Here is a 72,089-nt window from a genome sequence, read left to right as displayed (position 1 = left end):
TATTATCACAATAATAAAAGAGCTATTGTTCATTATTTTTACATATATTAACATGATGCCGTCTCAAATGCTTGACTGATTTAAAGTGGTGCTTTTATTCTTTACAAAATTAAAATAAAATCCCAAACTTTTAAATACTATCTCAAAAAATAATAGACCTCCCTTTAATATGTCAGACTTTTATGTTTGATAATTTTAAGTACATCATAACCCGTTAAACAGGTAATTATGACGATTTCGTAAAAGCATTTCAATTACAGATTAGAAAATTAAGGTTTTTTAAAACCCCAAATTAAATTTTTAAAAACCCCTCATTTGCTATTGGAAATGTTTGTAAAAGGTAAAAAATATTAAAATTTCAACATATTTATTTTGCTAAAAGTTTTATTGTATAAAAATGATCAGAATGGCATTTTTTTGCCAATATTTGATGTTCCCATTTATCATGGTGGCACCGAAATTCCTTCTTTCTCATGAAATGATTTTAAACTTTTTCTTTCTTTATTTCTCACATTGATACATCAAATGGATATGTTTCTTGTTTAAAACTGAAAAAGAATGGGATTTACCAGTAAAATTTGTAGTTATGTAGTTATGATAATTCTGAGATAAGGGCAAACAAGAAGTAAAGGAGAATCCTATAAATTATTTGAACTTATTTATTTATTTATTCCTTCCATGACTTTTTTAAAATTTTAGATATTGGTGTGTTTGGATTTGTGTCCCCACCCAAATCTCATGCTGAATTGTAATCCCCATTGTTGGAGAAGGGGCCTTATGGGAGGTGATTAGATGATGGGGCAGGTTTCCCACTTGCTGTTCTCATGAAAGTGAATGAGATCTCACCAGATCTGGTTGCTTAAAAGTGTGTAGCACCTCCCACTTCATGGACTCTTTCTCCTGCTCTGGCCATATGAAGATGTGCCTGCTGCACCTTCACCTTCCGCCATGGTTATAAGTTTCCTGAGACCTTTCCAGCCATGCTTCCCACACAGCCTGTGAAGCCATAAGCCAATTAAAACTCTTTCATATATAAATTAACCAGTTTCAGGTATTTCTTTATAGCAGTGTGAGAAAGGACAAATACAGAAAATTGATACTGAGAGTAGGACATTGCTATAAAAATACCTGAAAATGTGAACGCTGCTTTGGATCTGGGTAACAGGCAGAGGTTGGAATAGTTTGGAGGGCTCAGAAGGCAGGAAGATGAGGGAAAGTTTGGTCAGGTCCTAGAGACCTGTCGGATGATTTTGGCCAAAATGTTGATAGTGATATGGACAGAGATGGCAAACATGAGGAGGTCTGAGATGGAGGCAAGGAACTTATTGAGTACTAGAGCAAAGTTCACTTTTGTTATGCATTAGCAAAAAGGTCGGAGCCATTGTGCCCTTGCCCTAGTGATCTGTGGAACTTTTAACTTTAGAGTAATGATTTAGCATATCTGGTAGAAGATATTCCTAAGCAGCAAAATGTTCAAGATGTGACCTTGCTGCTTCTAGCAGCCTGTGTTCATATTTGTGAGCAAAAAAAAAAAAAAAAAAAGACATATACTTTATACACAGTGAATTTTCAGTTAATAGAATTTATCAAATTGGTATACAAAGTTTATGGAAAGAAGGCAAAGTATGATAAATCTGTCTTTTTATCCCCAAATATTTTAAACATATTCATATACCACGAATGGTATCACAGATAGCCATTTTTTATTATAAGAAAAATAATGTGCTGCTTCCTTTGAGAAAAAAATCTTTGCCTAGAAATTTCACTAAAGAGATTCTTAATAGAGCTTTCTAACTTTATTCACAGGTCGATAGTTTTAACTCCTCTTCTATTACCCTCTACTCTTTAGCTATGTGGCTTCCTATGCACTTTCTTTTTTTTTTTTTTTTTTTTTTTTTTTTTTTTTTTTGAGACGGAGTCTCGCTGTGTCGCCCAGGCTGGAGTGCAGTGGCGCGATCTCGGCTCACTGCAAGCTCCGCCTCCCGGGTTCCCGCCATTCTCCCGCCTCAGCCTCCGAGTAGCTGGGACTACAGGCGCCCGCCACCTTGCCCGGCTAGTTTTTTTGTATTTTTAGTAGAGACGGGGTTTCACCGTGTTAGCCAGGAGGGTCTCGATCTCCTGACCTCGTGATCCACCCGCCTCGGCCTCCCAAAGTCCTATGCACTTTCATTGCACAATGCTTCGCATTCCTTAAGTAGTTTTTTTATGATTTGATATACTGTTTCTCAAACTAGATTAAATAATTTGATATCATCTTATTTTTTATATAAATCTAGGTTCGATATTGATACTTGTGGGTTGAGATTTACCTCAGCATCCTTCAATAACAATATACTTATAAAACTGTACTGAAAGAAAAGTATTTTCTTTGATATTGTATTTGATAAGATCCTGAACCAAGAACATAGAATTATGGATAAGAGCGGAGTAATTCAAGAATGATGATGATTTACAGCTTTGGTAAATAAGCCTATCATGTTTAGAGATTGGGAAGGGGCAAAGGTAGGTGAGTTGGGAAAAACACAGCAGGAACAGAGGCTGAGTGTTGTGGCTCCAGCTTATACCCCATCACTTTGGGAGGTCAAGGCAGGAGGATTGCTTGAGGCCAGGGGTTTGAGACCAGCCTGAGAAATGTAGTGAGACCTCATGTCTACATTTTTTTTTTTTTAAATTAGCTGGGCAATTGTGTGTGTGTCAGTAGCCCTAGCTACTGAAGCGGCTGAGGCAAGAACATTGCTTAAGCCCAGGAGGTAGAGGTTGCAGAGAGCTATGACTGCACTCCAGTCGGGGCAATAAACCTACGCCCTTTCTCAAAAAAGAAAAAAGAAAGATAAAAGGAAAGGGAGAGAAGAGGAGAGGAGACGGGTGGGGAGGGGAGGGGAGGGTAGGCGAGGCCAACAGGTTTACAGGTGAAAATAATTGAGAGCAGATTTTGATTCTTAAGCTTCGGGTGCCTGAATTACTTTCAAGTGGTAATGACTAATAGGCAGTAGGAAATACAGGTATAGCAAAGAAAAGGAGGGTGATGAAATAGATTTGGTAAAGCCTAATATTTAAAGCCATTAGACTGGATGTAATCCATTGGGACAATATTCAAAGAGGAGGAAGGAAAGAGAGAGAAAGAAAAAGAGAACCAACGGAAGAAAAATAGCTCAGGAGGCTGCCTATAAGACTAGAGTTCAGTTGTTTTAAGGACAGATTAGTAGTAGACATAGACCAAGAGAAGGCACAACTGAGGATATAATCAATGGATATAAGACTAAGTAGTATGTAAATATGTTATAGAATTTGTAAACAGAGTCTGAAACTCAATAATTCTATCTAAGAACATAGGAAAAGGAAATTCACAGAAGTTCTGATGGACCACTGAAGCCATTAAGCTCATTTTACAATTACTAACGCCCTAAACTATGAGAAAATTTGAACTCAAGATTCAAAAACCTTAGCTAATTAGCAGACGTGGGTAGGAAATAGGAAACTCAGTCAATACATGAGCTTAGATAATAGGTTCAATAAAATGGTTATTACAGAAATTGTGATTCACCTAAGAGCTCAGTTAATAAGAAACTCTAATACAAATGCAAAGTAAGAGCGCAACGGAATGCCTTATAAAATCCCTGTATATCCCCATTAGTTTCCTTGGTGTCTGGAGTAGGCCTCATCCATAAAGCAGAAGTGAATATCGTTAAGTCATTTCCCCTGCTACTTCTATGGAAGTGGAAGCCAGGCTTACCCACTGGTAGACATAGGCAGCTTGGGGATTGCAGACCTCTACAAAAGAAGATCAGACCAGGCAGGCTGACCCAAAGAAGAAAGGTAGGGTCTCAGGCTCAGCTCCTTTCAGATTCTGTAATCATATTAGTCTCTCTTCTTCCATGGATAGAAGTGAAAGCAGAGTATGACTTCCAGGAAAGTTCCTCCACAAAGAAACATGAGAATTGAGCATAAAGTATTCTGCCCTGAGAGAACACTTAAGGCTTATTGTCAGCCTGTTCTTCTTTCAGGATTTGTTACTGAAGATCATAAAAAAGTTCTATCATTTCTCTAGGCTTGCCTTTCAAAAGTTTCCTATTATAATTTTTTAGAGTAACTATATGTATTAGACAATGATTTCCCATTTTTTTGTGCTGCCCTAGAGTAAGATGCTTGCTGTCTTTTACACTAAAGCTAAGAACCAAACCAAAGCAGATGAAATTTTTGATAAGAAGAGGGTAAATATGCGCTACTCTAATAAGTCACTAGAATTTGCCAAAGAACAGGTGAGTATTAGCAAGACAATTGTTCATATAAGAATTGTTTCATTCTGGTAACAGAACAGGATGTTTAATTCTCTTTCTCCTCTCCTACATCTCAGGAGCATAAAATCTGAAGAAACTGATAAACCTTGTTTTCAACTCAATAGAGAGGAAGTGAGATGTTACCTGAGAACTTAGGATCTGCCCCAGAGAAGAATTGGTCTGGAGATGTCCTGTACTGCAAAAGCGGGATATAGTTAGGTCATTTGTATTTACATCTGCAAAATATTCTTTCACTAGGAAAAGTGTTAAATCCATTCCCAATCCTGTATTAATGGTATTTTATTTTGAGTTTTTGTTTGATACAGCACTGTAGCCTTTGTGCTGACACAGGTCTCTTCCTAACTAGAGCTTTGGTGCATCTTTCCCCACACCACTTTGGAGGTGTTTATCTTATCTGTTGCTTTTTCAGCAGTCCTCTCAGCAACTGTGTTCATTTCAGATTATAATAGGACAATTGAGTAGAATATCTTTTAAATACAAAAGAACATTGTAAAGAAATATGAAAAATAAATGTACTGGATTTCAACCCAATGTTCTATATTGATTAACTTTTAGTTTCCAAATGCAGTATTGCATCCAAAATTCTCTGATAAATTACAGTGACTGTTAATATTTCCAGAGGATATATCAGATACCTGAGAAATTTTCTCCTGCCAAATTTTGCTACACTTCATTTTTTAAATTATCAGTTTCATAATTTATACCTTTTTCTCACAGAATCTTTAAAAATTTTCCTTTTAAAAAGTTGATTTCCTTCTTTGTTAACTTAGAATTTCTCTTCATATTTTAAAAATGTACTTTGCCTTTTGTGTTTTGGTATAACTTTATGCCAACCGAGAGTGTCATATTTAGACAAGAAGTTAAAAATTATGCACATTTTATTGTAGGTTGTTGAGAAGTTTGTAGTTAAGTGGAAGAGAATATCAGACATTTATGGTTTTGTATTCTGGATTGTGAGCTCTAAAAAGGAGATAATCAAAATAAAATCAACAGTAGTAGACTAACTTCTAAAGAATTAAAGGAAGTAGGCCAGGTGCAGTGGCTCACACCTGTAATCCCAGCACTTTGGGAAGCCAAGGTGGGCGGATCATGAGGTCAAGAGTTCGAGACCATCCTGGCCAATATGGTGAAACCCTGTCTCTATTAAAAATACAAAAATTAGCCAGGCGTGGTAGTGCGAGCCTGTAGTCCCAGCTACTCAGGAGACTGAGGAAGGAGAATCGCTTGAATCCAGGAGGCAGAAGTTGCAGTGAGCCAAGATCATGCCTCTGCACTCAGCCTGGTGACAGAGCAAGACCCGGTTAAAAAAAAAAAAAAAAAAATTAAAGGAAGTAAAAGAAACATGTAAAACTGAATTATCTAGATGCTTTTATTCCACACATATAGATATTAATTTTGTTCATTTACTTTTCACCTAATTCAATCTCTGCCTATGATGGTTTCTACTATTTTGGTATGATATCAATGCCTGTGTTAGTTAGGATTTTGGTTGTTTCTATATCAGACCTATCCACGGTGGCTAAAACAAGTTATATTTGAAGATGCTAGCATATTTAGTGTTTTTCAAGTTTGAGAGTATGAAAGCATCAAGTCCTCAGGGTTGTTAGTGAAAGAAGACCTTGTTTCTGTCTATCTCTTCCCTTTGATGTTGGTACTGATTTTTGTAAATATCTCTTTCAGCTTTCCATTGAATAGAATGTGGTCTACCATAAAGGAAGCAGAGAGGCTAGTAGTCACTATGCAGTTCCTCCCTTCATGGTCCTTATTTAGTGACTTTCTGGAGCAAGGTCATGCTAGATTCTGAGAGTTAATTGTCAGCATCTATTCGCAACTCCGTGTTCTATGACATTAGCTTGGCAGTTAGAAATTGGCCACGGTGGGTATATTTTACACCACAGAAATCAAGAACTGCTACAAACCAGGCTTTTGTTTGGTTTTCACTAGCACATCACAGCCTACATTCACCTGTATCATCTTGCGGATATGTAAACAGACAGCTGTGAAAGTCAAATTACCCACCTTCCTCACCTTCAGCCCACTAGGAGTCTTGTTTTGCATGGGCTAAGCCGGAGTGTTGACTGCAGAATTACAAGTCTTAGATAAGAAATATCTAAACATAAAATAAAGCACCAAGATGACTTTCATTTCTGTTGTTACAAATTAGGAACCTGATCAAGAGCAATGAGGTCTTGTAGTAGAAATGGAGTCACAGTCTTTAATTTATCAAAAAGTTATTTATAAATATTCATAAAAATGACCACAATGTCGGAATTCTTCTTTGCTTTGGGACATGACTATTTTCAAGAGTAAGCTAGCAAAGGCATGAAAGAAGGAAAGAGAGGAGAGAATGAAAGAAAGGGACAAAAAAGGAAGAATAGGCCGGGCGCGGTGGCTCCAGCCTGTAATCCCAGCACTTTGGGAGGCCGAGACGGGTGGATCACGAGGTCAGGAGATCGAGACCATCCTGGCTAACACGGTGAAACCCCGTCTCTACTAAAAAAATACAAAAAACTAGCCGTGCGAGGTGGCGGGCGCCTGTAGTCCCAGCTACTCGGGAGGCTGAGGCAGGAGAATGGCGTAAACCCGGGAGGCGGAGCTTGCAGTGAGCTGATATCCGGCCACTGCACTCCAGCCTGGGCGGCAGAGCAAGACTCCGTCTCAAAAAAAAAAAAAAAAAAAAAAAGGAAGAATAAAAGGAAGCAGGAAGGGAGGATGGGGGAGGGAGGTAAAAAAGAGAAAAAGAGAAATAAAGAGAAAGCTTAGTGAAATCAATAAAACTTTGCACTTGCTTTGTTTTCAATTTTAATCTAAATAAAAATAAATAAATAAATTGCCCACTCATGCCTGTAATCCCAGTACTTTGCAAGGCCAAGGTGGGCAGGTCTCTTGAGGCCAGGAGTTTGAGATCAGCCATGCCCGAGGTGGTGAAACCCAGTCTCTACTAAGAATACAAAAATTAGCTGAGGGTGGTGGTGCACACCTGTAATCCCAGCAGCCTGGATGGCTGAAGCAAAAGAATCGCCTGAACCTGGGAGGTGGAGGTGAGCCCCCTGGTTGACAAAGCGAGAACCTGTCTCATAAAAACAAAACAAAGCAAAACAGAAACCATGAACTGGAGTCTGAAGATGTGAAATAGAATCATTATTAATAAAATAAAAATTTTAAACAACATATTTTCTGTGTATAATAACTAGTTTCTAGTAAAAATCTTGGTTGCATTAAAATTGTTTTGCTCCTCTTTTTCCAAGTAAAGAATGAGGTGTTTCTGAAAAACAGGATGTACCACAGAGAAGAAAGGTGTTAAATAGCTCTAGAACAAAGTATGTCATATAAATGATTTACTGTGTTCTGTAGGATACAGATCATTGTTGCTGAGATGATTACAATGGAAAATACTGATTTGTTTATAAGAAAGTATAAAGTCAGAACTGAGTCAGCCCTCAAAGAACACTACAGAATGATGCCCTATAAAATCCTACAAAGACAAGTTGTATTGTTAATCAGCCTCTACACAGACTGATTTTGCAAGATGTCCTTGATTGAGGCATAGTCAGCTATCCTTACGTCAATACAGTATGTCAATAGTGAAGAAATATGTTTGTAATTGCTTTTGTTTGTGAGAGGGCTCTATGGAATCCTGAAGACACTGTGAGATGGGATAGACTACTAAATTAGCACTCCAAAGATAACAGTCCCATATATCATTGATAAACAAATCACCACACATGCATTCTGGCTAAGAGTCTGTATTTTGTAAGTCAATTTAAATAAGTAGGGCACCCCATGTAATAGACTTTAATAAATGTCTTAATTAAGGACACGAGTTTGGGAAAGACAAATGTACCAAAAAGACATTGTAAGGAGTGCAGTCACCACAGCTACCGAAATAACCTAACATTATTCAAGCTTATTTTCCTTGGATTTTCCAAGTAGATTAATTGCAATATTTTAAATATTGCAATGATTTAATAAATAACAAAACACAAATAGACATTTTGTGAACAGACAAGGCAGTCATAAGAATTTATTGGCTATATATCCATACACAAATTAAATTTCTTATTTTGATTCTAGCGTTTTGTAAATTTGTCACAGTGTGTGTAGTTCCACCCACTTTCACCTCTACCCACAATGCCAGACATCTTTCAGATTGGTATTAATATTGTTATTATTATCACCAAATGTACTGCTAAAGAATTTTACACTGGACTACTAAAGTAATAGTGAAAAATTTTCCATGTAATCTTATGTGTATTAAACTTCTTTAATATTTCATTGACAGAAGCCTAATTCAAAGAAGAGAAATTGAAAAAAAAAAAAGGTCAATTTCACAAAAATTGAGGACAGGTGTGGAAGTAACATAGGCATAAGAGTGGATCTGGCACTCATGTTCTGTTCTTAAAAGTGTACTTGTCTTGCTTCTCTCTGTGTTTTGGCCACATTCTCTGCTACTATAGACAGGTTTTATTCATGTGGTGGGGAAGGGTGGTGAGAGTGCTTAAACTCTTTCCTGCAATGGGAACCCAACAGCAAGAGAATAACTTTTCACCTTCCTAGCAAAAAAAGAATGTCTCAGCCTAGTTTAAATTATGTGCCCATCCTGGAACCCAATCACTGGACAGGACAATGAGACAGTCTGATTAATAAGGTCTAAAACATAAGCCTTCTCCTAAATCTGGGAGTGACTGGGATACTATGGTTGACAGGTCCACAGTTACCACAAGAAATAGAAATGTAAATAGTTCCCAAAGATGGAGGTTTAAAGGGCAGACAAATTCAAGAGGTATGCACTATACCATTTAGTAAAGTATTCATATTTGATTCTGGTACTTTTGAGCTCCCCAGCAAAAGTATGCAGAATTAATTAATTAATTAATTAATTTATTTATGTTTTTTATTTTTTTGAGGTAGAGTCTCGCTCTGTCACCCAGGCTGGAGTGTAGTGGCACAATCTCAGCTCACTGCAACCACCACCTTCCAGATTCAAGCGATTCTCCCACCTCAGCCTCCCAAGTAGCTGGGATTACAGGCGCTTGCCAACACGACCAGCTAATTTTTGCATTTTTAGTAGAGACAGGATTTTGCCATGTTGGCCAAGCTGGTCTCAAACTCCTGACCTCAGGTGATCCACCCGCCTCAGCCTCCCAAAGAGCTGGGATTACAGGCATGAGTCACTGTGCGCGGCCAAAAGTAAGCAGAATTGTAAATGTTCTCTGATTTCACACAGGAATAGCTGATGAACATATATAACAAGTTTCAACTAACAACTTCACAGACACAATCATATTTGCTTCATGTAATTTGAGTAGGTAGGCTTTTGTCACTTGTAACTGAGAGACCTGATTAACAATGTTTTCCACATGTTGTTCAATTATTATAATTATTCCAAATAAAAAAACCAGATCCCAATGAGAACAGCAAAGCAGGTCCCGATTTTGATCAATTTCAACAATTCATCTTTATTCATTGATCTATTTTAATTTCTGTACTTTTCTTACCCTGCCTTTTGAGAGCAACCATGCCTCCAGGTAAGTAAAGATTCCAATGCTATATTCATTTCAGTGAACATTTCTAAGTTAATTTTGTTGAATTAGACATCACTCCGTTTCCACTGGAAGAGCTCCTTGTTCTTGATGAACTTACTAATTGGTAACAACATCAATAGAAAGTCGTTTTGTTCCTACAACACAGTTAGGCGACCATATTGCTCAATTTTCTGTCCATTTTGTGGAAGAAAATCAGAGTACCATTAGCCTAAACCTTTATTCGAAAATGCCAGGAACAAGAATGCTTGCTAGGAGTGTTTTGTCTTCTAAAGGGAAGGGGGAATTTTATAAAGCTTTAGCAAGAGGGATTATACAAATTCAGCTAATTGGGAAATAGTTGGTCAATATCAATTCTGAGAAGATGGTGAAATTGTTATGTGAATTTTTAGCTGTTTATTGATCAATTCAAATGTAACAAAGGTGAGGAGGAAGAGTTAGGTGCTTACTCATGTATAAATTAGGTGGGAAGGAGCAGTTGAAAAAGGAGGGGGACAAAAACATGCAAAGGCCACAGTGGACAATACAGTCTTTCAAGAGCTCTAACAATTGTATTCCAGCTTATGAGGTATGAACTCATCTCCCTTCACTTATTTTTTTGGTAATAATGTCTAGATTACATGTAAATAGAATTGTATTTACCTTCTCTCATTTATGTACAAGAAGATAAAACTTTTGGGATTTTTGAGTTATTTGTACTTAACCCAATCAACAACCAAAACCAAAACAAAACAAACCCATTTTTTAAATCCCCTTTTTATTTTCACAGTTAAAAGAATTAGAGTATTCTCCTGTAACTTTGTTCTATGCTCTAAAATAACCTATAATTGGATAATAAGAAATTTATAAGGCTTGCTTAATACATGAATATAATATATAATGTAATATAATTCAATGATGAATACATATTCTAATTTATTTTGAATTCCTTTGAGATCTATGCTATCTTTAAAACATATTACATGGAAATTAGCATCAGTAATTCTGTTCACTGGAAGCTATGTAATAGGAACCCTGCAAATGTGTAGTAGCTGAATAATACACATTTGGAAAAGTATCAAGTAGTGGCATTTGTCATATAACATGCACATTAGTAATAATGGCTATCAGGTAATGCAAGATAATAATTCAATATAACAGCCTAATTTGAATCAGCTGATTGTTTTATTGAACAACGTAATTAAAATATGTCCAATCTATTGGTATTTAAATGTATTTATATGGTGACAAAACAGAATAAACCAACATTTAAAGGTTCGCAGTCAACATCATAAAACAACATAGAAAGAAAAGCAAAGAAACCAAGTGGGACCTGTCTGTGCACACAGTGTTCATTAGACCCACATTATGTTTGGTTAGACTGGTTTTGAAAACAGAGCTTTTGTATAAATAATAAATACAGTCCCCACAACAGAGAATATCCCTGTTATGATAATAATAACAAATGAAAACATATCAACTAATTCATTTCTGACAAAAGACTGGAATAATCTGGGTTAGCATAAATGTTCTACTTTGTAAATATTCCACTGTCAACATATATTTTCAACAAACAATTATGTAATACATAGTACCATTGTTACTAGGAAATTATCCAGAATTCTAATACTTAAGATTTCCTCAAATATCATTGCCTGTCATTGGATTAAACTGATAACATACAGTAAAAATGATCTGAAGTAGGAAGACTGTGATCAAATAGTTCTTTATAAGAGTGCATTTAAATATGTCTTCTTTCCTGGCGTAGAGCCTTTCAGAAATAAATGCAGCAGTTGAGAAATAATGCACCATCAATCAAAGACACTGGGCATCTTACTGCCCAACCTTCTCCAGTCCTGCAGAAACCCAGTAACTTCAAACTCTCTTGCCTGTCAAGATGAATTATTCCATAGTGGTTAGACACAGATTCTAGAAGCAGCTACTTATATTCAGACCTCAACTTTATCACTCACTGCCTTTAAGACTTTGGACAAATAACTTAAAATACCTACCTTATAAGGCTTACCTTCACACAACAAATTACAAAAGTAAATAAAAACCAATCCCATATTGTTGCTGTGATGGTTAAAAGATTGGGTATGTACAAAGTGCTAAAGACGGTGCCTGGTTCATATTATGAACTGTGTAGATGTGAGTTCATATTATTGTTTATTCTTGTTCTAGGTGTCCACATCATCTTTCTATGGAGGAAAGCTTTTAAATAAAGTTTAAGTATGAGCCTAGGCAGAGACAAAAAATTTGGGTAACTGATGACTAATTTGAATATGTCAGGGAAGAAAACTGGTTAAGAAAGATGGTAATATCCACCAGACTCCAACCCTCCAGGAGCATACAAGCAGAGAGCAATTAAAGGTCAGATTTTATTTTCTTGCTTTTTTTTTTCCTTTTCCATAGATTGCTTTTCAAGTACAATTCTATGGGACTACTTTCAATGTAGTTTTGGCTTACAGTCTCAGTTCTCAGTCTGCCTCCAAGCAAATACTCAGAATATGTCTGAATTTTGAAGATACATTTTCATTTTACAGAAAAAATAACTCAATTAAAAAATAACAAATTTATTTTTCATAGGTCACACAACTCATACATAGGCAATCCCATAATAGAATCAACTAATTAAGCTTTTAATTTACATTTCATACCCTTCCCCTTGTTCTAAGGCTTTGAATAATAAAACTCTCAGGTTGAAATACTTCCATTTGGAACTCCATTATATGAAACCAAACCAATCAAGGATATATTCAGTAAAAAATAATTTAAAATGTAAGCAACGCAAAAGCAAAAAATATAAGTACTAGAACTGACCATACTGTCCAAGTTGAAGTCTCAAGGTAGTCCAAATTTCTAAGGAAATTTTCTTATTCTAAAGTCTTTAAAAAGTGTGCTTTCTGAAGTCAGTTAAATTTCCTTCTCTGGTGTTCTATCTCTCATTGTCAATAGTACCATTCTCACAATGTGAATGGCAATCTAGAGATTCATTCTAGACTTTATCTTTCCTTTCCTTACCTTTCCTTTCAAATTATTATACTGCAAAATGTCTTCATTTCCTCTCTAGCTCCCTCTTTCGATTATTTCAATCCAAGATTCAACCAGTTTTGCTGAATTGCTTCCTGACCTTCTTTCTCAATCATCTTGCATCAAAGTCAGGAAATTCCAAAACCTTAACATGAAACATAAAGGCCCTGCATAATGTGACCGAACCCACGTTTCCTACTTTGTTTCTTACTACCCTCTATCGGCACCCCACTTCGTCACTACAGCCCACACAACTGTTGTCCAGAACTCTAGTGTTAACATGTTTTCATGTTTCCATGCCTTTATATATTATTCCCATAGTCTAAAATGTGCCGTTCTTCCTCTTCCTCTTCAATCTTTTAGATCAGATTCAAATAGTTCTACCACTCAGTTTCCATATTCTGGGTTAGTTACTGGGTTAATTAGTGTTTTGTTACACTATTTTCTGCTCAGACCTCTTTCTCGACCTGCCACAAGAAGTAGGAGGACACATAGCCCCAGCTTGGAAATTCACAGTATACCCACTGCTCTGGTAATTGATATTGATCTAGGACTATTGTAACCTGTCCATTGAGAATCCCTTTCTGAGATTTTTCTTATTGTACCAACATGGGAACTCTCTGTTCTTCCTGGCACATAGAGCAAGAAACATGTGAGCCTGGGTAAGTTAGTGACTGTATTCTCTATCATTTGAGATAGCCTGTCAGTAGGAGCAAGAATGATGCCAAGTAAAGAGAAAAGACAGGTAGAAAAGTAGTGTTGGCAGAATTTAAATTTCTTTTACAAACCCGGAGGTCCTCAGAGATGGCTGCTTTCCTATAGAATTTCCTTTGATTATGGGAGCTTCTTTGTTTTCTTTCCAATGCAGCTTTGCTTTTGCATAAGCAAGTTATTAATAGTTGGATTTCTGTCACTGGCAACTACAACGTCCTGACTAATGAAAATACCCACCCTTGACCACATGCTATTAGAGTACTCTCATAGTCTACTGTATTGAATTTATTTATTTTCTCACATATTTCCTAAATAAAACTGAGTACTTTTTGGGGGTGATGAGTGGGACTTCATATCTGATTCTACAAAATATTAGCAGAATAAAAATATATAATTGTTGAATAAATATGTTAACAAAAGACTAACTTAGCAAGCTTTAAAAATAAAGCAAATGAAACTTCATTATGTGTAGTTATGAACTGTGAATCAATACATTTTTATAAATTAACTTTTGGGGTTTTTCATAATAAAATTTATTAGCTATATTATTTGGTCTCACTTGTCATATACCCCAATGTTATCCTTTTGCAGATGAAAGATATAGGTTCAAGGTGATGGAACTTCACCAAGATCGCATGGCTGATACGTGAATTTTTTCAATCTTAAATTTAGTGCAAGTGTAATTACACTACAATAGTTAAAAAGGAAGATTTTTAAAAAGTAATTCCATGAGTTAAATTAGATACAATTACTTACTCATCTTTATTAGTGTCATTGCTTTCGCTTATGTATAGTTTCCTTTGTTGTTTCTGCATTAAATGAAGTTCCCAGGAATTAAAACTCTAATCATTATAAAAATACATTTATTTTCCTTTTATGTATTTATGTTTGTCCAACAGGGTGTAGATCAATAGTAAAGAGCAGACTGAACATGTCAAGTTGATGCTCCAGGACACTTAATTGATTCTTAAGCTTTTGACATTTGCCCCAAGTATATACTATAAGCACCACCCATCAAAACTTTTTAAAGATATTTCCTATAGTAAAAGTAAACAGTAAAAACTGATGTGAATCAACCTTACAAAACATCTCTGAAATAGATATCTCACAGAACACTTCATGATAAATGAAATCTTTCAAAAATATGCATATATATTTTAGTCTGAAAGTTGTAAATAATTCTAAATCAGATAAAGAGCATGTGAGATTTTAAAAGGCAATATGCACTTTTCTTTTTAATAAAAATATTATTTTCTTTAAAAAAAATTGATATTAAGCTGTCATATGATTTGGCTGTGCCCCCATCTAAATCTCTTCTTGAAATGTAACTCCCATAATTCCCTCGTCATGGGAGGGACCCAGTGGGAGGTCACTGAATCATGGGGGCAGGTCTTCCTTATACTGTTCTCGTGATAGTGAGTAAGTCTTACAAGAGCTGATGGTTTTATAAAGAGGAATTCCCCAGCATAAGCTCTCTCTCTCTCTTTGCCTGGCACCATCCATGTAGGATGTGACTGGCCCCTCCTTGCTTTCTGCTGTGATTGTGAGGCCTCCCCAGCCATGTGGAACTGTAAACCCTTAAACCTCTTTTTCTTCCCAGTCTCGGGTGTGTCTTTATTGGCAGCGTGAAAAGCAGACTTATACAAGCCGTTTATACAAAAATTCCATCAAAGCAAGGTTAGGGATTTATTTAATCAATTTAGTATCTGCATAAAACACCTTTATTGTACTCATTCACCACATCTATTTTTTCAGGAAAAAATTCACCATAATATAAAAGTACACCCCAAATTGGATCACTTCTCACCATCTCCACTGCTGTCACCTTCATTCAGCCTCCATCATCTTTTACTGGATACCTGGATCATTTCAGTAGGTAGTTCAGTAGAGTCTTAATTAGTAAAACTCTTGGTGTTTTACTGTCTTGGATACCCCTCCTTCCACTTTCTGTATTACACAAATTTTCCCAGAGGAAAATATAACTTAAATTTTGCCTTCCCTATGTCTTTTTTTTTTTTTTTTTTTTTATGACAGAGTCTCACTCTGTCACCAGGCTGGATTGTAGTGGCATGATCTCAGCTCACTGCAACCTCCACCTGCTGGCTTCAAACGATTCTCCTGACTCAGCCTCCCGAGTAGCTGGGACTACAGGCACCCGCCACCACACTCAGCTAATTTTTGTATTTTTAGTAGAGACAGGGTTTTATCATATTATCCAGGATGGTCTCGATCTCTTAACCTCGTTATTTGCCCACCTTGGCCTCCCAAAGTGCTGGGATTACAGGCGTGAGCCACAGCGCCTGGCCTCCCCATGTCTTTAGAGTTTCTTCCTATACACTCTAGCCCAAGGTTATCTCTGGGAGTTCCAATTACTGAATCACTCTAACCATGTTCCCAGCCACCCACTTTGTGTTACTATTCTGTGAGCACATCATACATGCCCATGGATAAGGGCATATGCTTTTTCTTCTCCCTGTCTCAAATGTCTGTGCCCTTATTTAGAGATGTTACTTATTTACTTCCTTCAGCTATCTGCACAAATATCAGCTGTTCAGAAGGACCTTGAGAGGGCATCCTATATAAAATTATACTCCTGTAACATTCTTTTGCTTTCTTAGAGCAAATATCATCAGCTAACATATTGAATTATTATTTGCCTATTTTCTATCTCCATTCTTATAACATATTGAATTATTATTTGCCTATTTTCTATCTCCATTCTTATAATATAAGCTACATGGGGCCAGGGATACTGTCTGTTTTGTTTACTGCCATATCCTCAGAAGCAAGTGAGTGCTCAAAAATATTTACCAGATAAAAGAATAAATGAATTTAAAAATGGAATAACAGTATTTATTTCCATGCTGCAGCATTTAAATATATTTAGAATCATTTCTAACTATTGTCATTACTTCAATCATTTTCATTTCAAAGTTTGTAGATTTTATTCTAAATAAATTTTATACATTCTAAAATTGGAGTTAAATATGTTATTTAACGTAAATTTGACATTTATTTATTTTTCTTCCAGGTTTGTGAGTTTGAGAGCATATTCTTACTAGTTTGACTCCTCATATTAGACCACAGCCCTAGCCAACATCTTGATTACAAACTTGTGGGAACTTTTAAAGGCGAGAACTTAACTAAGCCATTGCCAGGTTTCTGTTCCACAAAAAACAGTTAAAAAAATAAATTTACATTGTTTTAGGCTACTAAGTTTTGGGATAAATTACTATGCTGCAATAGATCACTAATACAGACAAGATAATTTTGTATATATCTATCTGCACATAGAACTTCAAAGGTAAAATTTTTGGTCTTTAAAAATATTCATTTGTTTATTTTTGGCAGTGTAGAAATTTATCATTAGCATAGTATTATTTCTTCCAGAATATTTTTTTCTTAATCATGAAAGGTATCATCACCCAGTTCTGGGATCAATCAAAACACCTTAAAGCTTTTTCATTTTTTCTTAATATAAGTTGTTTTAAAAAATCCCAGAATATATTATATATGAAGGTTAAATATACTTTGATTTGTCTATTATGCTCAATTGGCCTCCCACATAGTCTTTCATTGTTTCTAAAATAAATTGCTTAACTGTGGAACTTTCCACTTGGTATCTCTTGTAGAGCCTTTTTGATAGTTTATTCTGCTCATTTTTGTTTTGGGCACATCCCTGAGATTACTCTTTGCCCACACAATCTGTCACCTAATTTTATGGCCAACTTTTTTTTTTTTTCTTTGTGACTCACTATTGTTTTCCTTTGATGAACTGGAATTTTTTTTTTTTTTTCCCACAGTGATATATCAACTTTTCCTCTTTTTCTTCATTTATCTAAGACCTTGTATACCAAATTAAAAAAAAAAAAAAAAGCAATGCCAAAGATCATCACGGCTTTAGAGATTGCTATTATACTTCAGCAAATTTAATTTAGCAGATTTGTGTTATGATACAATAGTAGATCATTTGTAAAAACAAGAAACTCAAGAGGGGCTTTTGTTATGGGAAAAGAGTTGGCTATAGCTAAAGCTAATTGAATTTAGAAGCCACAAAACCAGCATCATTATGCTAGAATTTCTGACTCTACACCTCCTTGAAAAGAAGTGGATGATCAATATCTTGACTAGGAAAAGAAAATTGGGAACAAGTAAAGCATGTTCAGTTTTCATCAGGTTGGGACTGAAAATGGAGAGTAATTATTTCAAGATAATATCACCTTAGAAAGAAAGCAATTAGTATCCCCTTTGCTGCTACTGGTGAATTTCATCAAATCTCTATGTAATTAAATGTTTACTGTAACCTGGCCCAACCCTTCATTTCACTAGATTTGTGAAATAAAACTACTGTATTTCTTTCCCCCATCACTCAGCAGGATATGTCTCTGTGTATAACTACAAAGAGAGCTTAATTATGTGTCTTCAGTATGACACAGTTCAAACTATTGTTTGTCCTTGGAATTGTTTACCATTAGATATAAGAAAATAAGAAAGAGAAAACAATAGAATGAGGTTTGCAATCCTAAACAACAAAAATATTTATTTTCTTGTTTCAAGTTATTTTCTACACAGGAACTAACTTTCAATTCAGCAGATACATTCTATTGTAAATGATTAGCATCCTGATTTCATGCACATTTAAGTTTTAGTTGGAGCTAAGTAAAAAAAAAAAAAAAAAAATGGTTTAATAGCAGTAATTTTATATTGTTCAACCTAGCAGGATACCTGATCTCAAATTATTCTTTAAAGAAACTTTAGCCTACATTTGAATTATTATTCATTTGAAATGAATATTTGCTTCTCAAACTGTTTGGAAATGAATTGAATACTTGTCTATGAAAACATTTTGTCTTTTCCAAACTCAGTTATAATCATATATTTTAGCATATCTACAGATCTGAAGCAACACAGTTTTTTTTTGAGGCAACACAATTTTATATTTAACACCAACTAGCTTATCTCTTAGTCTGTGTGTGGGCCTACAGATGGAACAGACTCACATTTGTGTTGCAGTTGTCTATAATTACCTATGAAAATATGAAACAGCCTTTTTAAGCCAGGACTGAACTCCTCTTCTCAGTGGAACATGTGGTCATATTGATTTTTCAAAATAATCCTTGCAGTTGTAAGATGATAATTGTAGTGTTAAAGATAAATTTTGGCAAATTAAAGTTTTTAGGAGTTTATTTCAGCAGACAGCAAAGAAACCCAGAGGGCTAGAGTTTCCTCATTCTAATAGCTTTCCATCTAATTATTGTAACATTAGAAAAGTTAGAATACATAATCAGGCCAAATGAAACCAATTTCTACACGAAATACCTTCATTAGCATTCTGATATATGATTTAGATTTTTCATAGAATATATTACAAAAATCAGTATGTGCACATGCATTATATCACATGTATTCCGTGTCTACTATATTGTGTGTGTCAGTGTGTGTGAATGTGTATTTGGTTGCATAGAAAAAAGTGTATGGTTGATGGACCTGTTAACATTTTCTTTTTCTGAATTCTTGTTACTATGATATCCTCTATCATATTGTATCTATTAGCATTTTAAGGCAAAGACTAATTACCAATGGTACTCTCATATTTTTTGAAATATGAGTGTCTGTATATTCTTCTAATACCAGTACATAAATATGTGCTTCAACTCATGTACAATTAAATGTAAAGGAAATTGACATTTGTCTAGTGAATTAAAGGAAAAATAGAAATTAGCTGGCCACTTAAAGCAATAAATAAAGGCAGAAGAAAATAAAAGATTATAGATTAATTTGATTACTTCCTAATTAATCTAAGACAATAATTGCTAAACCTACAATTATATTCAAACTAGGAAAGTCACTTTCCAAAAATGTTCTATAAAATACTATTTTAGTGGATCTTTTAGGTGTAACAGAAAAAAGAAGTTCAGTAACCCAGTAAGTTTGGACATACTTAGCTTGAGTGAAGCAGGTTTTGTTGTTGTGGTAGTTTGTTATTGTGTATTTATTTGCGTGTATTCTGACATTAGACCTTCTCCAATCTTGTAATCTACTAATGTTCATTGTAAATATCCAATACCATATGGTAGTGTTACCAGAAAAATTGGTCTTCATCCAGACCCCAAGAGAAAGTTCTTGGATCCCACATAGGAAAGAATTCAAATAGAGTCACAGAGTGCAGTGAGAAGAGACAGTGGATTGCTAGTTTAATGGGCATCCCCTTTCTGAGAACACCCATTACAGAGTAGGGCGTCCTCAAAAAGCAGGCAAAGAAACACATTGGCTTTAAGTTTTTCTTCTATTGTGGTCTTGTCTATGTAAAGACTAAACTAAGCTTTGACTAGGTGCATTTGAGTTGACAGCATGACAGTATTTATTATTCTTTTGATTTAAAGAAAACTATCTTTGACATTTTAGTGTGTAAGTACATCAGAGCGTAACTATAAATATCTTGAAAGCACATATTGTTATGGGTATTGGAACATCTGGACTTTTTGTCATTGTAGGAGTGTGCCCTTGTAGGTATACTTAGACTGTTTCCTCAACTATAAGCATCTTAGGATCATGGGTTATGAGTGGAAAATAATGCACCTTGCTAGTCTTTAAGATTTAGTTGATTCAAAAATGGTGTCACCTTGGTTATCCTAGGCTCCTGTTTCCCTAAGAGTAGGATACAATATTTCCCATAATTGTTGGCCATGGACATCCTTTACTCTGTTGAAAGAGCCGACTAGTATTTCAGTGAACAATTCCTGGCAAATGCTTGTGTAAAAGTATCAAAATACTTTCCTTGAATGTATTGCATGTTGTTTATTGTAGTAGATTCTAAATATAGACTAGACTGTAACTGTATATGCAGATTATTTTTTTCTTGAGACGGAGTCTCACTCTGTTGCCCAGACTGGAGTGCAGTGGCCTCCAGAGTTCAAGCAATTCTCCTGCCTCAGCCTCCCGGATAGCTGGGACTACAGGTGCACACCGCCACACCTGCTTAATTTTTTGTATTTTAGTAGAGATAGGGTTTCACTGTGTTGCCCAGGCTTTTCTCAAACTCCTGAGCTCAGGCAGTCCACCCACTTTGGCCTCCCAAAGTGCTAGGATTACAAGCGCGAGCATCCGGCCTATGCGGATTTTTTAATATCACAGCATCACCTGTCCTAAAGTCTTTAAATTTAGTGACCTTCGTGGCTCCTACTTCTTAGTCTCCAAGGTATTTTGATATTAACTTATATTGCGTAAGCATAAACTCTGAAATATTTCTCTTTTGTTACGTTTTTTAATCTTACTTCTTTCACTTTTTTACTTGATTGAACAAATTCCCCATTACTGGTCATCACAGTCAGTATTTACATGCACCTCTCTCTTTTCCCCACTTTAGCTTTGTGTATCAGTGTAGCCAGTTGGAACTCCAGGCTTGGCTATTTTCATAATAGGCTTACTACTCCTGTAAAATCTCTCAGAAACTATGGGCCTGCTTCTACTCTTTTCTTCTTGTCAATTTCCAAATATGAATCATATACACAGAAAACTTACTTCACAATCACCCTACCCCCAATTTCCCTAAGAGCAGATCGTTATTGAAAGAAGTCTCAAAGCTATGCTAATAAAGTAGGCATCCCTACTGAGCCCTCACTGCTACTCTGAAATCTTTGTGTGTGTGTCTTATTGATAACATTATCAAAGTTTGCACATAAACTATCCCAGACCTTCTTAACTCTCCTGAAAGTACATATCTCACTTTGAAACCCTAAGAAAATGACCATGTCTTATAATTTTTAGAGAATTCAAAGTCATTCTTAGAACATATGAAAAAATACAATGTCAAAAATAAAACAAAACTTAAAAAAACAAAACAATACAAAAAAGTCATTCTTCCTAATTCATTTTATTACCCAAGAATATGGCACTATTCTATTCGCCAGGACTAATCCTCTGTATGCATTTGCATCTCACTGTTCCTTAGCTTTCTCCAGGACTCTATTTTATTGGTCTTCTTTTGTATACCTGTTTAATCTTTTTCTATTTCTTACCTCCTTCCCTTCAGTTTTAACTGTTCATACGTCAATCATCAGGAAATATCAAATTATTTCAATTCATTTCTTTCTTCCTCAGCCCCCAGACCACTTCTTTTCCAAAAACTAGTTCACACATACTAACTCCCCTTTTCCAACACTCATTCTCTCAATTAATAGTAATATGATCTTCACCACATTCCTTAAAGTTGGTTCTCTAGTCGACAGTTAACTTCCTTTTCAACAAACTTGATACCTCTTTCAGTTCTCATCCTAATTGTGTATGAACAGTTGGCCTATTGAGTTTCCCTGATTATTTGGCTTCTTTTCTTGTTTGGCCCTCAGGATCTTGCATTATTCAGTTTTTCCTACCTCTCTGTGGTTTCTTTTTTGTCTGCCTCACTGATTCACGGTTCTACTGTGTGTATTTATGTACTCCACCAGCTGCTGAGCTCATCCATATCCATACCTTCAATTTTCATGCTCTATGGTATTGCTTCTTAACTTTGGCTGCATACTGGAAAGATTTTTTAAATTATTAATGATTATATTTACCCCCAAGTATCCTGATTTAATTGATCTGGGTATAGCATAGATATTGGGATCTTTATAATCTTCTTAAAGTCATTGTAATGAACAACCTAGGCTTAAGTAACTACTCTGTGGATTTCTCTTGGTTATAGCAATTGACTTGTCAATTCAAACAATGCCTCAAAAATCAATAAATCTAAATCTGTAATATTTTATCTGTTTGTGATCATACTAAGTTCTGATGAATTTACAATTTTATACTATTTTTTGTCTTCTAGCTCCGCTATAACCCACATATTCAAATGCTTGCTTACAGATAATATTACTGAGCATCTCATATATTTTGCTCAATAACTCCAACCATAGCCACCTGTTGACACCATATTGCCCCCTGCTTAGACTTTTACTATTGTATCTATTCAATGTACCCTTTCAGAATAATATTTTCAGAAAACAGTTTGATCATATTATTGCCAATTTGTTAGCTACTAAAATTAAATACAAGTTCATGCAACATATACATTCTCAGTCCCCAAACCTGTTTCATTTAACAAGTCTAGACTCCTCAGATCTTTTGCTTCTTCACTCATCTTTTTATCCCATTGCTTATACAGTTTTTTTCTCTTTATTTCCAACTTTCCAAATCCCTTGGGGTCCAAACTAAGATCTTTGATTTAGTTTCATATCTGATCTTGTTATAGTGGGAAATTTGCTTATCCTCTTTTGGTCTCAGGTTGGTTGCTGGGGTTTTATTTTACATCTGTAAAGTTGAGATGAGATCTTTCAGAGTTGTGAAACTGAAATAAGATAGTAATTGCAAAGTTTCTAGCTAAATATTAGTCCGCAAAAATGTTAACTACCTTTCCTGATTTTTCCTTCCATACAGTCCTAAAATTTGTGTCATGTTAATTTTTATTATCCTCACTCAACTCTTTTATGGTTGCGTGTTTTGCCTCCTCAACAAGCACTTAGGGACTGTGCCCAGTCTTGAATCATACTTCTTTTGTTACTACCACATACTTAACATGTATTATATTCATTGTAGGGCTCATCAAATATTTGTTGAATGGATTTTGCTAAGTAAATTAGGAAATCTTCAATCAGAGTACAACCCAAAGCTTTACAAGTCTAAATTATGAAGGATTTTTGTGGGAGCTTCTAATTTGTGGCTGAAAGAACAGAGCCAAATAACTTCCAGTATTAAAACACACACACACATATACATACATACATACACACACACACACACACACACACACACGGAGAGAGAGAGAGAGAGAGAATAAAACAAGGAAAGGAAAAAATAAATTAAAATAATTTCTGGAAATCAAAATGCAGATATGCTTTAAAACTGGATCTTATTCTCTGCCTACAGTTTTAACCATATGGAAATGCTGGGAGAAAAATAACTGCTGTGTCTTAGTTTCAACATCACTAAATGTAGGTAAATTGTTTTTAACTTTCTTCCAGATGAGTTATGATGGTTGACCAATGTCATGAATGAAATATACTTTGAGATTTCTGTAAAGCATCAAGAAACTGCTGTATTAAAGTGAGATTATTACTGTATATACTATAAATATTATGTAGGTGTGTTTCTTCCAATATTTACAATATTCAATTTCTTCTTCTAATTTTTTTCAGTGTTTCATTTCTCTTTTTTACTTCATCAAGACAAGCAAAGTACCAGTGCTGCACATTAAAAATACACAAATACATCACTCACACCGCATCAACTCCTACAGGCAAAAGGGCTTTTACTAAACATTGCTCCTCTTCGAAGCACATAATCACAGCTAAATGTATCAAGAGCCATCTGCTGGTCCAATGTAGCCAACTCCAATTAGCAAGATGTCCATTAGTGTCCATATTTCCAGGCCACTGAAGCTGGAGAGCTTGCCAAGGCCTTCTTGTCACTGGTCGAGGTAGAAATGGTCTGCTCCAAAGCCACCAAGGGTGATGCTTAGAGCCAGAGCAATTGACCACTTACAGCCTCCAACCCAATTTCAGTACAGCATTTTGAAAAAAGTAGTTACCCAAGTCATGAATGTGTTGATCAAGCAGTTAGCAGCTTGAGGTAATGCCGTTGAGGACAGGACCTTATGCAGCTGCTAGAATTGAAACATTCATATTTTCTTTCTGGAAGCTTCCAGCAAAATCAAGTCATGTTGATGATAAAGTTACTTTGGTATTTTAACTCTTAATCAACACAGGCAACTGAAGGTTTCACTGTACAGTCAAAAGTGACTAGCTTCCCATAGACACAGGGGACATTTGTTGTGCAGTCTATAAAGTCTGCAGAATATCTGCTACACAAACCATTGCTTGAACGTAAAAGGTGGAATTTCGGTACTTTCACTGCCCAACAGGAAGTAGCACTGTGAGAGTAAAAGCAGCACATGGCACAGGCAGTGGGCATCCCACAGCTGAGCTGTTACAGCCACCCATAATTTTGATTTATTAGTCACAATTGTTTTTGTTTTCATATTGTTTATTATACTATGATCTACTCTCCCTCCTCTGACTCTCTTTGCTAAATGTGCTACCTGAAGTTCAGGTCTATCCAAATTCAGCTTCCTCGCCCATCCCGTGTTGTGTGCTTTAGTTTACCGATGAAACCTCAAGATGTCTTTGTTATAATTAGAGTACAGTCAACTCTCAATTATCTATGATAATGGATTACTGGGAGAGCCTGAATAAACAAATTGGTTTGGAGATTTGTCACCTTGAGTGAACTCTTTCTCCCAAGCTGTCCCTTGGGAGTGGTAGAAAGGGTAGGGTGAGGGAAACAGGCAGGCCAACTCCTCACAGTGACTCATGCTCCAGAGGGTAGCTTCACAGATAACTTCTGGAATGTCCCTGTGTCACTCCTCTCTTAAAGATGAAAGGACTGAAAAAGCTGAGAGCCACTAGCAACACACATTTACTGAGTGAATGAATGAATGACAGGATTTACTTGATGTGGTTCCTGTAGAGAAGAACTGTCATCTTTCACTTCCATTACAAGTTTGGAGTGAATAAATGCACTCACTGAAGAAACACTGTGGTAGTGCAAATGCTTCACTAAGGAGGCTCTACATAGATGAGGTACATTTCTGTCAGTGCTCATACATCATGGACAATTTAAATATATTCACTGCAATAAAGCAACAGACCAACAAATAAACATTTTAAAATTAATGCTATATATGGAACAATGCTTCTATAAATATTGCCCAATGTTTATAGTATTTATAACCATTTCTCTTCTGCTACTTTGGAAATAACTGGTATTTTCCCATAGGAGATACACGGAAAAATGTGAACTGTTTGTTGAAATAGAAAAAAAGGTACAGATCTTCTAATTGTGCCTCTAGTTGTCAAATGACTAATGAATTTGAATCCAATCAATGTTCATCAAACATTTGTCAATTGTAGGCATTTTTCTAGTGACTGAGTGTTTTTCTAGTGACTGAGCATGAAGAGATAGTTGAACAAAGATAAAGAGAGTATTGAAACTGTCCGTTCATTGTTTCTATGGATACCTGGTGTAAGTAACAGGGGAATTAAACTCCAGGCTCAAGTTCTTCCTAGGCAATGTGATACTTTCTATGCATTTTTTTTCTAAGAAAGAGAAGATTATATTTAAGGAAAATATTATAATTTAGCTACAGTTGAGTATATTATTTTTCAGAATTAAGACAGTAAGTGTTGCATTAACAGAGAAATGTGAGGAATCCACTTTCCTTGAGGCAATTTGAAGAAGAAAAAGCCCCTCTGAGAGTTCAAAGGTCTTAATTTCAGTAATAATTTCACTATGAACTATCTATAAATCTTCAGTTGTCTGGGATTCTTTTTGCTCTTGTAACATGATGGATTTGGAGTACATAAACTCCCAGACCTAACTTTAAAAAAACTATGATTAAAGAAAGATTTAATTTTGGATAAATAGATGACAAAAATTAACAGGTCTTGGACACATTCAATATGAGTATTTGGTAGAGTAATAAGTCTTTTTTTTTTTTTTTTTTTGTTGAGACGGAGTTTCGCTCTGTCGCCCAGGCTGGAGTGCAGTGGCCGGATCTCAGCTCACTGCAAGCTCCGCCTCCCGGGTTTACGCCATTCTCCTGCCTCAGCCTCCCGAGTAGCTGGGACTACAGGCGCCCGCCACCTCGCCGGCTAGTTTTCTGTATTTTTTTTAGTAGAGACGGGGTTTCACCGTGTTAGCCAGGGTGGTCTTGATCTCCTGACCTCGTGATCCGCCCGTCTCGGCCTCCCAAAGTGCTGGGATTACAGGCTTGAGCCACCGCGCCCGGCCAGAGTAATAAGTCTAAGGAGAGTCTGAAAAGGCCAATTTGAGTAACTGATATCTGGTTAACAGAGTTAACTGTTAAATCTCTCAAAATGCAGGCAAAATGAGGAGAAAGCAGCAGCCAGGGTGATTCACATATTTGACAATTGAGCACTGATTGCTTAGGAAAGCTATCATCAATCTTTTTTTTCTTTTTTCTTTTCCTGACTTGTATATTCTTGTTCTAACCATCTAGAGAAATTTCCTTGGCATTATGCATAAAAACTCATTACTCACATAGCATGGACAAAGCAGATACTCTTCAAGCATCGTTTAATTTGTGTCTATGAGGAATGATAAACACTAAGCATTGGCTCTAATTATAAATTTAAGGTAGTGGGGTAAAGCTTAAAGTAGTGACTACCCATGAGCCTAACTAATGGTGGTTTTCGGTGCAATAAGGTAGAGATGAAAACTTACAGAACCAGTTTCAGCTGAGCTTCCATGGTGACAGAGACCTTCACAAGGTTCTATTAAGTCTATCTGTAATGACACATCATTACATCAGGCTTTGAATATTTAACTCATATCACATACTTTAATTTCATTATATATGAGAAGCTTTTTTGTGTGTATCTATGAAAAGTCTGAAAGATTTTAAGTTCAAAATAAGCAGATAAGTTTTTATTTTTATAGTAATTTGGGGATTCTTCATTTTCAGTCATTGCAATTCATTATTTTTTTGTGTGAAATAATTGCCATGTAATTTTCTTTCTAAGAATGGTATATTACTTGTATATCTAACATGTTCATTGCTAAAATAATCCTTTAAAAATTATACATTAAGATAAAAGTAGGATCTAGTCTCTTTCCAACTGTACCATATTCAAAATGTAACTCCTTACATGCCAAAGTTCAGTCATAAATTACCTCCTCTCTAGCTTAACTAAAGTGAAGTAACATTAGAGGAAGATGGTTAAATGTTGTTGATAATTATTCACAGATATTAAAAAATGTTATAAATGTTTCTAAAGATTACTGGTAACTCACCCCTTATATTAGGTCAAAATCCATGTCTAAGATGCATCTTAAGTGCTATTTGATCTTTTTAAAAATTGTTTTTCTTAAATTTGTATAATCTGACTACCTCCATCTTCTTCGGGCTTCTGGGGTTATCTTTCCTTTTGATATATAAATAAAGCCACTTGAAGCTCTCCTCTCATGTGCCATAGGTAATAAGTGTTCTAATATTTCCTACGATTACCAGATGAAATGGAAACTTGCTGCTTCCATCTTTTTCCTCCAGATTTCTTTTCCTATATTAGATTTTTTGTTTTTAAGAATCACATTGGGAGATTTTTGTTAAGTAAAACTGACATTTTAAATTTTGTTTGCCAGATTCTTACCAAATATGCCTCTATTCGATACAAACTTATTGGTGCTGCTTAATATCATAGAATCATGAAGACTTTAAGTTATCAGTGTTTCGTAGTTGTTAAAACAATCCTCAAATAATTAATAAGTTATTTCATTGAAATACTTTTAGAAAGAATATTCGGGAGAGCGTTTGAAAGCTCTTTTTACAAATAGAGGTAATACGTAGTGTATTTCATGTTGAAGATAAACACTTCATATGAAACATTGATTTCATACATTTTTCTAATAATAATTCTAGGTATTAGATATATTTCCAAGACTGTAGAATAAAGCTTTAAATTCATATTAATATTTACTTTTCCCTGGCCTTATCAATGAAGAACTTTGTATCCAACTAATAAACAGGTATACTGTACATGACATTCTGTAGGAGAAGAAAAAAGGAAGGATGCAACAAAAGAAACTAGATAACTGCATTATCCATCTTTCACGCAAACAGCCCATTGTGAACAGTAGAGTTAACTAAGTGCAGACCAGATCTTAGATCTTTTAAAAGTTTGTTTGCCTAAATGGCAATTACAACCTCCACATACAAACAAGAAAATTAAAAATAATACAGGACACCATATTTGTAATGATTATAGTACACATATCACTTTTAATCATTAACTGGGTTCTCCCATATTATGATTTGTTTTCTGCTCAACATTTTACTTTCCCCAGCTTCTCTCAACTCCACTTTTTCTGAGAGGTGGACATGGAATCTTTTTTATTCTCCAAAATATTATAAAAGAATACTTCTGCATGAAAAGAATGCTAATGAGGTTTGAGGATAATGACTCAAGTGAAGCTCAGAAAAGGAACAATTCATTTCCAATGTATGACCACAAAATCCATTGCCAACTTCTCACTAGGAGTTACCTGCCTACTATCACTTTATAAGGCTCAAACTCAATATTGCAGAGTTATTTTTAATTTTTGATCACTTTTTTTTTTATTTTACATCCCTTTGTTAAAATTTGAATCCTCTACTCCACCGTGGTTTCTTAAGCAATTTTTTTCAAATAAACAAAAGTAATTACTCATACAGAGTACCTAAGACAAAACAACACAAACCACTGAGATAAATTTTTACACTTGCCACAGCAAGTTTTTCTTTGTATAGCAATTTAAATTTTGTCCTGATCGATAGATTTACATAATAATTTTTTTGTTACAATCTTTTGTATTTTTTGGAAATTGAAGTTTTTATTGTGACACTCTTGATGTTATCTGTTACAAAATATGTGTTTAAAAATAAGATATCTGTACTGTACTTATAATAATACAGTTTTTCTAAAAACAGTTTTTGAAGAATAAAAGAAATACATGCTGTAATATTTTTAGCCAACAACCATATGCTTTTTCTTCTGTTATATTAGCAATTTAGGTCTAAGTGTTCTCATGAAGAATTCTAAATTGTTCTATATTACTTTTAAGCATTGAGAATTATGATTAATTTGTATGTATATAAAATATTGGTTTTCATAACAAATATTTATACCCTTTGTTAGTTTATTTTGAGAAAAACATGGAATATAATAATCTGTAATTCTCCTTGACTGTAACTTGATTCCTTAACATAATTAAGTATTACTGGAAAAATGATTTTTCTCTAAAAATAAGGCAGATTTTTTTTGACAAATTGTCATTCGATACCTGAGCAATGGTTTTTATAATACGTAAGTTACACCAACCTCTCTTAACTTTGAAAATTCTGTGGTTTATTCTGGGATACGTGGATGTTTCTACTGCCTTTAATTGCTCAGCTTGTTTTGTGAATAGAAAATCTTTTCAATGACCATATACAGTGCAACTTTATCTTGTCTTATCAGGTGTTAGAAAACTTTTGGCTATTGCCCCAAATTAAGTATAAACATGTGGTCATCCTTCAAGGAAGAACACATGCATTGTTTATAATACCAGTGTTACATCTGATCTCATAGCTCTGTTTTTGTTCTATTTTTATCCACATACAAACTTTTTATTTCAGTGATGGACTGTAGTAAAATATTTTAAATAAACTTTTATGATGGAGTGAAAGTTGCATAAATACCCAAATGAAATATCAGTAGAATGAACAGATAGTTACTCTATAAGTAATCCCCAAGAGCTAAGAGCAGAAACTGCAGCAAAACCTACTGTTCAAACTGATGGGCACTTAAATATTTTTTGACATAAGTATAGTGATGCACCCTTCATTATAAAATCACGAAAAGGACGGGCACGGTGGCTAACGTGTGTAATCCCAGCACTTTGAGCAGGCGGATCACGAGGTCAGGAGATCGAGACCATCCTGGCTAACATGGTGAACCCCTGTCTCTACTAAAAATACACACACACACACACACACACACACACACACACAATTAGCCTGGCGTGGTGGCAGGCGCCTGTAGTCCCAGCTATGCTGGAGGCTGAAGCAGGAGAATGGTGTGAACCCAGGAGGCAGAGCTTGCAGTGAGCTGAGATCGGGCCACTCCACTCCAGCCTGGGCAACAGAGTGAGACTCCGTCTCAAAAAAGAAAAAAAAAAAAAAAAAAAATTCAGGAAAATATTGGACTAATAATAGTTGCTATAATGATAAGAGTCTACTGTATACACGGTGAGATGCTGAGTATTTTTCATGCTACATCTCCTATCCTTAAAGCATTCCAGAAAGTTAGGCATTATTATTATCACAATTTTCCAGTTGAAGAACTTCATGAACAGAATAGTTGAATAATTTGATTAAAATCATGCAAGTAACTAGGGCTTGAACTCAAATTTGAACCAAATATGTCCGGCTTCTTAAAGGAGACTTGTCTTAGTTATTTTGTAGAATAAATTACTTTTAATTTGAGCCTAGAAAAACAACACTTTTGGACAATTAACTAATATACAAGTCCTGTTAATGTCATATTTGAGGAAAATAGTGTAAGACACATTAAAAAATATCTGCAGTACTCGTATGATAACAGGAGTTTCCACAATGGTCTAACTTCTTCTATCATTTTCATCTTAGATTAGACACCATTTAAAAAAGAGACAATAAGTCTTGGGTACCTGTAGTCTCTGGAGCAGCCCTTTAACACATTTCTGTTTCCCAATTACCCTTGGCTTGGGACCTAGTGCTTTTTATGTTTCTTCCGAGTCAATGAGCTCTATGGATCACTTTAGGAATGCTTGCTCTCCACATCCTTCATTTAGCTTGGTAAAGGGTTTAGTCATCAGCTCTACTGAGTTAATAAACCACACTCTAATGCCATTTCTTTAGAATCATTTGGCTAGATATTTAAAATCACTAAAGTTAGGGCTGCAATCCAGACCACCTCAATCAAATTCACCAGGGCAAAGTTCAGGAATCTGCATTTTTAACAAGCACTCTTTGTGAATTTGTTGTGGAAACAGGTTTGGGAATTACCTCCAAAAGACTCATGACTTGGCTTGACCTAAATTTAAAACTCCAACTCAGGATATTTTCCTCCTTAGTCTGTCTTACTTTTGAACGATAGATCCCAGTTACCATTACCACCCTCATCCTCTGTGAAACTGCTATTCCTCACATTATTTGACATTTTTGTATTTTATAATTTTTCGGACGATGACTGCAGGAGTGGGGTGGTTGGTGGATGCTAAAAGAGGGATATATAGCTTTGATATCCATCTTCGGGCTCTTTCCCTCTAAGGTAATTTAGAGGTTCTGTGATGAGATTCGTACTTGAAAAGCAGAGCAATTGCCAATCACCATGTCATGCACCTGCTCTTACTTGAGAAGAGTGACTTGCAAATTTCACAGAATGCTAACAAATATTTCAAAATCTTAGTTTCAGTTCTGAAAAGGTATAAAACTTTTCTGTTCCCTTGTCTGGGATATTGCTACTTAGAATAATTTTTTGTTGTTGTTGTTGAGATGAAGTCTAACTCTATCACCCAGGCTGGAGTGCAGTGGCACAGTCTCAGCTCACTGCAACCTCTGTCTCCCGGGTTCAAGCGATTCTCCTGCCTCAGCCTCCAGAATAGCTGGGACTACAAGCACGTGCCACCAAGATTAGCTAATTTTTGCATTTTTTTTAGTAGAGACAGGGTTTCACCATATTCGCCAGACTGGTCTCAAACTCCTGATCTCGCGATCTGCCTGCGTCGGCATCCCAAGGTGATGAGATTACAGGCATGAGCTGCCGCTCCCGGCCTAGAATAAATTTTAAAACTTCAAAAATAATATTTGAAATGGAAAAACCATACCTTGATTGTATATCTTAGTACCAATGTATTTGCCCTGAGTAATGGAAACAGGAGAGGAAGTAGTGTTCATTTCAAACAAAGTATGTAAGCAATATTTTACCTGTAATAGACATTTAACTTTTCTTTCATTACTTACAATAATAAGGGTTAACATTTATAGAATAACTATAAAGTTCCCGGTACTATGCTTGCCCTTTAGTTATATATCTAATTTTATTAACATTTATTGGTAAATATTAGGTTGTAATCTCTGTTGAGCACTAGAGATATTAAAATAAATAATACAAGTTACTATTCTCTCCACCTCTATTTTCAGAATAACTTTTTCTGTTCTGGAAACACAAATGCTGTTCTTTTTTTCCCTAGCCATACATAACTAACATAACCATGACTCTTTTGTCTATCATGGCCAATAATAACAACCCTACAGCCCCACCCTAACTAATCTGAAAAGAAATGAGAGATAAGAGTAAACATATCAGGAGAAGCAGAGTTTTGAGTTTTAACTCCCTCTTTTTCAGTTAGTATGCTACTTTAACTTCTTTTTAAGGTGGCTCTATGAAGAATAAAATAAAATAAATAGAGCCATGTCCAACAAATAAACACTTAATATTTGTTGTGCATGTACCAAATCTATTGAATGCTTTAATTAATATAATTTGACCAAGCTGAAAACCTTATGGGTTATCTAATTTAGCTTTTTAATATTCTTATTTTAAATTATTTTCTAGTTTGGAATCTGACATCCTAGAATTCAAATTGTTTACAGCCTTCAGGTTTCCAGTTCTCAGTTATTTGATTTTGACATTTCCCATTACACTGTAGCTGTTTCATGTTCATAAAAGTCTTTAAAGAGCCTTGGCAAAGAAATTAGAAAGTTAGAAGGATATTATATACAGGAAACACTTTTAAAGTTTTTAAATTATATTTTTGAAATATATTTATAGTGGAAAAGAAATATGTCATCCCTGAAATCATCAAGTTAATACAAAAACTTGTCGAAAAATTTTGCATTTCCAATTTCATATGGATATGCTTTTAGTTATGTAGGTTTTATTTTTTAGCATAATTTGTTTATATACATTTGTGAAATAATTCCTTTTAAAGTAGATTTTACTATGGTATTGTCTTATAATGATAAATATTGATATTTGTAAATTTCAGTAATCTGAACTTACTCCAATAATACCCCAGAACCTACTTAACACTTGCTCTATTATCAGGGTTTTAATTTGCTGTTATGAATAAAGCTAAGACAAGTAATTTCATACATATATGTTTTCACACATTTTGGAATATTTTCCCTCTACTTATTATGAAATGCAGGAATGCTGATTGAAAGCTATGAATAATTGTTGATCTATACTATTATTTCCAAATTACTTTCCAATATGTTACACCAATTGCCGTAAGTAAATCTAGGGGTTTACTTATCAAGGAAGGCCATTTCGTTCATTTTATTTTCAAATGGAAAGTTGTTCAATAATAGGAATGGTGGAGCTGTTGCACGATAGAAATGCATAAACTCTAGCAATGCTGAGAAAATGAGAACTAAATACCTAAAATTCTGATACTTACAGACCAGAGTCATTATAGACATATTTAGTCTTAATTTTTTGTTTGTTCTGTAGAGACAGGGTCTCTATGTTGGCCTGGCTGGTCTCAAACTCCCGGCCTCAAGCAATCCTCCTACTTCAGCCTCCCAAAGCACTGGGATTACAGGTGTGACCCACAACACCTGGCCTTAGAGACACATTTAGTATTTAGGACTGCTACTTGTTCTCTAATCTCTAGTCTACCTTTTTCTTTTCTGTTTGGCCGCTGTTTGAATTTTTAAGTAGTAACTTCTAAGCAACATTTTCTCATCTCAGAGTAATAATCAGTGTTTTAATTTACTTCTATAGATATGAATTAAACAAAACTGAAGAAAAATGTTCTTCCCACATTGAGTCTTTTGGAAGTTTTATTTCATCCTACTAGAAATTATAGAATACTTGTGCTGAGACAACTGTTTCAATAACTGATAATTTGATTAGCACTTTCTGAAGCACCATTCCTATCGAAGCATATTCACAAGATTCTGTAGATTTTGAAATCAACTTGGGCTGCTGAACACCTGGCAAATGAGGATGATGTCAATCATCATTCAAGAAAAAACCTAAATTGTCTCCCATCTTTATGTTTATGTCTCAGTCTCATAAATTATTATCCGGCTTGATCTACTAAGGCCCTCCTTCCTTTGATTTAAGCAGATTGTTCTGTGCATTTGTACTTAATATAACAAGCTCTTGTCATTGATTCTTCTTTTAATTTTACTTTTAAAAGATAAGTGGTATTTTATTCTAACAATAATTGAACTCCCATATGACTTCATTATTTGCAACCAGGGACAATACTAGCCTCTAGGGAATGCTTGGAAACAGGGGTGAGAGGAGGGGTTAGAGGAAGACAATTTTGCTTGTCCCAGTATACAGTGGTACCATTGCCATTTTATAGGAGTCATCCTGGTGTGCTAAATGTTTTTCAGTTAATGGGAGAGTCTAGCAGACAAAAACCTCTCCTGCCAAAGTGCTGATAATGCCACAGCTGAGAAACTCTGCAGGTTAAGCATTTTTCTTATGCAAACATTCATTTAATAGCCTCATAAAGTTCCTAACTGGACCAATGATACAATATTAATAGAAATCCTATTTGTATTTATGTCATGGCCATTACAAATATTACTAAATTTAGGTATTCTATACTATGCAAACTAGGTAGAAATTTTAGACTTCTTTTCATTCAAATGTGTTTTGATCTGAATTTTTTTGGTCAGTTAATTTGTTTTTCTAGGGTAAGGATAGTTGTTTGTTTGATATTTCAGATAATTTCCTAACTTTTTCAGTTTACTTTTCTGGTATGCAAAATAATGTAAGAGAGAAAGTCTACATGCATGAGAGTAAGAATAATTTGAATGTGTGGTTGAAAGTTTAAAACTTAAGGATGAATGTACTATAAATAATTAATGTACTATTAATCCACTATATTCAGTGAAGTTATTGAATTCAATGGATAAAACATAGTTCTGAAGTGAGGGCTTAAAACAAGCAATGACTAGGGGATTTCCAAATTTTAACTTAGATGAAGATACTTATCAGTTGAATAATTTAATGAGGAGAGGCAAACCTCATTTATGACAGTAACACAAAAGGTATGAAATTCAGAAATAAATCTTATACTGTTTGTGCAAGAAGAAAATAAAGTTTTAAATCCTGCTGAGGGACACAACTGAAGACTTGAACAAAAGGAAACACATAAAGCTCTCAAACTGTAAGTCTCAATATTTAAGTAGTCAGTTTTCCCTAAATGTATATATCAATTTAGGCCGGGCACGGTGGCTCACGCCTGTAACCCCAGCACTTTGGGAGGCCAAAGTGAGTGGATCACGAGGTCAGGAGATTGAGCCCATCCTGGCTAACACAGTGAAACCCCATCTCTACTAAACATACAAAAAATTAGCCAGAAGTGGTGGCGGGCGCCTGTAGTCCCAGCTACTCGGGAGGCTGAGGCAGGAGAATGGCATAAACCCAGAGGTGGAGCTTGCAGTGAGCCAAGATTGCACCACTGCACTCCAGCCTGGGCGACAGAGCAAGACTCCGTCTCAAAAACAAACAAACAAAATGTATGTATAAATTTAGCATGATCTCAATTTAAAATACCAACAGACTATTTGTGTAGCTGTGCAAGATGATTATAAATATTTCAAAATGTATAAAGCAAGAACAGGGAAAATTTAAAAACACACACAAATAGTAGGAATATATAAGTAATTAAAACATACCAAATCTTAACAAGATTATAAAGTGACAAAAACTCAAATCATGTAGATCTTGAATGTGAATACCTGGCCAAATCAATGGGATGGTAGAAAAAGTCCAAAAATAGATTCAAAATATGTACCAGAATTTGGTTCACAATAAAGGGGTATTTAAAAACAGTGGCACAATGTTATTTGGTAAATAATGTGGAATAACTTATAATCACCTAAACAAGAGTCAATTATCTCCCTACTTTTAAGCGTTGTAACTAACTTAATTTCAGACTGTTGAAAGTTTACAACTAAAGCACGAATGCGCTCTAAAGAAGGATCAGATAAATTATTTTAAAAATTATTTATCATGCAGTGTGAAGGCCTGTTCAAAAATGACCAAAAAACATTTCATGACTTCTTTATCCATACATTCAACTATATAACTTAAATTTTTGCTTTAAGATAAACAAGTTAAAAGACAAATAGCACACTCTGTGGGTGGGACGAGTACATTAACAACTTGGGTAATAAAAGATTAACTTTTATAAAGATAAATTGTCAATGTTTATTAAATTTGAAAATGCCTTTGTCACCCTTTAAGCCAATATTCCTACATCTGGCAATCTAGTCTTACAGAAATGCATTGATAGAATGACATTGTTTATAATAGTAAATTATCAGAAAATATCTAAATTCCCAAAAGGAGCAGATTAGTTAAAATAATTATTTTAATTGATACAATCAATTTCTCTGCTGCTATCAGAGTAAGGAATCTCTGTATGAAAAATATGGGGCCATCTCCGGAATAACTACATCTCAGAGTGAGTAAGGAGTTATGTTAGAAAAGTATGAGTAAGAGGCTGTGTAATCTTCCACAATAAATTGGAACAAATATGTGTAAAACCTAATAAATAGCTTTGTTCAATCTTATTTGCTATATATTTATATTTTCACGAAATAATTAATCTTAAAATAAATTGTGCATTAGATTAGCAATTATATAATTTATGGTCGGGCACGGTGGCTCATGCCTGTGTTTCTAGCACTTTAGAAGACCGAGGGGGCAAATTGTCTGAACTCAGGAGTTCGAGACCACGTTGGGCAACATGGTGAAACCCCCGTCTCTACTAAAAATACGAAAGAAATTAGCCAGGCGTGATGCTGGGTGCCTGTAGTCTCAGCTACTCGGGAGGCCGAGACTCGACAATTGCTTGAAGCCAACCCGGGAGGTGGAGGTTGCAGTGAGCCGAGATCGCGCCACCGCACTCCGGTCTGGGTGACAAAACTAGACTCCGTCTCAAAAAAAAAAAAAAAAAAGGTAGCAATTACATAATTCAAACTGAAAGAAGATTTATTTTTAATATAGCCAAATAAAACACCCCCAAAAACTGTATCACATTAATGGTATAATTATTTATTTTATTATTTTGGATCAGTTACAACATGAAGAAATGATATATACTTAATATTTGTCACATCATGTTTATTAAACCAATCAGGCAGCATGAAAAGAAATAGTCTAATAGTTAAAAACTATATATCAGGATAAAATGTATTTCTTTGTCACTAGAAAAATATGTTTTAAATAGAACAATATGTCTACTTGGAAAATAATTATAAAATGCAGCCACAGAAATATATTTTGTCATGTACAGTAGATATTTAAATAAATATAAAAATAAAATTTTAATGGATTAAAATAGCTTCTACACACTAATGAGGTGTTGTTATTTTACTTAAGAAGAAAAATGAAATAGATATTTTGTTTAGGATATGTTAAAGTTACTTTCTGTGTCTACCATTTAAAACCCAACTCTAAAGTATGTTTCTTTTCTTATAAGCACACAATGCAATAAAAAATTCCAAAATATAACCGTTAAATCAGCTAAAAGAGACAACATATGGGTTTTATTAAGTCAGTAATTCTATGAATTAAAAATAAAAATAAAAACTGATGTCACATTTAAAAAAATCATAGTAGCATGAAGATTTAACTGTTCTTTCCCAAAATTTATAAGCTCAATTACTGTTAATGTTTTAAGTCTTCTAAAATACGTATTAATTCATGTACAAAATGTACAAGCATAATTTGCCGTGTATAAAACACACACACACACACACACACAAGCTACAAACCTCTAAAATTTAGCCACTCAATTCAAAAAGGGAGTAGGGGGCAAAGCAGTTAATAGAAAGAGTAAGGCTAACAGGACAGATGATAAAGTAATATAGTAAGAATTCATTGAAGGAGGGGAATTAGGTAAGTGCATAAATATATATAGCCTAAGCCAGAATAAAAATGCTTCTTATGAGAAGTACCTCTAAAATATTTCTGGGTTCAGAGATTAGATTCCAACTGATTGAATGGAAGAAACATATCATAGAAGAGCTAGCACATTAAAAAGACTGTGGAAAGGGTAAGATTTCAGAGCACTGCAGAAGGAGAAAAAGGAGAATTCCAAGTGGAAGGATGAACAAGGATGAATCTAGGTCTTGTTACAGAAATTAAGAATAGTCAGCTTTGGTTGTTTCTTCTAGCTGCATATAGCAATTTCATAGTTAACCTGTCAGGTTACTCAAGAATTTATACTTTAACATTTCTATAGATAATAACAGTATTTTCTATCAAGTTCTATACTTATAATTCTAATTCTCACTTAATTTAATAACAAATAGTTCATTATTCAGACACGACGGCATTGTATTTCAGTACTTCTATTTGTGTTAATACATTAACATATAACTGTAAATTAAGAGGTTCGCCACAGTAGCTGATGAATGATTAAAACTTAATGATTGTAATGATCAAAAGCACAAATGCATTTGTATAACTAGTGAGCAAATGAATGAAAAAGCAATGGTATTTTAATGAATTTAAAAAGCAATGGTACTGCTTTCTGAGACTGGCAAACATTATTTACTGTAAAATGTGGAAGAATTGACCCTTAAATGCATCACTGTGCTTAACTGTATAAAAGCAGAAGTTAATTCAAAGTTTCTAGGATGAAATTATCTCTCAAGGCCTACTTCTTATCAGAACCTCTTTCAAATTCAGATAATTAGTCAAATAGATAAGCATGTTCTTTCATTATTTTCTCACTAAAGATAAGAGTAATTCAAAGAGATTACTTCCACTGTAGGAAAATGTTACAATTGGTTTATCATTTATGATGATCTTCTGAATTTGATCCCCATTAGTGAATACGTCAGTAGCTTATATTGTTGAATAATTTTATAGACTCTTAGGCAGGTGAACTTTCCTTTCACAGATGACTATTCAATTCTATCTTTTTAAAAATATATATATATATAACCGATGTCAGAATTGTTACTCTTTATCACTGTATTTTTCCATGAAATGGAAATTTCTATTTTTCTTTCCAGCCAACTTGAAATAAGACCTGAAAATATCTATTTTGGTGCAAGCAATGATAGTATAAATGCTCACGAAACTGAAGCAATAAGAAAAATCTAAATATCTTCCCAAACATGAGTTAAAAGACAGGAGAAGGCAGGAACAAATAAATATGTGAAGAAAATTTAAGGAACAATAGATTTTTTAAAATGAGTTAACAATAAAGTTGCTTTAAAAAATTAAATACTTTACAAATGTTGAAAGTAAAACAATAAGAAAACTGAGTTAAAACCTGCACTGAAGTATGCATAAGAATAAAAGAGAAGAAATGAGAAAGATTGGGATGCTTAATCAATGTCCACATATTGAAACTAACTAAAATAATATTTCTACTTACATGTGCACTGACACACAGGAAAGGTATCAGCTAAATAAAAATAAATCACCGCAGTATTCAGTTAACAACACAATAAAAAATAATTATTTCATTATGATTGCATCATGTGTTCATTGGCAGGAAGGAAGAAAAGGAAAAAAAGAAGACGGGAGAAGGAGAGGTGAAGGCAGGAAAAGAGAGGAAGTGAGGCAGACAGGAAGGCAGTTAGGAGGAAAGTAAGCAAAGAAGGGAGAAAGAAGAAAGCACATTTCTAATTAAAAAACAAGCATAGCCGGCCATAATAATGATTGTCAGTCAAGATAAGACCTAAATAATCCCTTCAATTTCTTGGATTCTTACTAGTGTGTCTGGGATTGTGCTAGTACTTTTTTAGGAGCTAAGTTTTCTTAAAGCACTTTAGATGAAGAAATAAGACAATCTGAATTATGGCATAGCAGAATAACCATGTGGTTTCCTCTCTGTAGGTTCAGAGACAAAACGCTAATAATTACAGCAGATTCTATTTTATCCACAGAAGGTTTCCAAATTCCATCACTGCAACTTTTGTAGACAAGACATAAACAAATAACACTTTGACTGATTTTCTCTGTAACCCACACTCTACCTTACTCAGTGAATGAACATGGGTTTGGTCGGAGATCTGAATTGCCAGATAGCAAATACCCATGCATAGCTCTTAACAATTTTAGACTTCTTTATAAAAATTGCTGTTTGTATGCAGCACTTGGTCCTGCCTTATCTATATCCTATATATGTCTGATTCCCTGTCAGTGTTTATACATGTCCCAACAACAGCCTGTTTCATAGGCCTCAACAGGTAGAAGGGTTCAGGAAGTGCTATACATGATACGTTGTATTATCAAAGGATCAGTTGAAAGAACCAAAATTTGAATTAATGCAGTTACAACACAGTAGCTTCCATATACTTTACAGATATAAAAATTCCAATGATACCGTTTTGGAAAAATATATATCACTGCACATTTTAATTCTACTTCTTCATGTTTGAATATTTGGGCTGTCTAATATGGAGGATTGCTTTTAAAGTTTACGTAAATCATTTTCCATAGACGCTAAGGAAGATTATCATATGATTCCCATCAAATTATTTCTGTGTTCTCCACCAACAAGCTCTCTGTGCTGCATTCGTAGTAAATAGTTCATTGCTTGAGCTTGTAATATTTAAAGTCCCCTTGGAAATTTCACATCAAAAACAACACATTTCTCTAGTTTTTATTAACTATTGAATACTATAATATGATTTACATTTTTTTCAGAGTGTTATATTTAAAATAAGGTTTCCTATTAAGTTAAACAAACATTAAAACATGAAAGCAGGTCAGAAAGAAGGCATTGGAACTATGTTGACAACAGCACCACATCTCCCATGGTTGTTTCAGAGTCCTGACTGTGGTTAGAACTGATACCAGTGTCCGAGTCTGTGTCATTTGTGTAATTGCTAAATACTCTTTGAGTAAAGGGAGGAATCTCCCCATTGCTACTGGAAACCTCAGATTCCTTCACTCTGTTTTCCTTTAACTGGCACCCATCTTTGTTGCTAATATGAAGTGAATTGAATTCCTTGGCCAGGAGTTCATATTCTTTTTCTTTCATCTGAAGCAATGAGTCACTGTATTTAATCTCTTTCTGGATGCCACTCAAATGAGAGTGAATTTTCAAACCAGCTTTCATGCTTTTCTCCAAATCACACTTAACACCCTCTAAATTAGAGCTTTCCAGTTCACTTGCAACTGCCCCTTCCGCATCTTCGTTTATATCAATGCAAACACTTCTTACCTCTTTTTCTATTTCAACAGAGAGCTTATCAATGAGTATTCGGTAATATTTCAGTCGTTCTTCCAGCTGTTCAATTCCATCACTTTCGCTCAGGTCCTCCAGAGTCTGGTTTTCCTCATACTGCAAGTCTAGATTTTGCTCAACTTCACTGAAACTGGGCATTAAATATGCATCCTGAACGTAGTTTTCTCCATCATTTTCTACCCGATCCAGATGGAACTTAGCTTCACACTTTTCAATTTCCAGATCCAGCTCTTTCATTCTCTTGACTTGCTGATGAATAGTATGGTCCTGGGAAATGATGAGATGAACTAATGTCTCCATATTATCTCGCTCATGAGAAACTGTGTCCTGCTTAATTTTGGCCAGTTTCCGGAAAGTTTTTCTGACTATTCTTTTTTGTTTATCTGGTGGTAATGTCTTCATGTAGTTTGCTGGGCTGAGCTCCCACATTTTTTCTGTGTTTTGCACTAATTTGGCTTCAGCTGTCCGCCACAAAGGAACTGGAAGAAAAGCATCTGCTTTAACCAAAACAAATTGCATATTAGGCTGCTCATCTCCCCATGCTTTCCAAAGCTTCAGGATTCTAGTTAGTGGAGGAAGAACCCGTTCTGAGCCTCTCCACTTCTCTATGATGCAGTAATCACTGGGCTTCCCCAGAAGAAATCGTTTCTCTCCAAACGTAGCCTCATGTTCCTCAAGCAAAGCCTGGATGACATCAGCAGAGGTGGTGCGTTTAGTCAGCCCACAGACAATCTTCTCTTCTTGGCAAACCCAAACCACAATTTCCTTCTCTTCTGAATCCATGTCTTTAGTTGGAGATCTGAAAGAAAAACAAAAGCACATTATATTTCTGTCATCGCCTGTGTAAAAATTCAGAAAGACGGTTTAACATTAATACGCTTTCTAGATTTTTACCCTTAATGAGAGAGGCATTTTAAAGTTGAGAATAAGAGTCAGAAGATTGGCCACGTGTGGTGGCTCACGCCTGTAATCCCAGCACTTTCAGAGGCCAAGGCGGGTGGATCACCTGAAGTCAGAAGTTTGAGACCAGCCTGGCCAACATAGATAAACCCTGTCTCTACTAAAAATACAAAAATTAGCCAGGTGTGGTGATGAACACCTGTAATCCCAGCTACTCAGGAGGCTGAGGCAGGAGAATTGCTTTAATCCAGGAGGTGGTGGTTGCAGGGAGTGGAGACTGTGCCACTGCCCTGCAGCCTGAGCAACAGAGTGAGCTCCATCTCAAAAAAAAAAAAAAAGTCAGAAGATTTAATGCAAGAAAAATATAAAAACCATGGAAAGAATCTTAATTATCTTTTTATTTCCTAGTGTGCTCCAGAAAGAGCAAACTTTCATTTAAGACAACTGAGGGTATTTTAATTAAAGCATAGGTAGCAATAGTGAAATCATAGAGTTAAAAATAGTACAAAATGAAAAAATAGTCATTCTTTTTCATTAACAACTGTTTATTTCATGCCAACTATATGCCAGACACATCTAAAGGTACTAAGGATAAAGTAATAAACAAAGAAGACAAGAATGCTGACATGAATGTATAACTAATGTAATATCAAATTGCAGTAAATGCTATGAAGAAAATTAAACGGGGTGAAGGAATAGAAAATGACCTAGAAGAAGGGCAGTCTATTTCACATAGAGTGCTTAGGACAGTCTTCCCCAAGGAGGTGACATTTGAATAGCAATATCAATTATCAAAAAGAGGCAATCAGAGTTCTCAGGAAAGAATTCCAGGAACAATGAGCAGAAGTATAAGGATCTAGGGAGAGCAATAATGTGAATGTAGTTGAAAGCTGAGGATACCAGAGTTGGAAATTGCTGCCGGTAGGAAGGAGAGATTAAATAATAGGCAACAGAGGGGATGGAGAAAAGCATCTCCTTTCTCCATCCCCTACTTTGGAGAAAGAGGAAGCTAAAGAGTTAGCTAAGATTTTCCTAAACTCAACCAGCTGGAAAGTTTTAAGCAGAGGTGAAACTAATTTATTCTTTACATATGTCTGTCTTCTGTTTGTGAAATGGACTGGAAAACAGAAAAAAATAGAAGCAAGAAGTCTATTGCATCAGTCTAGAAAAGAGATGATGATTTCCCGGACTAGAGTTTTAACAATACAGATATCATAAAGGAATCAGAGTTGGGATATAGATGGTTACACAGATAGATCCACCTTACCCAGCACACACAGGCACACACATGTATTTATGTAAATATACATATACATATGGGCTTGATAGTACTTTCCTCTGTACTATAGAAGGACAAGGGGGAAAAAATCACGTCAGTTATCTGGAGAAAAAAATGGTACAGGTAGTAAAAGCAGCAAAAATTCCACGATGTCTAGATCATACCTATCGGAAAATTTTTAAGATCATACTTTCCATCATGACTATACATCAAGTTGACTCTGTCTTTCATAATATCTCTTTAAAAGAATGCTGAGAAACAAATGACATGAAATGAATTATGCTACAATGTGATTTTATGATGGTATAACTGTTCTGAGTAGTAATTGGCTTCTTGTGAAAGTTAAGTCAAAATCATTTATCACTTTACTTATATGGTGCACTCAAAGGATATGACTACAGGAACCACTTACCAAAGAAAATTTCCCTGGCTCCTATAATAATTTAACATTTAGAATTTATAGTGTTTATGTTTTGGTAGCAATAGTGATTAATTCTATGTTGTTATCTTTATTTTAAATTAACTAACTCTTATACTTTGGTTATTAACTCACCTGAAATCAAAAAGTTATCACTAAAGGTGAAAGATAAATCAGGGATGCCAAGTAACACTGAAGATTAGGTCCAACTCCTAACAAAAAATGTCCAGGAAAATGTAAGTATTCACATGGAGGAAGTAAAATGTTATAGTTGATTACTCAAAAAATCACACTGAGTTGTGATAATTCTCTTATAAAATATTTTGCACATGATTAATGTGGGCCTGGTAGCTGAGGAACAGCTACTTAACAAATGGTAAGATAACTAAAGAACAATTGAGGATAGGTAAAAGATACATTGGCTAACAATAACTCATATTTATTGTATGCTTAGTAAACGTCAGCAATTGTTGTAAATGCTTTATGCATACAAATTCAGTTTTCATTACAACCATATCAAATAGGTTGTATTATCAAACCCATGTTACAGATTAGAAAACTGAGGTACAAGAGATTGTTTGTTCAATGCTACCCTCAGCTAATAAGTGGAGTAAAATAAGTTTAGATAAATGAATTAGAATTGAGTCAGACCACTGATGAGCTCTCTAGTAAATCTAATAATCAATATATTTTAGTAAGTTTTTTTCTGAAAACAAAATACAATATCTGAGTTAGATTTGAGCTTATTGAAAAAATATGCTTTGTGGTATCATAAAAACACAAGACAATATATATTTATTTATCAACTACATCAATGTATTATCAATATACAAGCTTATCTATCAATGCAATATTCAATAATAGATTTTCTTGAAATCAGGTGGCTTCTCATACACAGACTCCTAATTTTTTAAATCAGTTTAAAAAGGAACTATAAAATTGACTGGGCACGGTGGCACTTTGGGATGCCTAGGCAGGAGGATCACAAGGTCAAGAAATCGAGACCATCCTGGCCAACGTGGTGAAACCCTGTCTCTACTAAAAATACAAAAATTAGCTGGGCATGGTGGCGTGCGCCTGTAGTCCCAGCTACTCTGGAGGCTGAGGTAGGAGAATGGTATGAACCCAGAAGGCGGAGCTTCATGGAAAAAAAAAAAAAGAAAATATAAAATTATTTTGTAATTTCCGTGGTGAACACCTGAATAAAATATTGAATTGCCAGTTCAATTCAAATTTCTAAAAATATTTTTAAAACTGGATTAAACAAAATTTCTTCATGGTATTGTAAACCTCCAAAACAATATAATGAGTAACTAGGAAGGAATTAAATGCATGTATGTTTGATTACTGGCTTTTTCACATACTAGGCAATTTTTTTTTACTGCCTCGAGCCTTTATTTTTTATTTATTTTATTTTTTTTAGAGACAGGGTCTCACTATGTTGCTGGAGCTGGTCTCAAACTTAAGTGATCCTCATATCTTGACCTCCCAAGGTGCTGGGATTACAGGCATGAGCCACGGTTCCTGGTCGCTTTAATGTTTATCATAAAAATTAGCAAAATACGGATTTTAAATAAGAAAATTTAAAATGACTTATTCATTCCTGCACCTGGAGATAATTAAAATTTAATTATTTTCTAATAAAAAATACCAATATTTAATGAACATTTAGTATGTGCTATGCTGTAAGTGCTTTATATGTTTAAACCTATTTAATCCATTTCCCAAACCAATGAAGATGTACTAAAATTACGCCCATTTTATGGATGAGTGCATCAATAAGTACAGACAGATCATTATGCACATCTAAGCTTCAATTTTCTCATCTACACAACACATCCAAATCACAAGTTTGTGGTAAATATTAAATTACACAACATATGTGAAGTTTCTAAGCCAGTGACTGATACATAGTTAGCATTTATAATGACTAGTTCTCTATCTGCTTTAGAAAAAAAAACAAAAAAAAGAAGACAACAATAATGTGGTTATATGAAGACCAGCAGAACGCCAAGTTCATATTTGTAAATATTAGTACTTTGTCTAGATATTTAAACATACAAAGCTAAAATGTCTCTGCTAGTTTTAGAAATGGAAAATTGAAAAGGACAACTGGTTCAGTTATTTTTCTAGTTTTCTTTAGACTTGTTCATTAGTCAATAAATAGGTGATAAGTCAATGTTTTGATGTTCAAATAAATTTGGAAATTATTTGGCTACCACAGTGTTGGCAAACTATAGCCCTTTGATCACATGCAGGCCACCACCAGTTTTTGTATGGTTCATGGTCTAAGAATGTGTTTTACATTTTTTCATGATTTTAAAAATCAAAAGGAAAATAACCAGCTTAGACATGAAAATTATACGATTCAGATTTCAGTGTCCATAAAGTTTTATTGAAACACAGCCATGCTCATTTGTTTACATATTGTATATGACTGTTTTCATGCTGCAATGACGAAGTTGAGTATGTGACAGAGAGTGATCTTATGGTTCACAAACCTTAAAATATTTACTATTAGTCCTTTACTGAAAGTTTGCCAACCCCTGGATAAACACAGTGAAATAGATTTCTTTACTTTAGGAATTCTAGGGCATTTAATATGATGATGTTACATCATAAAACCTCAAGAAAAGGAAAATGATTTCAGTATACAGTACTTTCTAAATGTATTTGACCTTGGCACAACATTTCACAATATTTAAGGTTTACATGAAACGTCTGTAATGCACAAATTAAACTATTTTTTTACCATATAAAATGAAAAATGTCATCTTTATTCCTCAGAAGCCACCTGTATTTGCTAACAATAAATGAAATAATATTTCCCTCATGTAAATAATGTATGACTGCATAAAATTGTATTACAATGCCGATGGGATCTCTTACATAAAACATTAAAATGTTTTTCAGGAATACGTATAGGATGTCAGTCGAGGAGACCTTTGACTGTCTTCTTTAAGTTTTAGAGAATTGTTCAATTTATTTTTAGTAAGTTTCAATGTTCCCCCACTTGTTCAGCCTTTGAAAGCTACATTGAGGCCCAGTGCAGTGGCTCTGCCTGTAATCCCAGCACTTTGGGAGGCCAAGGTGGGCAGATCATGAGATCAAGAGATCCAGACCATCCTGGCCAACATGGTGAAACCCTGTCTCTACTAAAAATACAAAAATTAGCCGGGTGTGGTGGTGGGCGCCTGTAGCCCCAACTACTCTGGAGGCTGAGACAGGAGAATGGCGTAAACCTGGGAGGCGGAGATTGCGTGAGCCAAGATGGTGCCACTGCACTCCAGTCTGGTGACAAAAAAAAAAAAGAAAGAAAGAAAGAAAAGGAAAAGAAAAAGATAAAAAAAAGCTACATTGATCAATAAATTCTAAGTTTGTCTGGCTATTTCCTACACTTAAAAAATAATGACCTCAGAAAAACTGAAGGCAGTTTAGGTAAAGCAAATATGCTACACTTGAAATAGGAAGCTCTGGCCCACCCACAACTAACTCTGCTTAATTTTACCCAGTATGTGGCAAATGTCTTCTGAAGTAACATTTGTTTTTGGATCATACAGCTGCAATCCTAGGGAGAGATAAATACAGAACTCATAAATAATACAGCTCTTTTCTTAGGTTGCTAAGGAAATTTGAATCACTGTTTTGATAGATAAAGCATGAAAATTAGTGCTATGAAAATAGTTTCCTCCAAACTCAAACCATTAACATTTTTTAAAAATAGTTTGAAAATTGGAGTCTTTCAGAAAATTAATGACTCTATGAAAACTTAGGACAGTCATCACTTAATAAAAACAAAAGAAGAAATTATCTTGAAAATTAAAATTTGATATATATGTTTGTGTGTATACGAGTGTGTGTATGTATATTTGTATTTATTAGTTCTGAGCTCTACTAATGCCACTTTAATTTTCTAAGAAGTAATATTATAAACCAGACATGCGGGATAACAAAAACCCTAGACATTCCATAATGGCAGGGTAGCTATACAATATAATTCCCATGTACAGAGAAAAGGGAAGAGAATGTGTAAAGAATGTGTATTGGAAACCACTTGGGGTTAAGTAAACTGAGCTCATAGTTCAGATTCCGGAAAGTGATTATAATCAAAATGCAAATATTTAACATGTGGTATTTACCAGATGAAATGGTGAGAAAATATCTAATCTTGTTGAAAATTCGAGTGTTCACTTCCCAGTATTACCTGCACCTGCGAGGTTGCTAAAGTGCCCTTACTGTTTGGTATTTTGTAAAGAAATATTTCACAACAAAAAATAAGTGCTTATTAAAAGGAAAGTCACCTACCTTAATGTTTTGTTTACTGATAACTATTGTTATTTCAGCTATTAGTACGAGATTTTCTTTTGACAGCCGAATTCATATTGGCTTTGCCTTCTTAGTGCAAGATATTTCCTAATGATAATGATTTTGAGCTTGTATTTACATGCAACCACCTGCTCTTCCCCTCTAAATGTATTCCGAGATAAGCTGGTAAACTTGAAGGGCATAAGTCATATGAAAGAATTTCAGTTATCCAGTTGGATAGCTGAAAACATGAGGTGAACTCCATTATCCCAGCCTTTCATTTTCTGAATATACCCTGTAATGAATTGCAATAAAATAACTTTCAATTGGAAGCTTCATCTGAATAATCAACTATTTACATTAATCACAAATAAATTTCTTGAAGAGAAAAGAAAATTATTAACTTGTAGAAATAAGAGTATATCAGGGCCTGCCATTCTATTTTGTTAAGGAAAAGGAGAGATATTATACTCGGGAACATTATTGATAAGAGAAAAACATGAATCATCTATATCAAAAGTATTGTGCGTTTATTTTTCTTCCCTAGGTTTTAACTCTTTAATATGCTTTGAATTTTACCGTCTCCACCTCTTCTAGGACTTTGCTTTATAATTTACCCCTTCGTAAACTCTTTTTATCTTCTACCTTTTTCTCTGGTTCTTTCTACTATCTTGTCATATTAAAAGAACCTTTGCTTAACCACATATTTCCCTCCACTATCTTTCCTTCACACACCAAATAGCAATCCATCATTATTCTCTCTAGTACATCACTTTCCAGAAACTCCTCAACCCACCACAAAATGTCTACTGCCTCCACTCATCCTCAGTAGACACATGTCTTCTTAGGGTTATCAGAAATCTCCTAACTGCCACACCCAATAGCCACTTGCAGAACTGTGGCTTGCAGACCTCTTTGTAACATAATACATTGTGACCTCCTCCTTCCATTCTTGCAACTTTCCTCTCCTTGACTGTTACGATGCCATTCTCACATAGGTCTCCCTTTACTTTTCCAGCTGCTTCTTTCCATATCCCACATGAACGTTGCTTCTTCCACATAGTCAATAGATGTGGATGTCATGCAAGTTAAGATTAGCATGGCCACAAATACTTGGCAGTTCTTCCCATTAAGAGAAGCTATCTATTTCTTCACCCCTTAAATAGACCTTAGAACTTGCTATGACCAATAGAATGTGACAAAAACCATGTTTGCAAGTTCTGGAGTTCAGGCTTCAAGAAGCCTTGTAGCCTCTGCTTACTTCTTTTAGGAATGCAGTCCTGAGACTGCTATTTGATGAAAAAAGCCTGAGTTCAAAGATTATATGGAGAGAAAAGAGGCAAACCATCAAAATCAAGTTGCTCTACCTGAACTGAGCCCTCAGCCAATCAGCTGCTCATGAGAGAGCCCAGGTGAAGCCAGCAGAAGAATCAGTCCTGCTGACCCACAGAATTATGGAAAATAATAAATTGTTCTTTCAGCCACTAATTTGGAGAGTGTTTTATTATGCAGTAAGTGATAACTGATACAGTTGGCATCCCCTAGGTTTTCGACTGTGACTCATTTCTTGTCTCACTAAACACATTCTTGTGTGTGACTGCAAAATAGTTGCAGTGTGTAAACCAGTTGTATGACGATGGTTGTCAAACCTAACTATTATGACCTTGAGCTCTAGACCTATATTCTCAGCTTCTTCTTCTTCTTCTTCTTTTTTTTTTTTTTGCATCTTGATATTTTCATTTTCATAACTTATAGGTACCTCAAATTTGACTCATGAAAACTAATTCATCATATTCTTCCTGCAAATATCAAACTATTCCATTACCTGAGTTCCCATCCTACTGAATGCAATTATTAATAGTGTTCCCCATCTGTCTACCCAGCTTGAAAAATGAGTTTTCCTAAACTCTTTCCTTTGCCTCTCTCCTCTTCAACAATCAATCACTGTTTATCTTTTCTCTTAAATAGCCCAAATATCTGCCCTCATATTCATCACTACCACAATTCAGACAACTCTTTTACTATATATTACTGTAGTAAGATATTGTATATTCTGTTATTATAAAATCTTTCCCCTTCACATTTGTGCCCCATAATCTTACCAGACTGTCATTTTTAAACTGCAAATCTAGGTTTTTTATTTTTTTTTATTTTTATTTATTTTTTTTTTTTTTGAGGCGGAGTCTCGCTCTGTCGCCCAGACTGGAGTGCAGTGGCGCAACCTCGGCTCACTGCAAGCTCCGCCTCCCGGGTTCACGCCATTCTCCTGCCTCAGCCTCCCGAGTAGCTGGGACTACAGGCGCCCGCCACCTCGCCCGGCTAGTTTTTTGTATTTTTAGTAGAGACGGGGTTTCACCATGTTAGCCAGGATGGTCTCGATCTCGTGACCTCGTGATCCGCCCGTCTTGGCCTCCCAAAGTGCTGGGATTACAGGCTTGAGCCACCGCGCCCGGCCGGTTTTTTAATTTTTTTGATTGAAGTCTTTAAATTATTTCTGAGTCTTGCATTTTAAACCTGTCTCTGTCTCCCTTTATCCCACTTTCTATCTCTTGTCTGCTCCTAGGATTCCTTCCATAATCTGACTCCTCTAACTCATAGTCAAGCATTAATTAATATACACATTGAGTTAGCCATTCCTTACTTCTTGCTGATCTCTGACAGGTCTACTATGAGAACAACCTGCTGTTACACATATCACATGATTGATTGCTAGACTGGAATGGACCACATCTGCTATGCTTTTATTTTGACTTTGAGCTTTTCCATAACCTGTTGCCTTATCCTGAAACATCCTTGGATACCTTCTCCATCTAACTCTTACTCTGCTTTAAGTGTTAAGTGTTGCTTTCAGGAAAGTTCTCTGACCTTCTCTGAATAACCTCACTCCCACAAACTCAAATGGAAATGTGTGCTTATTTATTTATTTATTTATTTATGATAGGAAGTGTCACTCTGTCGACGAGGTTGGAGTGCAGTGGTGTGATCTCGGCTCACGGCAACCTTTACCTCCCAGGTTCAAGGGAGTCTCCTGCCTCGGCCTCCCTGGTAGCTGGGATTACAGGCGCATGCCACTATGCCTGATTAATTTTTGTATTTTTAGTAGAGACGAGGTTTCACCATGTTGATACTTCTACAAAATGTAATATACACTTAGTAGTAGCACTTTGTACTTTAGATAATGCTTCCTTTTTTGCTAGTTTGCCAGTCAAGTCCTGGACTAAGTCTCACTTTTGACTAAATGCCTAATACAGTAGGTATTAAACTTGGGAGTGGGGTGGAGATGAGAAAGGGGAGTTGTAGGGAGATATATAAAGGGAATTTCTCAGTCAATAATCTAGATCGAGTGTCTGAAAACTAAGGGCCTCATGGTTATAACTGCCCCACCACCTGTTTTTGTAAATAAAAGTTTTATTGGAACACAGTCACGTCAATTTCATTATGTATTGTCCATAGCTGTTTTCATACTACAAGGACAGAGTAGTTGAGATGGAGACACTATGTCTGGGAAAATATAAAATATTTATTATGTTTTTTACACAAAAAGTTTGACAGCTCCTGTCCTAGATAATTTGGCTGCCCCAAAAATCTACACTATATTTATTTAAATAATAAAATGTTTATTGAACTTCAATATCTACACAAGTTTTCTCTGTACCATTCTCCAAGAGATAAAAAGGTAAAAATCATGTGATCTTTACACACACACACACACACACACACACACACACACACCTTTACAGTCCATTGGAAATAATGGCTATGTTTGAAAGCAATTTCAACCAAAGGTAATAATTAAAGGATCACTAAAAGGGTGACTGCCTCATGTAGCCTGACTGTGATTCATGTAAGATTAGTCAACCTGACAGCCCTGACTGGAAAACCAGTTTGTGTTTTGCCTTGAAAGCCCCACTCCAGGTGCATTGTGCTATTCTCTATTAATCAGCCCCATGTGGATGTCAGGAGGGACAAGAGTAGGTTGGATGAAAGGCTGCTTTCACAGTCCCGTCTCAGGTGCAGTGTATCCAAACACCAGGTGTTTACAGGTGGAATATTTGGAAACATTAAAATCATACCTTAATTTTCTTCACTCTTCACCCTGATGTTCTTCTCTCCCAAAACCTATCTCTGTCATATTTTCTGTTCTTTATGATGACACACATGTATCTCCAGTTACTCAGAACCAAAATCTAGTCATCAATGGTTCTTTTTTTCCATCCTGATACTGGTCCTATGCATTGAATTTTGAATTCCTATAAATTCTGCCTCCATGGTGACTCTTAAATCGTTCTTCTCTTTCTGTTTAAGAAAGTCCTTCAACTCTCCCATACCTGGCCCACTCGTATTCTTTCTCCATTCCTTCCAATATTTTTAAATATATTTCTTCAAGTTTAATATGTATGTGACATAATGATCGTATCATTTTCTTGCTCATAGCCCTTCAGTGGTTCCCACCACAATCTAAGGAACAATTAAATTAAATTTAAAAGTAAAATAATCTGTTTGGCCATTCACAAACTCACTGATACTATTATGCCAAATATTTTACATTTCCTCCTCTTTCTCCTTTACCTACAATATTCTTCTTCCCAACTTGTTATATTCTAACCTTCCCTCTCATTTAGATGCCAGGATAGACGCTGTTTTGTAAAATCCACAGAGGTTGTTTCTCCTTGTCACCTAACTTACCACTCTATCTATATGTCAGTCCTGAGTTTCAGGCCCTAATATCTTACTGAATACCTCTGCTTTGTATATTTAACTAATCTGAAACTTAGCAAGGCTGGAGAAGAATCATTAATTTTCCACACATTCTTCCCAACATCTGCTCTTTGACAAATGTCTTCAGAATCATCCCTGTTAAAACCCTCAGAGTCATCCCTCATTTTTCATCTTCCCTCACTCAGTACAAATTTAAGTTCTCCTTCCAAACTGTATCCATTTTGTCACCTCCATTCCTTCTCTACTATCATTACACTAGTCATCACCTTTTGCCTGTACTACTGTAATGTCACTGCAACTAGATTCCCTGCTTTCACTCTTTGTCCTACTACAATTACCTCTCTACATACTAGCCAAGTTGACCTTTTGAAAAATGTAAATAAGATTATATAATTCCCCCTGGTTAACACCCTTCAGTGGATTTCCCTTGCATTTAAAGTACAATCAACATCCCTTATGATCCACAAATATCTAAATAATCACACTCCATCTAGGTCTTCAACTACTTTCCCTACTAGTTAAGCCCCTTACTAACTGGTCTTCCTTCATGTTTTCCACAGCTCCAAACCATATTCTGTCTTAGTGACTTTATACTTTCAGTTCAACCTGGCTGAAACAGTCTTCTACCACAAACCTGACATGCCTGATTTATTTGGTTCATTACAGTCTTAACTAACAAGCCAACTCTTCCCAGACCACTCTCCACTCTCCACTACACGAGTCTATTTTTTCCTTATAACAGTAATTACTATCTCAAATGTCTAATTCATGTATTGTTCTTGCATTGTCTATCTGTCTACCACTGCATTACACATTTGATCAGAGGAAAAGCCTTGATTATCTTTCTCACTACTTTATCCTTAGCATCTAGAAAAATATATGGCACATACTACAAGGTAAATAAATATTTATTATTCAACATGTGGATTTTATTATGACACTTTAAAATGCTTGCTTTGTATTTCAATTGTTTACATATGGCTTGTGTGTCTTGTTAATCAGCAAGCTCCTTAAAAACATAATCCATACCTGATTTATCATTAATATTTCACAATATAACTCAATATAAATATATCTGTGTGTGTGTGTGTGTATTTAAGTAGGTCACAAGTCTGATGGAGTGAGATTTGTGATCTACTTAGAACATCACGTATATTTTTTCTGAAAGGATAAAATAAATTTTCTAGTATCTAATAGCACAAGAGTGTGGTTGTAGCAGTAATAATTTAATTGTACATTTAAAAATAACTAAAAGAGTGTAATCAGATTGTAACACAAGGATAAATATTTCAGGTGGCAGATACCTCATTTACCCTGATGTGATTATTATGCATTGTATGCTTGTATCAAAATATCTCATGTATCACATAAATATAAATATACACTTACTATGTGTCCACAAAAATGAAAAATAAAATATTAGGAGCGTATTCTGTAAAACACTACATTCCAGAGTCAATCATTTTACTGAATCTTCTAAACTGTGATTACAGCAAGTCCTCCTAATTAAAAGTAGGACCACAAAAAATGTTTAACATTGTTAAAACAGTAACTTAGTCTAAGTCTCATGGCTACTAGTTGTAGCTCTAGGAAGAAATTCCTTGACTTTCACTGCTGGAAGAACAGACAGTCAAGGAATAAAGTTGAATGCTTTGTGGTCTACCTCTGTAATATGCCTAGTTTCCTGCACTATTAACAAAGATGAAACCTCAACATTTTACTATGGCCTTTTAAATGTTTTTACTAATCATGTACAATTCTTCTCCATATGAGAAGGTAGTTATTACATGTCTACTCCATAAAGAGTTCCATGGTTTACTAATAGCATCTCTCTTATCCTCCAGGCAAACACAAGGTCTTATGTGCAGAGCTGAAATAGGTATCCTTTTAGACTTTACTGTGGAAGACTGTGTTTTGTCAAAACAAATGCTCTTCTACTGAATGCTAAATTACCACAGTTAAGCATAATTTCAGGGATTCCAGTGGGATTGAAAAAGATCAGAATAAATAAGGAGCATTAAGAGTAACTAAAGATATATGAGGTGGCTACAAAACGTCCCAACCATTGGTTAAGAACAATAAACATACACTAGAGGGCATATCAATAGGCCTCCGACACAAAGCTTCTACCAATCATACACCATAATTAATGAGCCTGAAAATTTGCTGAAGCTGGACCACTATCTGCATCAATGGAAATAAAATTTAAAAGACTCATAAAATGGTAGAGTTATTCAATTTCAAGATCTGATAAACTGACCAATTTAATGTGATGATTAGAATAAACAGAAGTCAATTGCCATTGACTTTCAACTTGACAATGTTATATAAATAAATGAAATTATTTTAAACACTTTTATTGTAATTGTAAAATATTGTTTTCCATCAACTCAACTAAGGTTATGGATTATTGCCAAACTGACCATATTATTGCCCACTTCTTGGATTCTTCTCTTTTAATTATCACATGTGAGTCAATCTTAGCCCTGTGTGATTCAGCCCCCTCCTACATATTTTTCTAAATCTTATTGCATTCCCTTCTCTTGTTCAAGCCTGTTGCCTGTGGGAGTTTAATAAATGCTAGCTAATTACAATGATGCTCATTTTATTTTCCTTTACCTCCATTTACTCCTTTCTTAAATATTTCTACATAGAGTTAATCAACATTTATTGAGCACCTACTCTACAGAGGAATAGCCTTCATCACCTCCAAGAGATTATACTCTAATTTTCATAATTGTATTACAAAGATTATGATTTTGTCTACCCTGTCAAAGATAGTTTTCCATGGAAGAGTGAATTTTAAAAAGTTCTTGCATGAGCTATTTTACTATAATGCTGTTTTCTCAATTAGGAGTTTAATCTCTTAGGAATGGGGTTGTGTCTTTGCATGCCTGGTACAGTACTAAACACAGTTTACCTGTCCTAAAGAAATAAAACTAAAAGCCACTCAGAACATTCCTATAACTGTGTTGCTAAACTATCTCAAATAAGGAGGAGATATGCTCCATATTCAACAGTGAGGTCTTTAGAAGCCATTCAGTCTCACCCACCCAACTTCACTCATATGCCTACCTGGCTGTGCTCTAGGGGGATGAGGGGAGGTAAGAGCATCCCTAGAGAACAAATGACCATGCTCCTTGATTTGTTTTTCTACCAAACATCTGGTAAAGTCTCATATCATCGATTTATTAGATATGGCCCTTTACCACTTGAAAACCAGGAGCTGAGCGTAGGAGCAGGGAAGATGAGAGGTCAACCTTGCATTAACGTATCCACTTAACATAAATACACTACTGACCAGCTGTATTTTGAGAGTATATGTTGAATGTCTTTATTCAATCAACAAATATTTTTTGAGCCCTTACTCTCTGGCTATCTAGGAAGGAAAAATACAAGTAAGATACCTGCTCTGATTGGACCTATACTCAATGATTTTTTTTTAACAAAATGCTTAAATCACTTTATTTATAAAAGCAGGGTGCATTCTAGTCTGAAGATATAAACTTCTGAGCATAATTTTCCTTGTTTTTCAGCAGATTTAATTTACATTGCTCATTCTTATACTTGAAATATCTTATTACTGCCAGTGCTAAACATCTTTGCAAGGCTCTACTCCATTCTCATAAATACTTTGTACTTGTATGATCATTTATATTAGTAATTGCTTTCAATTTTATCCAACAAATACACAAACTATCTCTAGAAGATATAGTACTACAACAGACTCCACGAGCATGGAATCACAATCTATTAAAAATAGTAAAGAATTAGCACTTAAGAAATCAGTGTGGTGTTTTGCCAGTGTTGTGTTTGGATGTCAAGAAATTAATTAAGCAACCATATATTAAAGTCATTATAATGCAGAAGTAAGCTGAACTTTTTCCTCTGACATATACTTGGTGCAGATATCATGAGGTTTCATTTTAGAAAGCTGATATGTAAGAGGCAAAGAGATTCCTTGTCAAGGACTGGTATTCATATACACCTGCAAGAGGTAAACACATACCCCTACTTCAACCTTATTTCATTTTTGGAACTAATATCAAAAGAATAGAGCCACACATTTGTGAATTATTTAGGGTTATTATCAGATCTCCTGGAGCTACATGACAATAACATAACATCAAAACTTTCTGAGTTATACAGCCAATAAATACATTATCTAAATTAAATTATTAGACAGCTTCAAACTTTTTAAAACTTTTCTCCAAAAATTGATTTAAGTACTTCTCACCTTGACATGTGTCCAGGCACTGATACTGTATATAATATATTTTATATAGTGCAAAGCTGGCTTAGTTTTTCTTGAGAAACAATTCAGGTTTAACCTAGAGCTCAATTTCACCCTTGCCACAGCTCTCAGGATATTTTTGCTAGGGATAAAGCATTCCAGTCATTGTTCCTAATGAGCTATCCACTGCCAACTAATAACTACTTGAGTTACCAGTTATAATCAGGGGAAATCACTTTCAGGAACTCCTGAGAACTGTGAAGATTTATATACTCAAATATCTGGCACTTCTCCATACAATTTTGGGAATATTTTGAATCTTGATTGGAAGGATAAATAAAATAGTACATAATAATTTCCCACTCTGCAGAATACACAAATTACCATACTTCTAATTACAGACAGAAGACATCCTTCTTGTCAGCAACTTTTACCCTAACCACAAAACTTAATTCTTTCTTCTGATGAATCAATCATTGAATGATTTACTTCTAGTGACAATATAATGTACTTGGCTTTAAGAACTTTTGGCTAAATCTGTTCTAATTGATTAAAAAGCAATCTGGAATGCAAATTTTATGTATCAATTATAAGACAATAAAGCTATAATATTTTATGCTCATAAATTCAGGACAAGCAATTTTTTGGAGTCTTTTAATTTTAGGTTGATACTACAAGTATGTCTGCCATAGCCTGTAGTGGATATTCATACATCAGTACGTTTTGTGAAAGTCGAAGGAAACCCTTGAGATGAAATTAAGGGAAAATGAAGACAAAACTAAATAGTACTTCAAAATAATTTTAAATGCCCTTTAAACTGGATTCAATATTTTTATATTCATTATTTTTTATCTTACAAATCACCTATGCAAACTATTCTCATTTCCTATTTTGAAAAATACATTAGACACTATTTCATTATGGTAATGTTGTACTTCCAGCAAGGTTTGGTGAAAGTACCAACCAATTCTCTGTCTCCAAACTTTATGAATTAAAACACTACAAAATCATACCTTACAACCAGGTGTTACGAAAAAGCTTTATAATAACATCCTAGTTATCTGAACTTTTACAAAATTTCTGATTATTACTTAGACACATTAACATTAAAACAATCTTTACCTTGAAAACATAATCTAATATAAAGACAATCACATTCACAAATGGAATCTATGTGAATGGTAAATAGGTTAATAATCTAAATCCAATTGCTGAATGTCCACATGAATCTCAAATGGATTGGTGTTTCATTATTTACTTCTTTAGCTTTTATGTGAGGATCATTGGCTCCCTAGTGACTTTTAGAAAACACTTTCAGAACTTGAACAGCTTGTTGAAATATATCTATACTCTCAAACATCTGTATTCTTCATGTTGAACAAAAAGTCTGATGAAGAAGATATGCATCAAGAATCTTTGGAATTCAGTCAGAGAATATTCTGTTTTTCTGGAATCAAAGTAAATAATTCATCTCCTAAAATCAACAGATTCTCTTAAAACCGAAGTCTTCCAATTAAACATTATTACACTTAGAAAAATTTAAAAGATTAAGCTCTCATTGTAAACAGAAAAAATTTTAGATTGGTTCCATGTCTTTATATGAAAGTTTGAAATGAAAAACCTGATTATATTTGGGCATACAAACTTTTTAGGCTTTTTATTTAGGCATCTATTATTCTCAAATTTCCTGAATAGTATTTCCTAAATTGTTGAACTAAATAATCTTTACATTTGGGAAAAAATTATCTAGAATGATCAAGTTTGCTTGGTTTCAAAATCCATATAACTATGTGTCTATCTCTTTAGGTTTTGAATTACATTAAGTATCAACTAACTCTTTAAAAAGTATTCACTTTTATGTAATACCAGCTAGTGTCACATGATGAATAGAGAATACAATAATTAGTATATTTATAGTTTGAGTACAAATTATAATTCAGTTTACAAAATTGATAATTGTATTGTAGTTCTACCACATGGCAGGCACCGTCCTGGACATGAAAACACAATAGTGTCTAGACAGATATGGCCCCACTTTCTCCAAGCTTTATGGTTTGTATTTTCTAAAATTTTGTATTGCCTCATACTTTGAAGTTTTAATTGCATCCTATTTGTCTCTAAAGCTCTCAACTATCCATTTATTATAAGAACATTTATAGTACTGTCTCATGAGGTTCAATTCTGGGTGATTAAGTATCACTCCAAGAGTGACCAAAAGTGAAAAGAGAGGCAGAGAATAGCATGCAGAAAAATTCTGTAAGCAGACTTTCTCAAAATTTTATGATCTTTAATCTCCAAATGTTCCTCCTAACAGTACATATATTTTCCTGCTGATAAAGATGCAATTATGCTCAAGTAGTTTTTTGTTATTGTTGCCTGTCATATATCATAAGGCATATAAATATATTTGTTATCCAAATTCTTACTTTACATTGTACAAGAAATTTTATGTCTGTATTTGAAGAATATAGTGACTCTTATCAGATAACTATCTTATCATAAATCACATTTTCCATGAAAGGATAAATCACTCATCATTGAAGAAAAGATATTTTGTTTCTGTGCTTTAGAGTGTGGTTATTCAAATCATTATGAAAACTGTAAACAAAATGAGCAAACTTAATCTTTCAAGTAATTTTCACCTGTGGTCTCACCTCTGCTAAGGTGAAAAAACAAAACCAAAGATCCCGTATATAGCATTACTAAATACCAAAACAAATATTAATTCTATTTCAATACACTCTGTAATTTATTTACTGCTTAATTTGAAATGCCCATATTTTTGCGTCCTAGACCACTGCTGTGGTTTCAATCTTTCTTAAGGATTGAAAAATACAAATCCGTAGAGGGAAACACTTTCATTAGAGAAGCTTACGCATATCCTTACTATTGCCACCTTTTCCAAAACACTTGCGTTTATAACAAAGCATCATCTTCGGGAGCCATTCCATTTTCTGAGAAACTTGAAACACTATTAAACTCTCTATTCTTTATCTTTATTTTCACCTTTTCATAATTTTGCATAGAAAACTTTTTAAAAATGTTTGTATACTCACCTCCTCGAAAGAAAGCTAGTTTTATAGATAAAGTAGATAGTAGAGTGGCAGAACTGATGTAATGAAATTGAAGAATGCACTTCCCTGAGGGAAACTCAGGGGCGCATGCAAAGTTTTATTGTCCTGTATTTGGCATACCAATGACAGAAATCTCAAATTGCTAAAGCAAAACAATAAAACCTCAAACAAACAAACAGAAAGCCCTGACTACAGGAATAGTATGCCGGAAACACAACTTGATTTATGAAACCATAAAGTTTTCCAGAGTATTTTTGTATATTTTGATGACATTTAAACAAATGCCAAAATAATACTACAAAAATACCACTATAAAAATATCATTTAGAAACCAGAATATTTTTATTTTTGGCTTGGGGGAGGCTTTTCTGGAATATTCTAGAATATTTTTAAATACATTGTCACCATCAAAACACAAATTTTAAATACTCACACCACTTTATTTTAATATACAGTTTCATTATCTGCAATTATCATAAATACCATATTTGTGAAATATTGTCAAATTATTAGAAAATAAAGCTTACTTAGAAACTTTTACAGTATTTATCAAGGCCATTTAATTTCTAAAGGAAGTTTTGTCAACTAAATCATGAATACATTTGGAATGAGTTAAAAACAGGATTTTCAAAGTAGACATGTGTGCACAAAATAAAGTATGGAGATTTACTTTAAAGTTGTATTACTCTGTATCGTCATGTAGACACTTTAAAATAATTATATCATTTCCTACCATGTAATTGTATCCTTTTAAATCTGTACTGAGCAAATTATGACAAGTACAAACAGGCATGATTGAGAGAAAAGTGGTGGACAAGTCCCTATGCCAAAATAAATATATCTTAAAAAATATAGCCCATGTCTAAATTTATTCTCAAGTTTTTGGCATGAAAACGTAACATTTGATGTGTAAATAAAATATTTAACAAGACTAAAATAGACATACTGTCCCTAGGAAAATATGTGTGTGTATGTGTGTTTTAAGTAACTTATTTATACTACAGGCATTTCAAGCTTGAAATATCAAATCAAATCAAAGTAAAATAGTAATAATAAGGATTAGAGAGGATAGCTGCTTGAATCCTTCTTTAGTGCTTAAACCTTCCTAAAATTCTCAAAGATTTCTGAAAGAATCAGTTCACACAGAGTTTCTCTCCAGAGTATTTTCACTTTGGGAACATTCCAGCTTTCAGGAATGCCCCGCTCTCAGGGGAGCCGAAGCATTGTTTCTGAATTATATCAGCAGATTTACTTTTCATCCTATTTAGTGACTATAAAGTTTAGTTATATCTTTATCAAAGTTTTAACTCTTTCTATAATATTCTAAAGCTCTGTTTGAAACAAAATGACACTTTTTATTCTACTACCCTCAAATGTCCAGGGCAACAAAAAGAGAAACTGTTTGTCTTGCTAATTGTGGAGTCAGGACTGGTCAAAAGGGGAGAAAGGTGTCAAAAATAATCACTCTTTATCCTCTGCGACCCTTGAGCTGGTAAATGCCATCATCAATACTGGGTGAATATCCTTACCATCTAGGTATTCATACTAGCCTAACTCTTTAGGCTAGGGCTTTGTCCCCACACAGCCTTTTTTATCAGAATCTAACAACCACAAAACACATGCTTTCACAGGTAGGGTCCAGACTACACATACCAGACACATACACACACACACACACACACACACACACACACACACACATACTTTACTTTACCTGTTTTTATGCCGAGTCTTTAGCAAGTTTCTTCCAAAGGGAGCCATGGTCTGTCGGGCAAATGAATAAAGAAATTATCTTAAAGCGATCTGGGGGTAGGGGTGGGGGTGTCTGGATTTCCAGGGTAAAGGGAGGAGGGCTGGAAGCTTTCTCTTCTCCTCGAATGTTCCTGGCTTTCAGCTCATTAGTAGCCGGCTGAGAAAGTTGCTGGAAGTTGTGCAACTGCTGCTTAACTTTGAACTGCGGGATTGTTGTGGCTGCTGCACCTTTGGAGACCTGCCCGGCTTCAGCCTCGAAGAAGGCGTTTGGAAGCAGGAAAAGAAAAAAAAAAAAGAAAGAGAGAGAGAGGAAGGGAGGAGGACTCTATTGTGTTCTGTAGTTATTTGCAGACTAGCTAAACTTAAAGAACTGCCAACCCCACAGGCATGGTAATACCAATGGAATGGGAATTTCACTCCATCTGGAAACCCCCATCCCCCTCTTTCCACACCCAACCACACAAGGTGTACTGAAAGCACATAAAAGGATTAAAAGTAAATATCCCCCAACTCCTGCTCAGCTCCAGTCTGTGAAAAGTCATCTCATCGTGGCAAGCATGAGGGAGAGCCGAGAACTCTGTTTGCCAACGCATTCGACCCCCAAATCCCCTGCCAGGGTGTCAGGACTTTAAAATATATTAGGGAGAGCGAAGCTGGAAACCAGATCAAGGTGGACTCACAGACAATTTAGGATTTTAAGTCCCTGAACTCACGGTCTTAAGAGCTTCTTCCAGGTCCCTCCTCCACACTCTCAAGTTCATCTTGCAAAAGCTGAAGGACCTGAAGGACCACAGGCCTCCAGGGCTGATGCATCACAGTTTGGTCTAGGAACCAGCTGGAGTTTAGTGTTTGACTTCCAAGGAGTTTATGTTGACCCCTACCCCATGTTTGACATTCACTGGGCCTTTAGAGCCCTGGGAATTTCAGAGGAAAAGCAAACTGCTCCTGCCCTCAACGAGTAAAGAAGACACACCTAGGGAATCTGCTGGAACTCGAAACGTGAAGGGAAGTCTAAGGGAGGGAGGGTTTCGCCTGGTCCCAGGAGAGCTCCAACCCAGAAGCAGGGCAGGGGAATGGAGCTGGGAGAGTTCAGGGGCCTGCAGGAAGCCCAGCGCAGCTCCCACCAGGTATCTGGCACTATGGGAAAGCGCTGTTTAGGGACAAGGGCCAGGAGAGCTTTCTCACAGACGTGTTTTACTGGGATTTTGCCCCCCTGAAACCACCCCACCACCCTCCACCCCACCAGCCTTCCCAGGCTTCTCAGGCAGATGATGAGGGAGGGAGGGAAAAGAAAGTCAACAAACCTGTGAGTTCCTTCTGAGCCTTGGCAAAGAATATGAATGGCTCACACTTACTTTGGGAGTATATCCCCTGCCCCCAACAACACCAAACAAAAAAGTGATCTCAAGGGCTTCCATGATTCTGATACACACTGATTATGCAGTGCTCAGATAAATCAGGTTTTTCATTATTTATTATCATAATCTTTCTCTATTCATCTATATTTCATGTTTCTGTATGCACATATACACATGTGTCACATACTATTTTATTATTTATATTTATTTATAATTTTATATAAAAATCATATATTATATCCATATATACATCCAAATTGTTATGAAGTGAGAAACATTACAATAGCTAATGTTACAGTTTAGTTACCTTTTTATATCCCTGGGAGTTAGGATAATTAAAAAATACATACCCATCTTAATTTGATATGGTCAGTGATTCCAGAGAAAATCAAGGCACCAAAAGTAGTAATGACATGTTCTGTGTATATGTATGTATAAATGTACACATATATACATGTATAAACATCTGTATGCACATCTTCATCTTTGTAAACATAAGTGTATATATGTGTGTGTGTGTTTTATATATATTACATACTGTGTGTATATGCACTTCTGATGCAACATAAGTTACCTAATCTTGGGTGTATTTCTGTTTTGGTTTTGATTTTGTTTTACTAGAACCTCACAAGAAATGATTTAAACTATTATGGAAGTTTACCTAGTTATTCTAAGTTGTTCAAAATGTAATCCCTTAAAGCTATACTGTTTACTTATTAATATAATTGTTGCAGTCAATTTGCAAATAATTTCACATTTACAAATATCCCTATGCTTCCTTTAGTTTCGGTTCTCCACGCTTATTAACACTTTATATACATATGTGTATTATATTTTTCAATAAAAGAGTTTTAATGGGGAATGAGGAAACAATACTGTGTCTTTACTAGCATAATCTTACTTTGAGTTTCAGGTTATCACAAATGAGTTTCATTAAAGTGTCATTAATCCTCACATAAAATGCCCTATTAATACTTTTCATGGCAAGCTCTTTGATGTATAAGAATTATACATAGGCCGGGCGCGGTGGCTCAAGCCTGTAATCCCAGCACTTTGGGAGGCCGAGACGGGCGGATCACGAGGTCAGGAGATCGAGACCATCCTGGCTAACACGGTGAAACCCCGTCTCTACTAAAAAAATACAAAAAATTAGCCGGGCGAGATGGCGGGCGCCTGTAGTCCCAGCTACTCGGGAGGCTGAGGCGAGAGAATGGCGTAAACCCAGGAGGCGGAGCTTGCAGTGAGCTGAGATCCGGCCACTGCACTCCAGCCTGGGCGACACAGCGAGACTCCGTCTCAACAAAAAAAAAAAAAAAAAAAAAAGAATTACACATAAAAAGGTTTGTACTCACTAAATACATACCATTTTTATTTGACAATTACACCTTAATAAAGCTGAAAGAAAAAGCATAAAGGGTTAATGTCTCTCAGATAGTAGAAGTGAAAAGGAATAAAAAAACATGAATACTAATGCCTTAATAGAAAAATGAGCAAAAACAATCCTAAAAGAAAGTAACAAAACCACTGTGTTTTTTTTAATTTTTAATTTTTTTTATTTTTTTTGAGTTAGGATCTTCCTGTGTGGCCCAGGCTAGAGAACAGTGGCTATTCACAGACACAATTGTTGCACACTACAGTCTCAAACTCCTGAACTCAGGCAATGCTTTTGTCTCTCCCATCTAAGTAGCTAGTACTACAGGTATGCTCCACCATGTCCAGTTAAAAACATGTTTTTAAAAATTGACTACAATCAGCAACAATTTGTTGTATATTTTAGAATAATGAATAACTTCAATTTAGGAGTGAATTTAAAATGTTTGGAACACAAATAATGAATGCTTGCAGGAATGAAAACTTCATGTACCCTGAGGTGATTATTACTCACTGTATGCTTGTATCAAAATATCTCATGTACCCCATAAATATATACACCATATATGTACTAATAATGTTTTTAAAGCAACCTTCACTAGTAACTAGATACTGTATAGTTAAATTGAAACAAGATTTTGTTTTACCTCTACCAAGCTGACTACTTTTTAAAATGATGATGCTCAATAGTGTCAATAAGATGAGCATAGTATACTACTCTGCATAAATATTAAAAATTGGCATATCATTTTTCAGAAATGAATTTGGCTATGTAGAGCAATAACCTTCAAAATAGTCAAACTCTCATTCAAGTTTTTCTCATAAAAACTTTTTGTAACAAAATAACAAGTTTCAGAGAAAGTCTTATGCTAATTGATATTAATTCTGAGAATGAAATGAAATAATGCATACCAATTGCTGACATATAGTGTTAACCTAAGTAGTGTTTTTATTATAGGGTAGAGGTGGCTAGGAAAAATTATCTCACACTTGAAACTAAAACAAATGGATGACTGCATGTTATCTCAAACATATAATGGAGCATTGTCTAATAGACTTTTTCAAAGATTATTTAATTCTCTGGAAGAATGCATTGTTTCTTTTACTTACTCTTTTTTTATTTGGCTGAGACTCTATGAGATTAGATGTTAAACTGGTTTTTTAAAAAAAGAGTAAATTTTGTTGTTCAGAAGCAATACAAATTATTTTATCTAGTAGAAAAGATAACACAAACGTTGTAGTTTTATTGCATTGTAGAACATCAACCAACTTTACATCTATTTAATTTTCTCTCAGCATTCTGTCTTTAATTCACTTTCTATCCATAACAGTCTTTCTTATTCTCTTTTAGACCAGCTTTATAATTCTGCTGGATCCCTCACTAATGAGTTAAGTCAATTTTTGTCACTTGCTCACTACACATTTGTATTAAATTCATATTTTGGCTTCCTGAACATTATACCCTGAAAAACTATGAGAACACAGTAGTCCTTTATAGAAGAAGTCCTTTATAGAAGAAGTAGTCCTATATAAGAAGTCTTTATAGAGGAAAGATGGCTATTTAGCTATATAATTTCTACTTTTCTTAAAACATAAAATGTGCAAAAAGGGTTTTGATGGTAGAAAATAGAATGTCCTTTCATTCATTTATGATATGAAGCTCAGCCAAAATAGATAGAAAAGATGTATTTCCTTACAAATAGATTAACATATGAAAAATCAACATTGAAGATGATACATTATACTTGATAAAACAATAAATGTATACTCTCTGCAATTAAATGAAAATGGTTTAATTTTTGGTTGACTTGATATCAAAAGCTAAATATTGTTAAAACATGTTGTCTGATAGAGACCCAACCTGTTTCCATATGAAGTCTTTGTTTGTTTGTCTGTCTGTTTTGAGACAGTGTCACTCTGTCACCCAAGCTGGAGTGCAGTGACACCAATCTCGACTCACTGTAGCCTCGGCCTAAAGGGCTCAGGTGATTCTTCCACCTCAGCCTCCTGAGTAGCTGGGACTACAGGTATGCACCACCACATATGGCCATTTTCTGTATTTTTTTGTAGAGATGGGTTTTTGCCATGTTGACCAAGCTGGTCTGGAACTCCTGGGATCAAGCGATCCCCCTGCCTCAGCCTCACAATGTACTGGGATTACAGGTGTGAACCACTGCACCTGACCCATATGAAGAGGTATTAATTTCCTTTCTGACAACTAAATTTCAGAATTATCTGGGCTGATCTAACACATGCAAAGAATGGAGAGCAAAGTCTTTGCACAGCTCCCTGACTGTTTACATCGATGTCTTGATTTTCTTCCTCCTACAATATGTTATAAAACTAAAGTTTTAAAAATACGACTCTTATTTTCGTCTTAAATCCTTTAAAGACTCTTTTAGAATTCAGCACAAACTCTGTAGGTTATCATTTAAGGCTCTTTATTACACAAGCTTTTCTGACTTTTAGCTTTAGTATACACGACTTCGCTAAAAGGGCGGCAGATACAGCGCGGGAGTTTAGAGTGCAAGTTTTGAAGCTGCACAGACAAGGATCCATGTCACGGCTCTGTCACTTTCTAGTAGAGACCTTGGGTAAATTATTTAACTTTCCAAGCCCCAGTTTTCTGATCCGATAAATGGAGAAAATGATAATAATGCAATCTCATTTCTTATTAAATATAAGTCTAAGATAATTTTTTCTTCTAAAAAATTCTTATAAAGATGTGCTCTCTTCTTATTGCTAGAAATTTACTTTTCACATTTTAATTATTAAATTGGCTTACTGGTATAATTACAATAGACATCTGTGATAAGAGCCACTTGTCCCCAGGGCTTTCATAAAAAGAACAGCAGAGCTGAAATTCTTCTGATCACACAGATACTTGACTGTGAGCCAATCTGTTGACACTTACATGATAATCTGTGAGGAAATAACATACTAGATAGCTTGTTATAATCAATCAGTTTGTCTGATTTACTCAAAACCCCATTCTCAATCAAGTGAATAGTAAAAAGATAGAACTTCTTTTGTATGGAAAAGAGAGAGAAGAACTCAGAAATAATTAGAGCTGGCCAGAGGGTAGGATCATAATTTGAGTGAGAATCTTTGTACAACAGGTTGTGGCAAAAGGGCATTGTGCAAAACAGAGTTGTTTACAACAAAAAATAGGAAAGCCCCCAAAAGTCAGTAAAAATAAATTATTAAATTGAATACTGAGCTACTACAATTATTATTATTATCTACAAGTACCTATCTTCAGCAGTTCTTTCCTATCTTAAATTTGCTCATGGTAATAGGAAACTGTCTGTAAAAATTGGAATGGATGAGGCTTTTCTCACAAAACCTTTTAAATATGGATGGTAGGTGTCATAGGTTGTAAATTAACCTCTCTAGGAGGTTTTAAGAATAGAAGAAATGGCCAGGCACAGTGGCTCACGCCTGTAATCCCAGCACTTTGGGAGGCCGAGACGGGCGGATCACGAAGTCAGGAGATGGAGACGATCCTGGCTAACATGGTGAAACCCTGTCTCTACCAAAAATACAAAAATTAGCCAGGCATGGTGGCAGGTGCCTGTAGTCCCAGCTACTCGGGAGACTGAGACAGGAGACTGGCGTGAACCTGGGAGACAGAGCTTGCAGTGAGCCAAGATCGCACCACTGCACTCCAGCCTGGGCGACAGAGCGAGACTCTGTCTCAAAAAAAAAAAAAAAAAGAATAGAAGAAATAACTATCTTGAATGGATTAGGTGTATCTCAGAAGCCGGGATTCCATTTCAACTCTAGATTTCTATGGTGTCAATGCTCTTTTGATTCTCCATAAAAGTTCAGAATGGCACTACTAAGTTTTGTAGTACTTACACAGACTCAGGTGGTATAATTAGTCACCCAGCTTTAATAGATGATTCCATTAAAAATATTTTTTAATAAATTAAACTTAATATTTGAGTAGCTGACTGGCTGAGTGTTGGTCAGATACCTGTGTCCTAAATAAAAGTCCAAATTTCCTCACTAAGGAGCTATGACTGTTATTAACTCTAATTAGATAAATCCACATAAGGCTGGCTACTGGCGGAAATTGCTCCACTTCAAAGAAAGTTTGAAGGCTGTGAAACACCAAGTATGCACATAACATAAAATATGTGCATATAAGTATATAAATGCCACCAAATATACATTCACCTTCTATGGTAAATGATATAATATTATGTTGTAGTGCTTTACATAAGGCATTTTTATATTTGGTGTCTTATTTGATCATAGCATGCTGAGCAGGAAAGAAAATAGAATCTCAAATTTGTGGATAAGAAAAGTGAGGTTGAGAGCTATGTGATGATTGAATAATTAATCAAAACCAAATCAAGGCCAACCTATTGTTGTTAACAAAAATAATAATTTATAATTATAATATAATCACTTAATTGCCTTTGGAAAATTTCCTTAAGTGATACTTTACTTCTATTAAGTAGATTTGGGACTCTTTCCTTTTAAAGACTTATTAAAGATTTTGTGAATGTAATGTGAATTCACCATGGTACAAATTTTATTTCCTTATGATATGGAGACCATCATAGGCTCAAATGTTGAGCCCAGTGTCAGACATGGAAGCTGCTTGCAGTCTACCTGGTCCAGCCGCAGCCTCTCAGTGAGCTGGTGAGCTGGTGTCCATGCCAGCACCTGGAGCTGCCATCCACTGCAGCAGCCAGCGTGCCTGACTTTGTGCAGTGGTGGGACTTGCTTCCTTGCTTACACAACCCTCACCACTCCACATCTGGCTCGCCCTTGGCAGGAATGGAATCCAGGCAGGTAGCGTGAGCCGAGCACAGCCTGACAGGCTGAGTGGACAGAGCAAGCCCAATGGGCCTAAGCAAAACTCAGGAAAAGGTACCACTGTTCATAGAGGTTTCTGGCCAGAAAAGTAACATCCCAAGGATGGTGTGACATAAGAAATTTCTCAGGTTACAGCTTTCTCTCTAGAGTTCAACAGAAAAACCTGCAGGCTTATGAGCAAGGATTCTTTCTGGAAACCACTCAAAACACAACCACTATGGATCTTCAAATTCTAGCCAAGTGTGCGAATTTCTGAGAGTACATCAGGAAGTAATGTTTGACTACATGACCTTAAGGTTACTTCTTCTACACTTGCCGGTGTCTGAGCTTGTTAGGGCAGTGGTCGCAGATCTGACTTTGTTCAACTAGTTTTTGAGACTGAAACCTTTGAGAGCAATAGAAAACATGGCAGCTAAAAAGCTAGAACTGCAGGTAAGCTGTTCACATTTGTCAATCTCGGCTCATGGGAAACCTCCACCTCCCAGGATCAAGCAATTCTCCTGCCTCAGCCTCCTGAGTAGCTGGGATTACAAGCATGCACCACTACAACCCAGCTATTTTTCGTATTTATGGTAGAGACAGGTACGGCCAACTATGTTGGCCAGGCTGGTCTTAAATCCTGACCTCAAATGATCCACCCTTGTCAGCCTCCTAAAGTGCTGGGATTACATGTGTGAGCCACCATGCCCGGCCAATGGTAGAAGGTCTTATTAAAATACTTGTAATGAGTAAAAGTGGGTTAGTTTCTAACAAACACTGGCAGAAGTGGTTGTGAATCATTTTCGAGTATTAGGTTTTAAAAGACTGGCTTCTGTCTTGCTCTGGGGGAAGCCATTTTGTGACCAGCCCTATGGAGAGGTGCACATGGTGAGGAACTGAAGCCGCCTGCCAATAGCCATAGGAGTCAACTTAGATACTCCAGTCCCTTCAGAGATTGCAGCCCTCATCTACAGTTTACCTGCAGTCTCATGAGACACCTTAAGGCCTTAGCATCTAGAAAAACTGCTCCCAGATTCTTGACTCTTACAAACTGCTTTAGTTAATAAATGTTTTAAGATGCTAAGTTTTGGAGTAAATTGTTACACAGAGTTAAATAATTGTTACAATTAGATTTAATAGATATCAAAGAAAGGCAGCACAAAACAACAAAAGCAGCTCACTTTTTAAACATTAGATTGGCCAAATTTTAAAAGAATAATACTCCCCAGTATCTACCAGGCACACGTATTGATGTGTATTTAATTGAAACTCCCTGCTTGGGGAATAATTTGCCAAAATTACATCTGTAAAACTTTAAAGTGCACATCTCTTTTTTACTTAATGGTTCTAATTCTAAAAATCTAACCTAGAGGAGTTCAACATTGTAAATGCCCCAGAAGGTATATTTTGGCATCACTACATGCAATAGTAAAAAATGAATTGTCTAACCACTATCTATTATAACAACTCTCTAGTGTCAGACACTATCTCTATAACAACTATCTATTATATGTCAGATACTTTTCTTAATGCTTACAAAAGTCTATGAGATAGGCTCATGTTCAAATCCATTTTATGATAAGGGAAACTGGGAAGAGAGATGTGAAATAACTTACTTGTGGTTACAAAGCTACTAAGAGGAAGAGAAGAGATATAAAGCCATGAAGAAGAGATATGCAAAGTACATATATTGAATGTACTTTAATAGGTGAATGTTTAAATACAAAAACACACTTCAATTATGAATCGTTTGATACAAATGTTTAAAAGAATAAGATATTTCTATAGACAATTTTACAAACTGATATCAGCAAATTTTTTTCTTTCAAGTGAAACTACATTTCAATGGCTGCTAATTAAATTGCCAAAGGGTGTTAAACAGGTTATGCTAATGAATATAAGCTCTAGCAGATTGCCCCTATGTGGAACATGGGTCCATTATTTCTACAATTTCTGATTTTTTTTTAAGAGAAACCTAAAAATCTGACTTTTTAAAAGTAAATTTTGTCGTATTAAATGAATGGCAATAAATTATATTCTTAAAAATCTAAAATCAAATAAGACATTTCTGAATGCAGACTCCCCCTGCTGTGATCCAGATTGCAATCTCCCTGTGCATTAACAATAATAAATTAAGAACCGTTATTCAAAGTCACCTGACAAAACTTCACTGAAACATGATTGACTCCGTTATCACATCTAAATGAATAATGCCTTAATTAAAATGACATTGGCCACACACTGGAAGCAGAGAAAAGGAGAGAGAAAGAATTGCTGCATCCAAGCAATCTCAATACAAATATTGCCATCCCAAGAATCTATGTATCAGGTACTTACATATTGTGGACTCTGCGTACGGTTATAGCAGAATGGTTGAGAACGTGGACTCTTGAGCTAGAATACATGTGTTTGAAGCATAGTTCCACCACAAACCACTATTCAAACTCTGGGCCTCCGTGTCTCTATTTGTAAAACAGGATATAATTGAATCCCATAGAG

At 35.2% G+C, this 72,089-nt stretch overlaps 1 protein-coding gene and 1 pseudogene across 1 annotated transcript; both read right to left on the bottom strand.

Annotated features, from left to right (window-relative positions):
- Nucleotides 1-23,894: 23,894 nt before the first annotated feature.
- Nucleotides 23,895-24,584, bottom strand: LOC117090841 (annotated as a pseudogene).
- Nucleotides 24,585-40,763: 16,179 nt separating this feature from the next.
- On the bottom strand, nucleotides 40,764-62,993 carry RASSF9 (Ras association domain family member 9). The gene is made up of 3 exons (XM_033221136.1): nucleotides 62,766-62,993; nucleotides 62,015-62,064; nucleotides 40,764-42,170 (listed from the first exon to the last, which is right to left on the bottom strand). The coding sequence occupies exons 1-3, from the start codon at nucleotides 62,811-62,813 to the stop codon at nucleotides 40,910-40,912; spliced, it is 1,359 nt and encodes a 452-aa protein (XP_033077027.1). The 5' UTR covers nucleotides 62,814-62,993; the 3' UTR covers nucleotides 40,764-40,909.
- Between the last annotated feature and the right edge of the window lie 9,096 nt (nucleotides 62,994-72,089).

This window comes from Trachypithecus francoisi, unplaced genomic scaffold (assembly GCF_009764315.1).
Source record: "Trachypithecus francoisi isolate TF-2019V2 unplaced genomic scaffold, Tfra_2.0 Lachesis_group11, whole genome shotgun sequence".
Classification (NCBI taxonomy): Eukaryota; Metazoa; Chordata; class Mammalia; order Primates; family Cercopithecidae; genus Trachypithecus; species Trachypithecus francoisi.
The sequence above is the reverse complement of the archived record's forward strand: the minus strand, read 5'-3'. Positions and strand labels throughout refer to the sequence as shown.

What these genes read in the sequence shown, in the direction of transcription:
- RASSF9 (XM_033221136.1), bottom strand. Translation starts at nt 62,813, where the DNA reads ATGAACTTGAGAGTGTGGAGGAGGGACCTGGAAGAAGCTCTTAAGACC. An exon ending in TGGAAGAAGCTCTTAAGACC is followed by an intron (nt 62,065 to 62,765) that starts GTGAGTTCAGGG and finishes TTTGCCCGACAG; the next exon opens with ACCATGGCTCCCTTTGGAAG. An exon ending in AAGACTCGGCATAAAAACAG is followed by an intron (nt 42,171 to 62,014) that starts GTAAAGTAAAGT and finishes TTTTTCTTTCAG; the next exon opens with ATCTCCAACTAAAGACATGG.